General features: G+C 39.0%; 3 protein-coding genes across 3 annotated transcripts; all 3 read right to left on the bottom strand.

The window, feature by feature from the left end:
- Positions 1-27,367: 27,367 nt before the first annotated feature.
- LOC123817504 (olfactory receptor 1D2-like) lies at positions 27,368-28,357 on the bottom strand. Its single transcript, XM_045837223.1, has one exon. The coding sequence runs from the start codon at positions 28,307-28,309 to the stop codon at positions 27,368-27,370; it is 942 nt and encodes a 313-aa protein (XP_045693179.1). The 5' UTR covers positions 28,310-28,357.
- A 15,562-nt stretch (positions 28,358-43,919) lies between these two features.
- Positions 43,920-44,957, bottom strand: LOC123816803 (olfactory receptor 1G1). Its single transcript, XM_045835995.1, has one exon. The coding sequence runs from the start codon at positions 44,862-44,864 to the stop codon at positions 43,920-43,922; it is 945 nt and encodes a 314-aa protein (XP_045691951.1). The 5' UTR covers positions 44,865-44,957.
- A 17,892-nt stretch (positions 44,958-62,849) lies between these two features.
- Positions 62,850-63,779, bottom strand: LOC123817692 (olfactory receptor 1A1). The gene has a single exon (XM_045837517.1). The coding sequence runs from the start codon at positions 63,777-63,779 to the stop codon at positions 62,850-62,852; it is 930 nt and encodes a 309-aa protein (XP_045693473.1).
- Between the last annotated feature and the right edge of the window lie 8,310 nt (positions 63,780-72,089).

The following is a 72,089-nucleotide window of genomic DNA, read 5'->3' as shown; positions in this document are numbered from 1 at the left end:
AACATGTTTTGGCACATCAAACCAAAGGACACATTATCCATCTATGTATCTATCTATCTATGTATCTATCTAAATATATAATCTTTATTATATTTTTACCATTACCATGTTGTCCCCTTATACTCCCCTCCCCTCAGCAATCATCACCCTGTTATCTATATCCATGTGACCTTTTTCTTTCTTGCTTAACCCCTCTACCTCCAAACCAACCCCCACCCAAATAGCTGTCATCTGCTTTCCATGTACGCAGCTGTCTCTGTTTTGCTAGTTAATTCAGTTTGTTCATTAGATCCCACATATGAGTGAAATCATATGGTATTTTTCTTTCTCTGACTGGCTTATTTCACTTAGCATAATGTGCTCCATCCATCCTGTCTCAAAGGGTAAAATTTTCTTCTCTTTTACAGATGAGCAGAATTCCATCGTGTCATGTCCCGTAGTTGTTTTATCTGCTCATCTATTGATGGACACTTGGGCTACTTCCATATCCTGATCATTGTCAACAATGTTTCAAGGAACATAGGGGTGCTTATATTCTTTTGAATTAGTGTTTTGGGTTCCTTTGGATATATTTGCAGAAGTGGGATCGTTGGGTCAAAAGGCAGATCCATTTTTAATTTTTTGCAGTATCTCCATACTGCTTTCCACAGTGGCAGCACCAGCCTGCATTCCCACTAACAATGCAAAAGGGTTCCCCTTCTCCACATCCTCACCAGCACTTGTTTGTTGATTTATTGATGATAATCATTTTGACAGGTGTGAGACGATATCTCACTGTGGTTTTTATTTGCATTTCTCTGATGATTAGTGGAATTGAACATCTTCTCATATGTCCATTGGCCATGTGTATGTCCTCCTTGGAGAAGTGTCTGTTCAGGCCCTTTCCCCATTTTTTAACTGGGTTGTTTGTTTTTTGGTGTTGAGTTTTGTAAGTACTTTATAAATTTTGGATATTAACCCCTTATCAGATGTATTGGCAAATATATTCTCCCATTCTGTGGGTTGTGTTTTATTTTGTTGATGATTTCCTTTGTTGTGAAAAAATTTTTAGTTTGATGAAGTCCCATTTATTTACTTTTTCTTTTGTTTCCCTTGCCTGGGGAGACATATCCAAAAAACCTTTCTATGAGCAATGTTTGAGATTTTGCTGCCTATGTGTACTTCTAGGATTTTTATGGTTTCAAGTCTAACATTTAAGTCTTTGATTCATTTTGAATTTATTCTTGTGTGTGGTGTGAGAAGGTAGTCTAGTTTCATTTTCTGCATTTATCTGTCCTATTTGTCCAACAGCATTTATTGAACAAACTGTCTTGAGTCCATTGTATGTGCTTACTTCCTCTGTCAAATATTAATTGACTATAGAGGTGTGGGTTTATTTCTGGGCTCTCTATTCTGTTTCATTGATCTATGTGTCTATTTTAATGTCAGTGCCAGGCTGTTTTGATTGCTTTGGCCTTGTAGTATAGTTTGAATATATTTATTGATTATGCTATTACAGTTGTCACATTTCCCCCACCCTTATTCCCCTCTGCCCTGCACAACCCCTCCCACCCACATTCCCCCCACCCCTTTAGTTCATGTCCATGGGTCATACATAGAAGTTCTTTGGCTTCTACATTTCCTATACTATTCTTAACCTCCCTCTGTCTATTTTTTACCTACCGTTTATGCTACTTATTCTCTGTACCTTTTCATTCTCTCTCCCCCTCCCATTCCCCTGTTGATAACCCTCTATGTGATCTCCATTTGTGTGGTTCTGTTCCCATTCTAGTTGTTTGCTTAGTTTGCTTGTGTTTTTTTTTCAGGTGTGGTTGTTAATAACTGTGAGTTTGCTGTCATTTTACTATTCATATTTTTTATCTTCTTTTTCTTAGATAAATCCCTTTAACATTTCATATAATAAGGGCTTGGTGACGATGAACTCCTTTAACTTGACCTTATCTGAGAAGCACTTTATCTGCCCTTCCATTCTAAATGAAAGCTTTACTGGATAGAGCAATCTTGGATGTAGGTCCTTGCTTTTCATGACTTGGAATACTTCTTTCCAGCCCCTTCTTGCCTGCAAGGTCTCTTTTCAGAAATCACCTGACAGTCTTATGGGAACTCATTTGTAGGTAACTGTCTTTTTTTTCTCTTGCTGCTTCTAAGATTCTCTCCTTCATTTTAATCTTGGGTAATGTAATTATGAATTGCCTTGGTGTGTTCCCTCTTGGGTCCAACTTCTTTGAGACTCTCTGAGCTTCCTGGACTTCCTGGAAGTGTATTTGCTTTGCCAGATTGGGAAACTTCTTCATTATTTGTTCAACTAAGTTTTCAATTTGTTGCTCTTCCTCTTCTCTTTCTGGCACCCCTAGAATTTGGATGTTAGAACGTTTAAAGATATCTCAGAGGTTCCTAAGCCTCTCCTCATTATTTTTAAATTCTTGTTATTCACTCTTTTCTGGTTGAATGTTTCTTTCTTCCGTCTGGTCCACGCCATTGATTAGGGTCCCAGTTTCCTTCCCATCACTATTGGTTCCCTGTACATTTTCCATTATTTCACTTACCATTGCCTTCGTTTTTTCATTTAATTTGTGACCAAATTCAACCAATCCTGTGAGCATCCTGATTACCAGTGTGTTGAACTGTGCATCTTATAGGTTGGCTATCTCTTCATTGCTTAGTTGTATTTTTTTCTGGAGCTTTGGTCTGTTCTTTCATTTGGGCCATTTTTTTTTTGTCTTGATGCACCTTCTACATATAGGGGGTGGAGCCTTAGTTGTTAGCCAGGGCAGGGCAACCCACGTCTCTGCTTTCTGACACTGTATATGGGGAAGGGGAGGAAAGGGGACAATGGTGCTTGCTCTTCTCTCTGCTGGATTTCAGTCACTTCCCCCACTACCCACAAGCAATGTGGGCCCTTCTGGTGCTGATTCCTGGGTGGGTGGGCTTGTGTATGTTCTAGGACCCTGTGTGTGTCTCCAACAAACTCTCTAGTGAGGCTGGGAGTTTCTCCCACTGCTGCCTCAACCCCCACTGGTGTTTTCAATCAGTGTTTTGAGGCTTTATTTCCCTGTGCTGGGACACCAGGTTGTGAGGTCTGTCTCACTCCCTAGGTGTTCCTCCCAGTTTATCCACACATGAATGTGGAACTGCCTGCTCCGCCAGCCACCACTTTGCTGGTTCACCAGCTGCTTCATTACCAGCCAGCTGCAGCCTTTCCTGGCCTGCTCCACAATACACCACTTCACTGGGTCTGCCAGCCACCACCCTGCCCACCCCTGTCCTTCACTGCTGCTTAGCTGTGAGTCCTCTCTGCCTGGCTGCCTGTCTCTGCCCCTTCTGTTGGTCTGGATGGATGTTTCTTCTTTAACTCCTTGGTTGTCAGACTTCTATACAGTTTGATTTTCTGTATGTTCTGGTTGTTCTTTGTTTTTAAATTGTTGTCCTTCTTTTGGTTGTGTGAGGAGCGCAGTGTGTCTACCTATGCCTCCATCTTGGGTGGAAGTCTGCCCTTGTAGTATAGTTTGATATTAGGTAGTATTATTCCTCCATCTTTGTTCTTCTTTTTCAGGATTACTGTTGCTATGCAGGAGGACCACATATTTAATTAAATATTCACAATGATGAGTTTTTAAAAAATTGTTTCATGACATGAGTAACTCATTTTCTTTAAACATGTCCAAAGCGTTTTTGGTCCCATGCCTGACCTCCATGGAGTACTGAAAGACACATCATATGTATCCAAATGATGAGGCAGAGATTGAATGTCTGTTTAAATTTTTGGGAACACATTTGGTTCATGATATTAATCACTACTTTATAATGAGTTATATTTTTAGCCTATAGCATTAAAACTTTTACAAAATATGAAAGTACATTTGGTATTCATGCAAAATATTGCCACTTCAGATTTAATTTCTAAAACAAATTTGACAGGAAAGATCCGGGTTGGTGACAGAGTAGGTTGAAGTTACACTGACCCCCTCCAAGGACCAAACTGGAATTACACCTAAAATATAGAACAATCAGCCTTAATAGCCAACTGAAGACTGGCTGAGCAGAAGTCTTATAACCAAAGATTTACTGAAGACGCCACACTGAGACTGGTAGGAAGGGAAGGGATGTGAAAAGGATCAGCCCCACAACCACGTGTAGCAGCTGAGAATCCAGAGGAACAAGGTTCCCCCTGAGGAGTGAGGAGTCTCAACCCCACATTGGGCTCCCCAGCCCAGAGCACCAGAGCTGGGAAGAGGCACCCATATAGCAACTGGCTGTGAAAATCAGTGGGTATTCTGACTGCCAATGACAGATGAGGGACTTCTAGATGCAGCCTTCTTAAAGGAGTCATGTGCAAAATTTCATTTGCAGCCACTCACCCTCAGCTCTGGTGGAGGAAGGGTGGAAAAGATGAGTTTGTGGTTCTGGGAAGAGCTGAAGATACTGACAAGCATCCCTGTGCTGAGTCCCTCTCCCACACCACAGGTGCCCCTTTCTTGGGTGGAGCACTCCCCTCCATATGGCATCAACCTGGGGGAATGTAATAGCTTTACCCTCTAGACTCCCTGTCACTTCACCCTGTGAAGCTCATGCCCTCCTGAGGAGTCAGCTGCCTGGGCTGGGGTGTTAGCGTTCGAGCAGACTCTGGGGGTGTCAGTGACTGAGTTGCATGGCTCTGAGGTGAAGGCCACTACCCCTACATTACCACAAGGCTGACTAGTGCCTTCCCTTCATGAGAGATCCACTAGCTCCATCCTCCAGATACCTGGTAGCCTGCCATGCTGACCTCAGATTCTTCAGGAGGTCCAGGTAGAATCTGTGATACACTGAGTTGTGTGATTCTAGGATGTGGCCATTTTTTCCTTACATGCCCAATTACTACAGAGTCCTCCTTTTTAGGCCATGCAGGCAAACCTTGGTCTGTGTGGTCCTGATAATCACTCCTGGCTGGTCTCACCCTGATGACTCTGGAGACCCTGCCACACCAGAAAGATCCTCAGGCACCTGGCAGGTGGCAGCTAGCTTTGGTGCACCCCAGGACTTTTGCTGAGTGGCCTCAGACCCACCAGTGACACTAAATTTGAACCTGTACCAAACTGGTAAACAACACACACCCCTGCCTGCTGTCTCACTGAGAACCTATCTTAGGCAACTCGAGCACTATCAGAGGCTCTCTCAGTGACTGAGCACAACAGGAAGCCAGCAGGTGTAGGTAGGTCTCTGGGTGCCTTGGGCCTTATGCTGACTTGCTCCTAGGCTTAGTGCTAGTAGGAGCAAGCCTTGTGCACAACTTGTTTTTTCCCATGTACACCCAAGCCCAGAAGATGCAGCCACAAAATGTGGATTGCTTTGTAGCCCCAAACTGGTTGCCCAGGTTCAGCCATGGTTCATGTCTGGCATTGACCTGCACCAAGACCAAACACCCACTGAAGAGCTTCAGACAACATCAGAGCAGGATACAATTAGTTTCACAAGCAACACCTCCAATGGGAGGTGAATTGTACTTCATGTGGTCAGCACCTGCACAGCAGCTCATACACTGTGGTCAAGGTTGGCTCTTGGAATCAGGTAGCCTGATGGTTGACCTAATGCTTTGTAAACATTCATGCACCCAACACAGGAGCCCCTAAATATATACAGCAAGTCTTGATGGACATAAAGACAGATTTTGAGAGTAATACAGTCAAAGTAGGGGATTTTAATGAGATCAATTGACACATTTTCTAGACAGAAAATCAACAAGGGAACAGCAACCTTAAATAACCCACTAGATCAGATCAATTTAATTGATATCTTTAGAACATTTCACCCACAAGCAGCACAATATACATTCCTTCCAGGTGCATATGAAACATTTTCTAGGAGAGACCACATGTTAGAACACAAAACAAGTCTCATTAAATTTAAGAAGATTGAAATCACATCAAGCATCATCTCGGACCATAATGGTATGAAACTAGAAATCAATCACAAGAAAAAAACTGAAAAACACACAAATGCATGGAGGCTGACTATCATGTTGTTAAACAATGAATGGGTTAACAATGAGATCAAAGAAGAGATCAAAAGATACCTTGAGACAAATGAAAATGAAGCACAACAACTCAAAATGTATGGGACACAGCAAAAGCAGTCCTAACTGAGAAATTCACAGCATTGAAGGCCTACCTAAAAAAAGAAGAAAAATCTCAAGTAAACAGTCTAACATATTCAAAGAAAGTAAGAACAACAAACAAAGCCGAAAGTGAGTAAAGAATTAATAAAGATCAAAGCAGAAAGAAACAAAATAGTATCTAAAAGTTATAAAAGATCAATGAAAACAAGAGCTGGTTCTTTGGAAAGACTAGATTGGTAAATCTTTAATCAGACTCATCAAGAAAAAAGAGAACTAATTAAATAAAATCAGAAATAAAAGAGAAGTAACAACTGACCTCACAGAAATACAAAAAATTTCAAGGAAACATGAACAACTATATGCCAACAAATTGGACAATCTGGAAGAAATTGATAAATTCTTAGAAACATACAATATCCCAAAACTGAATCAACAACAGGCACAAAATCTGAACTGACCAATTACAACAAATGACATTGAAGCAGTAATAATAAAAAACGTACCAACAAACAAAAGTCTTGAACTGGATGGCTTCACAGGTGTATTTTACTAAGCACGTCTAACATCTATCCTTCTTAAACTATTCCAAAAAATTTGAATGGCAGGAAGACTCCCAAGGCTATTTTACAAGCCAGCATTATTCTCATTTTAAAACCAGATAAAGACACTACAAAGAAAGAAAATTATAGGCCAGTATTCATGATGAACATCAATACTAAAATTCTCAACAAAATATTAACAAACAAAACCAAACAATATGTTGAAACAATCATACACCATGATCAAGTGGGATTTATTTCTGAGATGCAAGTTTGGTACAATATCTGCAAATCAATCAATGGGTTATACCACATAAATGAAATGAAGGATGAAATCAAATGATCATATCAATAGATGAAACAAAAGTGTTTGGCAAAATCCAGCACCCATTTATGATAAAAACTCTCAGCAATGTAGAAATAGAGGGAGCATATCTCAACACAATAAATGCCATGTATGACAAATGCACAACTAACATCATACTCAATGGGGAAAAAACTGAAAGCATTTTCCTTAAGATCAGGAACAAGACAGTGATGTCCTTTTCACCACTGTTATCCAACATAGTAGTGAAAGTTCTAGCCATAGCAATCAGACAAGAAGAAGAAATAAAAGGCATGCAAATTGGAAAGGTAGAAGTAAAAGTGTCCTATTTGCAGGTGATATGATACTACATATAGAGAACCATAAAGATCCCACCAAAAAACTAATAGAACTGATAAATAAATTTAGTATAGTAACAGGATACAAAGTAAATCTCCATAAATTGATTACATTTTTATACACCAATAATAAACTACCAGAAAGAGAAACCCAGAAAATAACTCATTTACAATTGCATAAAGAATACGAAGGAATATTTTTAACCAAGGAGGTGTAAGATCTATACTCAGAAAAGTATAAGACACTGAAGAAAGAAATTGAAGAAGATACAAATTATCGGAAGCATATACCGTGTTCATGGATAGGAAGGATTACCATTGTTAAAATGTCCATACTACCCACAGCAATCTATAGATTCAATTCAATTCCTATCAAAATGCCAATGGTGCATTTCACAGAACTAGAACAAATAATCCAAAGATTTATATGGAACCACAAAGACCCTGAATAGCCACAGCAGTCTTGAGAAAGAAGAACTAAGTTGGAGGAATCACTCTACCTGATATCAAACTATACAACAAGGCCATAATAATCAACACTACATTTTACTGGCATGAAAACCTGATCAATGGAACAGAATAGAGAACACAGAAATAAACCCACACCTACATGGCCAACTAATATTTGACAAAGGAAGCAAGAACACACAATGGGGCAAAGACAGTCTATTGAATAAATGGTGTTGAGAAAATTGGACAGATATGTTCCAATGAATGAAATTAGACAACCTTTTTAGGCCATATACAAGAAACTCAGAATGGATTAAAGACTTAAATGTAAGACTGAATACCAGAACATTTTAGAAGAAAACATATATGGTAAAATCCTGGACATTTCATGTGCAATATTTTTTTTGTGATGTGTCCCCTTGGGCAAGGAAAACACAAGAAAAAAATGGGACCACATAAATCTGAAAAGATTTTGCATAACAAAGGAAATCATCAATAAAATGAAAAGACAACCCAGTGAATGACAGAACATATTTGTCAATGATACATCTGATAAAGGGTTACTATCTAAAATTTATAAAGAACATGTACAACTCAACACCCCAAAACAAGTAATCCAATTAAAAAATTGTCAAAGGAGCTGAAGAGACACTTCTCCAAAGAGGACATACAGATGGCCAGTAAACATATGGAAAGATGTTCAATGTCACTAGTCATTAGAGAAATGCATTAAAATCACACCTATCAGAATGTTGGCAAGGATGTGGAGAAAATGGAACCCTTGTGCACTGTTGGTGGGAATGCAGACTGGTGCAACTGCTGTGGAAAGCAGTATGGGGAGTCCTTAGAAAATTTTAAAAAATGGGACTGTTTTTTGACACATTGATTCCACATAGTGAAAGAGTTCGGAAACACCAATTTGGAAGATTATATGCACCCCTGTGTTTATTGAGGCACTATTATTATAACTAAAATTGGGAAGCAGTTCTAGTGCCCATCAGTATATGAGCAGATAAAAAAAAGCCATGGTATATTTTACACAATGTAATGCTACTCGGCTGTAAAAAAGAAGGAAGTCAGACTTCTGGCCAAGATGGAGACATAGGTGGGCACACTGTGCCTCCTCACACAACCAAAACTAAGGAAAACAAAAAGTTAGAAACAAAAAAAACAACCAGAACAGATAGAGAAGTGAATTGCATGGAAGTCTGACAACCATGCATCCCGACTGGTGAGGGGCTGAGTCGGAGGTGGATGGAGAGGGCTTGAAGGGTCGTGGTAGGAAAAAGCAGTGGCCAGCAGGTGTGCAGTGTGCAGGTGGCAGTTGGCAGACCCCAGGCATGCACGGGTGGCTGGTGGACCTGGTGGCAGACCTTGGGCATGGGAGGCAATGAGCAGACCCAGTGAGGCGCAAAAGGCAGCTGGCTTTCTGCAGTCACACATTCCCACACAGATAAACCAGGCAAAAACAGGCAGCGACACAGACTGTGCAACTCAGGGACACAGTGCCAAAAAATAAAGCCTAAAAGCACTGATTGAAAATACCTGTGGGGTGTTGTGGGGCCGGGAGAATCTCCCATTCTCACAGGAGAGTCTCTTGGGGAGACCCACAGGGTCCTAGAACATACACAAGCCCACCCACCTGGGAGCCAGCAGCAGAAGGGCCCAATTTGCTTGTGAGAAGCAGCAGAGGGGATTGAAATCCGGGAAAGCGTGGAGCAAGCGCCATTGTTCCCTCTCTGACCTCGCCCCCACATACAGTGTTACCACCAAGTGACTGGGTTACCCTGCTCTGGTGAACACCTAAGGCTCCGCCACTCAAAATGTAACAGGTGTGACTAAACACCCCCCCCCCCCCAAAGTGGCTCAAATAGAACAAATCAAAGCCCCACAGCCAATACTTTTAAGTGACTAAGAGACAGCCAACCTATCAGATGGACAGTTCAAAGCACTGGTGATCAGGATGCTCACAGAATTGGTTGAGTTTGGTTTCAAATTAGATGAAAAAAAATGAAGGCTATGCTAAGTGAAATGAAGGAAAATGCACACAGAACCAACAGTGATGGGAAGGAAACTAGGACTCAAATCAATGGAGTGGACCAGAAGGAAGAAAGAAATAACTAATCAGAAAAGAATGAAGAAACAAGAATTCAAAAAAAATGAGGAGAGGCTTAGGAACCTTCAGGATATCTTTAAACATTCCAACATCTGAATCATAGGGGTACCAGAAGAGGAACAGGAAGAGCAACAAGTGGAAAACGTATTTGAACAAATAATAAAAGAGAACTTCCCCCATCTGGCAAAGGAAATAGACTTCCAGGAAGTCCAGGAAGCTCAGAGAGTCTCAAAGAAGTTGGACCCAAGGAGGAACACACCAAGGCAATTCATAATTACATTACCCAAGATTGAAATGAAGGAGAGAATTCTAGAAGCAGCAAGAGATAAGGGGACAGCCACCTACAAAGGAGTTCCCATTAGACTGTCAGGTGATTTCTCAAAAGAGAACTTGCAGGCAAGAAGAGGCTGGAAAGAAGTATTCCAAGTCATGAAAAGCAAGGACCTACATCCAAGATTGCTCTATCCAGCAAAGCTTTCATTTAGAATGGAAGGGCAGATAAAGTGCTTCTCAGATAAGGTCAAGTTAAAGGAGTTCATCATCACCAAGCCCTTATTATATGAAATGTTAAAGGGACTTATCTAAGAAAATGAAGATAAAAAATATGAACAGTAAAAAGACATCAAATTCACAGTTATTAACAACCACATCTAAAACAAAAGCAAACTCAGCAAACAAACAGAGCAGGAACAGAACCACAGAAATGGAGATGACATGGAGGGTTATCAACAGGGGAGTGGGAGGGGGAGAGAGAGGAAAAAGGTACAGAGAATAAGTAGCATAAATGGTAGGTAAAAAATAGACAGGGGGAAGTTAAGAATAGCATGGGAAATGTAGAAACTAACGAAGTTATGACACATGGACATGAACTAAAGAGGGGGAATGTGGGTGGGAGGGGGTGGGCAGGGTGGAGGGGAGTGAAGGGGGAGAATGGGACAACTGTAATAGCATAATCAATAAAATATACTTTAAAAAGGAAGGAAATATTATCTTTTGGGACAGCATGGATGGACCTGGAGAACATTATGCTAAGTGAAGTAAGTCAGCCAGAGAAAGACAAATACCATATGATTTTACTTATATGTGGAATCTAATGAACAAAATAAACTAACAAATAAAATAGAAACAGACTCCTGAATACAGAGAACAGACTGACATGATGGGGGAGAGGGGTTTGGGGGCTGGATGAAATGGGGGAATAGATTAAGCAAAAACAAACAAACAAACAAACAAATAAACAAACAAATTTACAGGCACAGACAACAGCACAGTGATTGCCAGTAGGAAAGGGGGTTGGAGGAGGTAGAAGAGGGTAAAGGGGGGATAAATGGTGATGGAAGGAGACTTGACTTGGGGTAACTGACACACAATATACAGAATATGTAGTATAGAATTGTAGACTTGAAACCTATATAATTTTACTAACCAATGTCACTCCCATAAATTCAATAAAATTAGAAATAAAACAAGCTTGACATTACTACCAATATTCTTGAGTGGAGTTTATAGTCAGATTTACTAAACTTAATTAGCTAACATTAAAATGTATAATTTTCCTTCCAACAGAAGTGTAATTAATATCTCACAGTTGTGCTTATTAGGAGAATCTGATCCAAAATTTCTTTGGAACAATTAAAATTTTTATGAACATCACAAATAACTATACTGAACTGAGTGGTATTATTTATGTTTTTATTCTCATGTGACAACAAACACATGAACGCTGGTTTCTGTAGGAAGCACATAATTTTTGCTAACCTTAAAGACTTTATTTACATTCTCAAAATCTCTAAAATTTGTGATGATTAATTATTTCACTTAATTCAGCAATAATTCACCATATTAGTTTACATTTTATATTGATATTGAAAAATAAACTGTGTAAAACTTTCAGTCTCATTTTCTGTTTGTTAAATTTTTCATGATATAACTTTTCTTTACACTGAACATTGTAAGGTTTGCTTAATGTAAAATATTTTTACATTATAAGCAAAGTACACTGCTGTACTTTGCTTGTTGATTAAAACATGTTGGAATACTGTATATTTCCAGAAAGAAACATTCTTTTCCACCTTTTCCTGAAAAGTGTAATTGTTTTTATTTTTCCATTTTATATATATACATGAATTCACTAAATGTTATTTTGAGAAAAGTAATAGCAAAAGGGCAATGATAAATACTAGAGACTGTGGTGAATGGGAGAGTTCATGCCCTAAACCAAGTGTCAGGTAGCTACTCAGCCAGAAGTTTGGTCCCATGTGGGGATGTGTGCCTATATCACAGCATTGTTCAGACATTTAGTCCCATGTCTGACCATCAGCACAGATGGCAACAATCTTGTGTGTCTACTTTCCCAAACAAAGGTATGGATGACAGGTTTAATTCTTGGGAGCACATTTTGTTATATGATTAGATTAAATTATAATCATTAAACTATACATTTGGATTTTTGTAATAATCTTTTCATTTTTAGTATTCACAGCAATTAATATCAAAGTTGATACTCAGGTCAAATAAAACAAGACTGCATACAGGATGCAGCCTCTGACAAAACTGCCCTTAATCCTGGGCAAGAAGGAAGGGCCTCTCCCCACCTCTGCCACCTGCTCCACTTTGGCACTACTGACATCTTGGGCTGGATAACTCTTGTTGTGAGGAGCTGTCCTGGGCACTGTAGGACTTTTAATAACATTTCTGGCCTCCACCCACTTCATGTCAGTAGTATACCCTGTCATACCACTTGTGACAGTGTCTTTACTTTGCCAAATGGCCTTGAATAGGATGGGTGCATAGTCACCCCCAGCTGAGAATCTCTGATTAGAGAGCTCAAATATTGGTGCCTCTTTCTGGGGATCTGGAGCTCAGCTCTGGTGCAGTATGACTCATAACTGGAGATGCCATTCTTTCAACTTAACAACATTCAATCCCTGGGAAAGATTTAATCACTTTGTTTGCCCAAGATCTTTGAAACAAAAGGCAACTACATCTTAGTGTTGCCAGGTGCAGTGGAACATGCCTCTGCAGATGTTGGTGATAAACATGGCTTACAGTGTGGAGAGGGTTGGAGCAGCAGATGCTCTTAGGTAAGTGAAAGGACAAATGAAAAAACTTGTCAAATTCTCCCTTTCATTTGGTTTGTACACAGTATGTGTATGAGTATACCTGCATGAATGAAGTGTTTCTTAAGTACTGAACATCCTTGTTTGTCCCAGTTCTGTATCCACAACAGTTGTATGTGGCCACTGAGATACATTTTAAATTATTAAATAATTTATATTATTCTATACAGTATTACTACTGTATTTAATGTAACATATATGAGATATGATTCTGACAGTTTACATTGGCAACTGGATAAACTTTGAATGCTATATTTGAATGCTATATTTGAAAACAGTTTATTTTTGTAATAAAATATAATAAAATTTAATTTAAAAAGTTAAGAAGTCAGAAAATATCAGCTTTAATTTCAGTAAACATTTTATATTCATACTTATAATTTCAATTTGCTTTTGAAACAGACAATATTTAAAAAACTTTTTGAACTCATCAAAAATAATTGTAACTTTTCGGGGACGGAAGATGGCAGCTTTACTCTAGGCAGCATTTTTCTCGGCTTCTGTGAAGAGGGGGGAAACTTGCCGATCAGTGGAGAAACAGAGCAAGTGGGCTAGGTTACCGAATCACTTTTGAAAGCAGGACATCAAAAATTATTGCACTCACTGGAAAACCAGATGGTAAGGAGACGGCTACAGGACAAAAGGGGCCCAGGGATCAGCACGGGGTCTAGGGGTGTGCAGACCCCAGGCCCGCCCAATGCTCTGGGGTCTGCCCCAGGGCTCCCGGGAGAGGGAAGTCGCTGCTCCCTCCCCCGAATACGGGGGGTGAGCAATTCCAGGGGAGAACGTGTTGCTAGAAGGAACAGATTTGCCAGTTGGACTGGGAAAAAGTCGCCCAGGGACTATGAACACCCACCCAGAGACCTGGGAGGAGTGAGGGACTCTAGCCGTCAGGACCAGGGGCAGTCTGGAAGGGCGCCTGCACCCCTAGCCTGGTGGAAGTGCAGATCAGTGGAGAGTACAGAGCTGGGCCGTGCCCCATAGGGAGGCCTCAATCGTGTGCTGCGATCCGGGGAGGGACGTGGCGCTTGGTGCGTTCCTACAGTAGTGGCTCAGAAATTTCCAGCCAGCCCGACCAGGGGAGCTGGGAAAGGCGCCAACACCTGGTGGGAGTGCGGTTGGGCGGGGAACACGGAGCTGGAAACGGCTTGGGTCACGCACCGTCAGGATGACTGATTCTCACACGCTTTGATCCCAGAAGGGTCCAACAATACTTTAAAAAGATCATACACCATGACCAAGTGGGATTCATTCCAGGGATGCAAGGATGGTTCAATATTTGCAAGTCAGTAAATGTAATACATCACATAAACAAAAGCAAAGACAAAAACCACATGATCATATCAATTGATGCAGAAAAAGCATTTGACAAGGTACAGCACCCATTCATGATAAAAACACTTGGCAAACTGGGAATAGAGGGAGCATTCCTCAACATAATAAAGGCCATATATGAGTGGCCTTCAGCCAACATCATACTCAATGGCCAAAAATTAAAATCTTTTCCACTAAGATCAGGAACAAGACAACGCTGTCCACTTTCACCACTTCTATTCAATATAGTACTGGAAGTTTCAGCCACAGCAATCAGACAAGAAAAAGAAATAAAAGGCATTCAAATTGGAAAGGAGGAAACAAAACTGTCACTGTTTGCAGATGACATGATAGTATACATAGAAAATCCTATAGACTCTACCAAAAAACTGCTTGACCTAATAAATGAATTTGGCAAAACAGCGGGATACAAATTCAATATCCAGAAATCAAAGGCATTTCTGTACACCAACAATGAAACAGCAGAAACAGAGATCAAGGAAAAAATCCCATTTGAAATGGCAAAAGGAAAAATAAAATATCTAGGAATAAACCTAAGCAAAGAGGTAAAAGACCTGTATTCAGAAAACTACACAACACTGAAGAAAGAAATCAAGGAAGACACAAACAAATGGAAACATATACTGTGTTCATGGATTGGAAGAATTAATATCATCAAAATGTCCATACTACCCAAAGCAATTTACACATTCAGTGCAATACGTATTAAAGTACCAATGGCTTATTTCCCAGACATAGAACAAACACTTCAAAAATTTATATGGAATTATAAACGACCCCGAACAGCTGCTGCAATTTTGAGAAAGAAGAGTAAAGTAGGAGGGATCACAATACCCGACACTAAACTATACTACAAGGCCACTGTAATCAAAACAGCCTGGTAGTGGCATAAAAACAGGCACATAGACCAATGGAACAGAACAGAGAGCCCAGAAAGAAGCCCAAGTCTCTATGGTCAATTAATATTTGACAAAGGAGGCAGCAACATTAAATGGAATAAAAATAGCCTCTTCAACAAATGGTGTTGGGAGAACTGGACAGCCACGTGCAAAAAAATGAAACTTGAGCACCAACTTACACCATATACAGAAATAAATTCAAGGTGGATAAAAGACTTAAATATAAAATGTGACACCATTAAAGTCCTAGAGCAGAACGTAGGTAGGAAAATCTCAGATATTTCACACAGAAACTTTTTTACTGACGTGTCCCCTAGAGCAAAAGACATAAAGGAAAGAATAAACAAATGGGACCTCATCAAAATTAAAAGCTTCTGCACAGCTAAAGAAAACAGTATCAAAATTAAAAGAGAACCAACTGTATGGGAAAACATATTTGCCAATGATACCTCAGACAAGGGTTTAATCTCCAAAATATATAAAGAACTTACAAGACTGCACTCTAAGAAGACAAGGAATCCAATTAAAAAGTGGGCAAAGGACTTGAACAGACACTACTCCAAGGAGGACATACAGAAGATCCAAAGACACATGAAACAATGTTCAATATCGCTAGCTATCAGAGAGATGCAAATTAAAACCACAATGAGATACCACTTCACACCAGTCAGAATGGCCATCCTAAACAAAGCAACAAACAACAAGTGTTGGAGAGGTTGTGGAGAAAAGGGGGACCCTAGTGCACTGTTGGTGGGACTGCAGACTGGTACAACCACTATGGAAAGCAGTATGGAACTTCCTCAGAAAACTAAAAGTTGATCTGCCTTTTGACCCAGCAATTCCACTGCTGGGACTCTGTCATAAGAATACTAAAACACCAATTCAAAAGAACCTATGCATCCCAATGTTCATAGCAGCACAATTTACAATAGCTAGATGCTGGAAGCAACCAAGATGCCCATCAGTAAATGAATGGATCAAAAAACTATGGTACATTTACACAATGGAATTCTATGCAGCAGAAAGAAAGGAGCTCCTACCCTTTGCAACAATGGATGGAGCTGGAAAACATTATGCTTAGCGAAACAAGCCAGTCAGTGAAAGACAAATACCATATGATCTCACCTTTAACAGGAACCTAAATAACAAAACAAAGAAACAAGCAAAATATAACCAAAGACACTGAAACAGAGGACAGGCTGACGGTGACCGGAGGGGAGAGAAGAGGGAATTTAAGGGGACAGTGGGAAGGGTTCAGAGGAACAAACTTAAAGGACACATGGTCATAAACTAAGGGGAGGGTGGTAATGGGAGGGATGTGGGGAGGATGGGAGGGGGGACTGGATTGGGAGTAAAAAGGAGAAAACTGTATTTGAACAATGATTAAAATAAAAAAAATAAAAATAATAATTGTAACTTTTCAATGTTTCTGTGTGCTTTACATTTTTTAAAAAATTATATTTTCCTAATAATGCTATTACAGTTGTGCTGATTTTTTCCCCCTTTGCTACCCTCCACCCAGCACCCTCCACTCCCTCAGGCAATCCTTACACCATTGTTCATGTCCATGGGTCATGCCTGTAAGTTCTTTGGCTACCCTATTTCCTATACTGTACTTCATATATCCACTGGCTATTCTGAAATTACCTATTTGTACTTCTTAATCCCCTCACTTCTTCACCCATTCTCCCCCTCCCCCCTTCCATCTGGCAACCTTCCGTGACTAACTTCTTTTCTCTTGCTTTTCTGGAGTCAGATGCGCTACCATTGTGCCACGAGGTTGACCTTTTCTCTTGCTTTTCTGAGTCTCTCTTTATCTTTAGCCTTTGGCCTTTTAATAATGACGTGTCTTGGAGTGTGCCTCTTTGCATCCATCATAATTGGAACTCTCTGTGCTTCCTGGACTTGCATGTCTATTTCCTTCACCAAATTAGGGAAGTTTTCTTTCACTATTTTTCCAGATAGATTTCCAGTTTCTTGCTCTTTCTCTTCTTCTTCTGGTAATCCTATGAGGTGAATGTTGGACTTCTTAAAGTAGTCCCAGAGTCTGTTTATACTATTCCTCATATTTTTTTGGATTCTTTTTTTCTTCTTCTTGTTGTGCATGGTTGCTTTGTGCTTCCTTATGTTCCAAGTCATTGTTTTGATTCTCAGCTTTATCCTCTCTACTATTGTTTCCCTGTAAATTATTCTTTATTTTAATCAGTGTATCCTTTGTTTCTGACTGGGTCTTTTTTGTGCTGCTGAGGTCCTCACCAAGTTCCTTGAGCATCCTTATAACCAATGTTTTGAATTCTGTATCTAATAGATTGCTTATCTCCATGTCATTTATCTCTATTTCTGGAGTTTTGACCTGTCCTTTCATTTGGGCCATGTGTCTTTGTCTCCTGGTTTTGAAAGCCTCCCTGTATTTGTTTCTATGTATTAGGTAGAGCTGCTTTGACTCTGTGTCTTGGTGGTGTAGCTTAATGTAGTAGGTGTCCTGCAGGGTCCAATGGCATAGCCTCCTTTATCACCCAGGCTGGGTACTCTAGGTGCACCCTTCGTGTGGGCTGAGTACAGTCTCCTCTTGTAGTTGAGACTTGGTTGCTATTGGCAGATCAATAGGAGGGAGTTACCCAGACAAGTCAGGTGCAAGGACTAGCTCTGATCACTGACCACCAACCTTCATTCTCTGTGGAGGATCAGCTGTGAAGAGGCAGGGTGGTGGTGCTCTGATGTGGTCTGTAGCTGTCCACTTGTTGTGCTGCCCCTAGGGTTTCCCAGGTGGTTCAGGCTAGGGTCAGCCACCAACTGTGTTTTTCCCAGGGCTACCCTTTCTAAACTGTAAAGCAATCTGAGATGGCTGTTACTTGTGCTGGGCTTGCAGATTCCTAGGTGAAGCCAAGCTGTGAATCTAATCTGGCTGCTGCTAAGGCTCACTGAAGCCAGCTGTTGCTTGTTTCATAGGATTTCGGAGCCAAGACCAGCCATTCATATGGAAAAGCAGCTTGGGTGGACCCATAAGTTGGGCTGAGTAGAGCCTCTGTGTAACTCCAAGGTGAGTCACACAGTGTTAGCCAGGTTGATGGAGTCTCAGATACAGCACCAGCCTACTGGCTTTGCAGGGGCAGGGTTCAGCAAAGGGACAATAACCTTTGCTTGCCCTGATGCCAGACACTTCAGTTTCTCCCTATATACCACTGGTGCCCTTCATGCTGCTACTCCAGTACTGGAGCTCAGAGGGAGAGAGTCTGAGTAGGTGAGTTTGTGTGTGGATTCCCCAAGAAGAACTGCTTAGGGCTCTAGCAGTGTTCTCCACCAAATCAATCCCCTCTAGTTTTCACAGCCAGAAGTTGTGGGGACTTATTTTCCTGGCAGTGGAATCCTGGGCTGGGGTCCTGGTGTGGGTCCGGGACTCCTTGCCTCAGAGATATCCCTTCTGAAGTTTTATTCATGAGGGTTTGGGGCCAGCCCGTTTCATTTCCATGTCCCTCCTACCAGTCTGGATGGATGTAGTTCCTTCAGTTCCATAGCTGACAGAGTTCCATTCAACTCAATTTCTGACATTCCTGAGTGATGTTTGTGCTATATTTTAGTTGTAATTTTGATGTGGTTGTGGGAAGAGGAGAGCCATGTCTGCCCATATTGCCATCTAGTACATAATTCCCATTTACATTTTAAATGAAATCTCATACTTGGACACAATTACATTTTATTTAATTTTCAAAATCCACTTTTTTGAGATATGCTTGACATGGAAGAAACTATACATATTTAATGTATACAATTTGATGAGTTTGAGGATAAGTATATACCCATGAAGCCATTACCAGTATGGACATATCCATGGACAAGGATTTTACCCTGAATAAAGCATAGGCATAACAATCACCTTCTAGTTTCCTCCTGCCCATCATCATCATCATCATCATCATTGTTATTAATGCTTCACATACCATTTCCTTTTTTGAAATTTTTAAGTGTGAAACACAGTATTGTTAGCTACAGGAACTATACTATATAGTAGATCTCCAGAACTTATTTATTTTGCATAACTAAAACTTTGAACTAAAACTTTGAAATGGAGAAGTGATATAACTATCACTTCTCCATTTTCCCTGTGCCTCATCCTCTGTAACCATTCTTCTAGTCTCTACTTCTATGAGTTTAACTATCTTAGATTCCACATGTAAGTGAGATTATACTGTATTTGTCTTTCTGTGTTTGGCTTATTTCACTTGGCAATGTGTTCTTCCAAGCCATCCATGTTGTTGCAAATGGCAAAATTCCTCCTTTTTTAAGGGTCAGTGATATTCTGTTATATGTATATATCATATTTTCTTTATTCATCTGTGGATGGACATCTAGGCTGTTTCTCTCTCTATATTTTTTATATTGCAAATAGTGCTGCAGTGACAATATAAGTGCAGGAGTCACTTCATGATCCTGACTTCAATTCCTTTGAGCATATACAGAAGTGAGATTGCTGAATCATAAGGTAGTTCTATTTTTAATGTTTTTAGGGAACTCCATACTGTTTTCTATAATGGCCTTGCTAGTTTACATACACACCAATAGTGTAAAAGCTTTTCCTTTTCTCTACATTTTGCTCACACTTATCTTTGATTTTTGATAATAGCTATCCTAACAGGTGTGAGGTGATAGCTCATTGTGGTTTTTATTTGCATTTCCTGACAATTAGTGATGTTGAGCATCTTTTTATATACTTGCTGGCCATTTGTGTGTCCTCTTTGGAGAAGTGCCTATTCAAGTCCCAATTTTTAATTGGGTTACTTTTTGTGCTACTGAGTTATAGGAACTTCTTTTGTATTTTGGATATTAATCCTTTACTAGATATAAGGTTTGTAGATAAAAGGCCTAGGTTGCCTTTTCATTTTATGAATGGTTTAATTTGCTATGCAGAAGCTTTTTATTTTGTTGTAATTCCACTTTTTTTGTATGTTTTTGGTGCCATAGCCTGAAATCATTGCCAAGACCAATGTCAAGGAGACTTTTCCCTATATTTTATTACAATTTTATGGTTTGAAGTCTTTTATTTCAATATTATTCATTTGTGGTTGATTTTAATATAGTATAAGATATAGGTAAAATTTCCTTTTTTTTTTTTTTGGTATGTGGATATCCAGTTTGTCCTAATATCAAAAATTGAAGAGACTATCTTTCTTTCCTCCATTTTGTATTCTTGGTTCTTTGTCAAAGAGTAGTTAGTTGATCATATATATATAGGTTTATTTCTGGGGTCCTTATTCTGTTACATAGGTCTATATGTCTGTTTTTATGTCCATACTATGTTATTTTGAGTACTGTAGCTTTGTAATGTAATCTGAAATCAGGATGTGTGGCAGCTCTAGCTTTGTTCTTACTCAAGATTGCTTTAGCTATTTAGGGTCTTCTGTGGTTCCATATGAATTTTAGGATTGTTTTTTCTATTTCTATTTTTATAAAAGTGTCTATTGGAATTAAAAAAAATTAAATGACTATATTTCGAGCAGTATTTTTTTAATTTTTATTTTTTTATTTTAGTCTTTGTTCAAGTACTGTTTTCTCCCTTTTACTCCCATTCCAGCCCACCCACCCAGCAAGTCTGAGCAGTTTTAAATCCACAGCAAAGTTAGGGGAAGGTGCAGACATTTCCCATATATCCTGGGCTCTGAACATGCATAACATCTCCCACTATCACATCCTCAACCAGAGTGGTACATTTGTTGCAAGGGATAAGTTTATATTGTCACATCATTATAACCCACAGTCTGTAATTTACATGACAGTCCATTTGATGATATATATATTATATGTGTTTGGACAGTGCTTAATGACATGTATCCATCATTATGTCATCATACAGAATATTTTCAGTGCTCTAAAAATCCTCTGTGTTTCACCCCCTCTGAGCTCCCTCCAAACTCCTTGAAACTACTGGTATTTTTACTGTCTCTATAGTTTGCCTTTTCCAGGATGTTGTATAGTTGAAATCATACAGTGTGTGGACTTTTGGATTGGTTTCTTTCAGTTAGTTAAAGTTCTTCCATGTCATTTTATGAATAGCAATCATTTCTTTTCTGTGCTGAATAACATTTCATTGTCTGGATGTACCACAATTTATATACTCATTCACCAGAAGGACACTTTGGTTGCTCCCCTGTTTGGCAATTATGGACTCAGCTGTTATAAAATATCTGTTTTCAGGTTTTTGTTTGGACTCAGATTTTCAACTCCTTTGAGGAAACACCCAGGAGCATGATTACTGGATCATATGGTAAAAATATATTAGTTTTGTACAAAACCACAGACTTTCTTCCAAAGCAGCTGTACCATTTTGCTTTCTCACCAGCAATGAGTGAGATTTCTTGTTGCTCCAAATCCTCAGCAGCATTTAGGGTTTTCAGTGTTGTAGACTTTGGCCAGTCTAATAGGTATATAGTGGTATCTTGTTGTTTTAATTTGCATTTTCCTGGTGACATATTATGTGAGCATCTTTTCATATATATGTTTGCCATGTGTATATCCTCCTTGGTGAGCTGTTATGGCCTTTGGTCCATTTTTTTTAAACTGGCTTGTTCTTAAAATTTTATTTTTTATTGCTGTGCAATTACAGTTGTCTCCTTCCACCCCCCTATTACTAGTTGAGTTTTAAGTTCATTTGTATATTTTAGATGACAGTCCTTTATCAGATGTGTCTCTTGTAAATATTTTCTCCCAGTATGTGGCTTGTCTTCTCTCTTTTGACATTGCCTTTCATGGAGCAGAAATTTTTAACTTTAATGAAATCCAGGTTATCAATGATTTTTTTCCAGGATTATGCCTTTGATGATATACATCTAGAAAGTTACCACCCAAGGTCATCTAGGCTTATTTTATTTTTTCAAAGGAAATCCAATTTTTAATAATATTCCCTTACACAATCAATTTCTCAAGTTGTATCACATTTGGCCAGGATGTATGGATACAGAGGATGGAAACCATTTGTAGGTCAAATTGAAACAGGCAATTGTGATTGTCACAGTAGGTTACTAAAGTTTCACCTGTTGTCAGTCTAGCATTGGAAACAGCTTTGGTCTCCAACAGCTTTTCCGGCTGTGGAAAGGGCTTCTATAAAACAGACACCTCAATTAGTTACAGACCTTATCATTTTATCCAAGCTCTCCCTCTTGGCAACATTAATGATTTGAGTCTGAAAGCTGCCAAAGTGTGTGTGTGTGTGTGTGTGTGTGTGTGTGTGTGTGTGTGTTTTAAAGAAGATAGCTTTTGATGGGGTTTGTGACTAACTGTAAAGAAATTTATAAAAAAGTTGTGAGATGAAGCAGAATTTGTAGCTGAAAGTAATATATTATTTTGGTAAGATTTTAATTTTAGTTTATTTTCTGGACTTCTCTAGAAGTGAGATTTTTATTAAAAATATGGTATCTATGCAAAATTTTATGTGTTTTTGTATTTTTCTGGAGAGGATCCAGTTTCTTCATGACCCACAAATTAAAACACACTGGCTTAGAATATAGAGATAATAGAGATTAAAAATCTACCAATTATTATTGTTGTCAGTAGGTTAAGGTCAGTGTGATACAGAACTTTCAAGACAGAACAGAATGATCTGTTCTAATTTTTACACAATTGCCACTATTTAATAATATAAAAACAGTGATCACATTGATAAGGGGTTATAAAGCTGAGGCTTTTAGAAAAGCTGTTTCATAAGAATAGAGCACATCCTGAGCTATTTTAACTGTGATTCTTGGTCTTTAAGTCAATTTATGAAACTAAACTTTGGATAGTTCTACCTTAATTGCTTCTAGAATTTATAGTTATTCCAACTAGCAGGATCTTAGTTTGACTTGTCCATAAAGTCCTTCTTTTTCTTGTATTTAACAGTTCTTTTCAACTTGGATTGCAAAGGACAGGAACTAAGTTTATAAAACCACTTACTGTTCAAAACATTTCCTTTATTCCCAGTGATTTGGGAATGTGAAAGCTTGGGTGTGCCCCTTTCTCTACGGCTGACTGCTGTAGCCACAGTGAAAGCTTATGGTATCAAGCTTATTTTGATAGAAAGTGCTCAGTTTCTCCTTCTCCCCAGAAATCACATCCTAAATCTATCTAGCACTCAATAATAATCTCCTTTAAATAACAGTCTGTCTTTCTTTCCAAGAGCATGATGCTCTTCATCTTATCTAATCATGAAGAACAGTGTTATAGTCATTTGGATGAAATTGTTTTTTACCCACCTCCAGCATGGGCTCTCTAAACTGGTAAATGCTACTTGTTAGGTAGGAAAATTCTGCCAGGATGAGAGTGCAACCCAGACAGGTCTGGTACTGTTAGCTTTCAGACCATGATTGAAATGAAAAATTATATATATATGATATATACATATTATATATATAAAATATATATAAAATTCTGTGTGCATATGCCCTCTTAACCATGATAGAGGCAGAATGATAAGGTTTACTAATAGAATAGTTCACTTCAATTGCTTAATGTACCTATTGAGAATACGCAAATAGCACACCAGGTTGGCAAACCTTATAAAGCAGTTTAAATTTAGAAAGTTGAAATTTCAATGTGCATTAAATCCATGGCCATTTCTGCTTCTGCTGAAGATTTTCATTGGTTCAGCTTCAGTTCTCCTCTGCATGAGCCTCAGGGTCACAAAACGCACAAGGCTAAAAATATTCACTTTGCTTAAGCTGGTGGGTCCACCTGCTCCACAGGATTGAAGACATAACCATCTATAGAAATAAAGAGCTTAGGAACCCTTCTACAGCTTATAAGTTAGTTGCTAGCCTGTATATTTTGTACACAGGGAAAGGTATACACTTGGTTCCTGCAACATTGTTTGCTTGTCTTTTCTAGTCTGTGAGGTAAAATTTAGGTTGAAAATCCACAGTTGAAAGAAACCATCCTAAGCAAACCCATTCCCTCCAAAGAGGGCAAGTAATGGTCAGGTCTGATCAAGGAAGGGTTTTGAGCCTGTAGAGATGAATTCAGAAGACTGACGTCTCTGGGCCATAAGAGCAGCTCTTTTTCATAAGCAGTGTGCCAATTGCTGCCATCACTTGGCATCAGCCCTCCAGTTGTAAGTAATATAAGGTCAACAAACCACCAAATCCCAAGTCCTCCCAGCATTAATAGTTTCCCTACTGCCGTGCCAGTGTGTCCCAGACAGAAACAATCCACCCCAAAGCATCCCAGGAAGAAAGAGTAGAGTAGAGTGGTTATGAAGGAGTGTCTGGTATACTTTATACAAGGTTTATCCTCTCATGGGGAGGTCCCAGGACTGGCACCCTCAATTCTATCCAGGGCCCGGCACTGGACTGACATGTGTTCCACATCACTGAAGGCCAGACCACTGAACTTGAGACACCATAACCAAGTTCCTGGTATGTGGTTGCATTTCCAACATGATCCACTGGAGCTTCACATTCTATCAATTCATCAGGCCAGGCAACCACGCTGCACCATCTTCCCAGGCCCAGTGGCACAGACCAGGCTTCCTCAGCCACAAACCCTGGAGGGCACCCTAAGTTTTCTCATGTTATCTTGTGGGTGTTTTATAGCTTTGCATTTAATGTTTAGATTTGTAATACATTTTCAATTAATTTTTGTGAAGAATGTAAGATCTGTGACTAGATTCCTTTTTTTTATGACATGTGAATATCCAGTTGTTCCAGAACCATTTGTTGAAAAGACTCTCTTTGCTTCGTTGTATTGCCGTTGCCTTTTTGTTAAAGATCAGTTGACCATATTCATGTGGGTCTATGTCTGGGCTCTGTGTCCTATTTCATTGACATTTTGTCCATTCTTTCTCCAATACAACAGTTTGACCACAGTAGCTTTACAGTAAGTCTTTTTTTCCCCTCAATCCTCTGGACCTGAGGACATGCCTATTGATTTTAGAGAGAAGGGACGGGAGGGAGAGGGAGAAGGAGAGAAACATCGATGTGAGAGAGGAACATTGATTGGTTGCCTCCTGTACATGCTCCAACTGTGTAGGGACCAAACCCACAATCTAGACATGTACCCTTACTGGAACTGAACCTGCAATCTTTTGGTTTATGGGATGATGCTCCAACCAACTAAGCCACACTGGCCAGGGCTGTAGTAAGTCTTGAAGTTGCATAGTGTCAACTATTTTTCTACTTCAATATTGTTTTGACTGTTTTAAGTCTTCTACTTCACTGTATAAATGTTAAAATATTTTTTAATTAAAAATTTTTAAAAGATTTCATTTATTTTTTAGAGAGAGGGTAAGAGAGGGAGAAAGAGAGGTTGCCCCTCACCTGGCCCCAACTGGGGACCTGTCCTACAACCCAAGCATGTGACCTGACTGGGAATCAAACCAGTAATCCTTTAGTTTGCAGACCATTGCTCAAGCCACATATAAATATTAGAGTCCACTTATTGCTATCCAAAAAATAACTTGCTGGGATTTTAATTGGGATTGCATTGAATTGGTAGATCAAATTTGGAAAAACTGAGATCTTGACAATATTGAGTATTTGTATCTATTAACATGGCTGTGATATGGTGATTTTCAATATGTTTGTATATATACATATATATGTGATCTTCCTCCCATTTCTGGTACAGAACTCCTAAAACTTTTAGAGTTTCCTAAGTGATAAGAGTGTAATGGTATCTTGATATTCATTACAAACCCCTTTTAACCAGACCTGAATTTATGTTAATGAGGTGATCTTTGGAAAGCACATAAGGTTGGGGCTTATTTCCAGGGGAACCAGCCAACCAATGAAACTTTGGAGAGGGGTGAGGCGTTGGATGCTGAATTAATCACTGGTGACCAATGATTTAATAACTATCCCTATGTAATGAAGTCTGTATAAAAACTCAAAAGCCTGGGGATCAGAGAGCTCCTGGGTTGGTGACACATGGAGACTTGGAGAGAGTGGCATGCCCAGGGAAGGCATGGAAGGTCCATGCTCTTTCCCATACACCTTGCTCTATGCATCTTTTCCATCTGGTTGTTCCTGAGTTATATCTTTTTATAGAAAACTGATAATTTATGAAGTAAAATGTTTGTCTAAGTCCTGTAAGCCACTCTAGCAAATCAACTGAACCCATGGAAGGGATTGTGGGAACCTGTGATCCATAGCTAGTCTTTCAGAAGCATAGATGACAACCTGGACTTGTGATCTGTGTCTGAAGTGAAGTCTTGTGGGACTGAGCCTTTAACCTATGGGGTCTGATATTACCTCCAGGTAGATAATATCAGAATTGAGTTGAACTGTAGGCCATCCAGTTGATATCAGAGAATTTCTTGGTAGTGTGGAAAAAGACACACACATCAGAATTGGTGTCAGAATCATAGAATCTAAGTAGAGATTGGGTTTCACAATTACCTTCTTCCATCCTATTATTGCCTCCACTACCATGCCTGTTCATGAGAATGTGTTGATATTCTTGAATGTTCTTCTTAGAAGAAATGAAGAAGAGATGGCGATGAGGAGTCACAGAAGTAAAGGAAAGGATGAGTACCCCAAAGTAAAGTCCGACTTCAATCAGAGAAAAGGAATGCAGGAAAAGGGTAAGAGAGATGATATTATTTTGAAGACCAAAGGACAAAAATCTTCCCAGAGCACAGAAAAGAAACCTCTTGCTTTTCTGCCTGAACATCAGGGCTGTGTCCAGAGGGACTGTGGGTCAGAGCTGAAGCAGTGGGAGTGGGGCCCAACAGAGCATTGGGAAAGGGGAACCTTCACTCAGCGATTCTGCCGTGGGAGTAGTGCAAGATGTCTTTTATAAATGGCTTACTGGCAACTGTTCCTTTAGAATAGTTCAGAGCTCAGAAAAATATGGGAGGTGAGTGTGGCTAAAGAACATGAGAGACCCAGTAGGACATAACTAGATACATGTCAGTAAGACTGGGACTGTGGTCCTGTGTGAGGCCAGTTGAAGACTTTAATCCTGCAAACTTCTAGCATTAGTGTTATGTGACCTTATTTATTGTCAGGGTTGATGATGTCTGAGGGGCATTGGGTTACATATATAAGTATTTTCTTCATCACAGATATTGAACTCATTCTAAGGTGGAGCTCTGTCCTAATCACTCCTGTATCCCCCATAGGATAATGCTTTGCACACTGTGGAGGAAATTCTTAGTCTCTGCTTTAATGCGTTGTTCAAAATTACCCTCATGTAAACCTCTGGAAGGCTTTTCCTAGGAAGAGTCTTTCTAGAGCTCCATGCATGTCCTTGTTTCTCAGGCTGTAGATGAAGGGGTTCATCATGGGAGTGACCACAGCATACATCACTGTGGCCACTGAGTCCTTCATGGAGTAGGTGTTGAGGGGCTTCAGATACACCATACAAAGTGTCCCATAGAAGAGGGTGACCACAGCCAGATGGGAGGCACAGGTGGAGAAGGCTTTGTACTTGCTCGAGGCTGATGGTATTCGGAGGATGGCACTGACAATCCGGACATAGGACATGATCATGAACCCAAATGGTATGAGGAATATGAGGGATCCTGTGGCAATCAGTACTATGTGATTGACTTTGGTGTTGGAACATGCAATCCTCAGCAGGACGTACATCTCACAGAAAATGTAGTGGATCTTCCGAGACCCACAGAAGGTCACCCTGGTCATGAGGAGGGTGTGGATGAGGCCATAGATGATAGATAACACCCAACATAAGGTGAGGAACAAAATACACAGCCCAGAGCTCATGACTGTGGTGTAGTGAAGGGGGCGGCAGATGGCCACATAGCGGTCATATGCCATTGTTGCCAGAATGAGGTTGTCCAGGGCCACCAAGGAGACCAGGAAGTAGAGCTGTGCCAGACATCCTGCATAGGAGATAACTTTGTTCTGAGACTGAAGGTTCACCAGCATTTTGGGGACTGTGTTGGTAACAAAGAAGAGGTCAGTGAAAGAGAGATTGGCCAGGAAGAAGTACATGGGAGTGTGCAGGCGTGAGTCAGTGCCTATGGCCAGGATGATGAGTAAATTTCCCACCACTGTGACCAGGTACATGAACAGGAACATCCAGAACAGGATCTGCTCATTTTCAGGATTCTCAGAGAGACCCAGGAGTATGAAGTCTGTGACCCCACTGTGGTTGCCTCCATGCATTTCCCCACCTTTCTGCAATATCAACACCAACAGACATTAACTATATGCCCTCAATCAAATAAGAAGATTCAAATAATTAAAACCAATTATTTTTGAGCATTAGAAATATCTTAAGCTAGATTTTACCTTTTTTTTTGAATAAGAAACAATGTGATAATAAATATAGAAAGAGAACATGGGAAATCTTTATGTAATTTAGCAATTCCAGCCATATCTAATCTGGGATACACAACATAATAGGAATAACATCAACTGTGTTATTTTAAATAATATGATCTTAAAACTCTCTTAGAAGTGCTTAGATATTAGTGTGTTATATTATGATATTGTACACACTTACATGATATTTAAAACAGATGTATTCAGTATAATAAATTGATGTTATAGAATTGGACAAAAGGGAAGAGTAAAAATATTGAAAAGGAAATGGAAAAATTATCATCATTTGCTGATAGGATGATTTATCTGGGAAACCTAAAACAATCAGCTGAAATGTGGTTAGAAATAAAAAGAAAGTTCAGAACACTTGAAAAGAAGTCTGGGCTCTGACATTTTCTAGCTGTGAAAACTTAGGCAAGCTACAAGTTCTTTGACTCCATTTCTTAATGTGAAAAAATGGGTCAAACTGAGAATAAAATTAAATAATAAAGTGCTTAATACCGAAGCTAACCTTCAGTGAGTACTCAAGAAATATTCATTATTATTATTAATAATAATAATCAGGAATAATAAGATTAAAATATGATGTTCAACAATTCCATTCACATTATCAACAAAGAAAACTATGCATTAAGTTGTTAATGAGAATCAGACAGGGTCTTCAAATTCTTCAGAGAGTCATAAAGTAAAATCTTAATAAATGGATAGATATACCAAGATTCCAGATAGGAAGATGAACTATTGCAAAGGCACATATTCTACCAAATTAATGTAAAATTTAACCTATCCAAAATCAAAATTCTAACAGGGTTTTTAAGAAAACAGCTCATCTAAATTTAATCTAAAAATAAGCATGAGGACTTCTGGTCAAGATGGCAGAGCAGGCAAATACTGTGCTCGCCTCCTCCTGCAACCACATCAAAATTACAGGTAAATTATGGAACAACCACATTTGAGAACTATCTGAAGACTAGCCGAACAGAATTTATATACTTAAGGATATAAAAAGAAGCCACATTGAGATGGGCAGGAGGGGTGAAATGGGTTGGTCCCACATCCCTGTGTGGTGCTTAAGAGTTGGAAGAGATATCCTGGCTGCAGAGGTCCCCCCTGAGGAGCAAAGGATCCCAGCCCCACATCAGGTTACCCAATTCTGGAGCACCAGTGATGGGCAGATAAGTCTCTACAACTTCTGGGTGTGAAAATCAGCAGGGACTCAGTCTGGGTGACACAAAGGGCTACTGAAAACCTAGGCTTCCTTTAAAGAGCCTGAGTACAGCCTCACTTGCCTTAAGTTTAGGAAAAGGGACAGCAGCTTGAAAGCACCAGGGTCATATGGGGAGGAGCTGAGTTGTTTGGCTTCAGGGTGAGGGCTGTAGGGAAAGCCCTTTCTGGGACTAAAGTGTCATCTGGTGCCATTGTTCCTTTCTTGAACTTCCCCTCCACACAGCCCCTAGATGCAGGCAGAAATGCTAGCAGGTGCCACTGTTCCTTTTTTAGAGCCTTTGCCTCACCCAGCCAGCAGCAGACCCAGGCCAACACCAAATGTTAGTCTCCATTCTCTTGGCTAACATTGCTTTCCACCTACTATGATGATTGTCTGGGACTTTATCCCAGCCAATTCACCTGCCAGGCCTGAACCTCTTTCAGATGATAATCCACACAGGTGGCTGCACTGGGCTCATGCTGTGGACTATCCTAAGAATCCCCCAAAGGTCCCCAAACAAGCAGAAGCTGGTCTCTGCATGCCTTGTCCCCAAGCCAAGCACTAGTGGCAGCTGGCCTCTGTTCACAGCATAACCACTCCCAGATGTCTCTAAGATCAGCAACAGGCAGCTGCCAACCACAGGTCACTTTGTAGTTCCTACGAAGACACAGGCAGTGGTAGATTTTGGCCTGTGTCAAAAGGCCCCAGAACCAAAACACCTGAACTTCAGAGCATACCAGAACACCACCCAATGAACAGCACAAATGACATACCCAAAAGGTGGACTCAGCAGGCACCAAAGTTTCACTAAAGTGAGTCTGGCTCTGTGGGCTTAGCTCCCACACAACAGCTTATATGCTGTAGTCATGGCCAGTTCTCATAGCCAGTCTGTCACAGGGCCAAAACCACCCACTGACGTGCCAACAACAATCAAAGCTCAACTCAAACAAAATAGCACACACAACACACACAAAGGGCACCCCTGGGGCACTACCTCAGTAGACAGGGAGACTGTGCCACTGAATCTGGCAGGAAACCTACTACATAAGGCCACTCTGCCAAGACTGGGAGATGTAGCAGCTCTACCTAATATGTAGAAACAAACACAGAGAGGCAGCTCAAATGAGGAGACAAAGAGACATGTCCCAAATGAAACAACAGAACAAAACTCCAGAAAGAGAACAAAGCAAAATGGAGACAAGCAATCTACTAGATGCAGAGTTCAAAACACTGGTTATAAGGAACTGAGGGAAGAATAGATTATTTCAGTGAGAACTTCAACAAAGAGATAGGAAATATAAAAAAAGAGATAGAAACAAAAAAGAACCAGTCATAAATGGGGAGGAATAATAACTGAAATGAAGAATATATTATAGGGGATCAACAGTGGATTAGACGAAGCAAAGGATCAAATCAGTGATTTGGAAGACAAGGTAGCAGAAAACATCCAATTAGAGCAGCAAAAAGACAAAAAGAATCCAAGAAATGAGGCTAGTTTAAGGAACCTCTGGGACAACATCAAACATATCAACATTGACATCATAGGGGTACCAGAAGGAAAAGAGAGCGAGCGAGCAAGGGATTAAAAACCTATTTGAAGAAATAATGACTGAAAACTTCTCTAGCCTGCTACAGGAAATAGACATATAAATTCAGGAAGCAGAGAGAATTTAAAATAAGATGAACTCAAAGAGGGCCATGCCAAGACACATCATAATTAAAATGCCAAAGGTTAAAGACAGAGAGAATCTTAACTGCAGCAAGAGAAAAACAGTTAGGTACATGCAAAGAAGCCCCCCATAAGACTGTCAGCTGATTTCTCAACAGAAACTTTACAGGCCAGAGGGGTTGGCATGAAATAATCCAAATGATGAAAAGCAAGGACCTGCAACAAAGATCCCTCTACCCAGTAAGGCTATCATTTAGAATAGAAGGAAGTGTTCCCCAGACAAGAAAAATCTGGAATTTATCACTACCAAAACAGTATTACAAGAAATGGTAATGGGAGTTATTTAAGAAGAAGGAGAAACGAATGGAAATTATGAATAAGAAAATACTGAAAGAAAAAAGTTTTCACTCTTGAAGGCAAACACGTAATAAAAACAGTGAATCACCCAACAGTAGCTAGTACAAAGGTTAAAAGGCAAAAGTAGGGTAATGTGTAACACTACAGTAACTTAAGAGACACACACAAATACACAGAAAAGAAGTAAATAATGACAAAAACATAAATGTGGAAGGGGTGAGTAAAAATGCTAGTGATTATATCATAGAATGTGTTTAAACTAAAGTGACCATCAACTTAAAGTAGACAGCTATAAATCTAGCTTGGTATACGTAAAGTGCATCTGCCTGGCAGGATAGAAGGTAGGAGACAGGTAAGAGGGCTGGTCAAAGCCAGAGGACATCCAGAGGAATTGGTTCCTCTGCTTTCTAGGCCTCAAGTCAGGCATCTCCCTCACTTTAGTGTACACTGAAATCACCTGGGATGCTTTAAAACAAAAAGCCTTTGTTCTTGTCCCCTTACGTCCTTCCTTCAGTATTGAGAGCCAAGTTTTTTGTTTTTTAATGATCTGGAGATTCTGATTATACACTTTGGGAAACACTGTTCCTAGCTTGTAGGAGTCAGTGGGTTCTGAACATTTGTGATGTCAGTTGTGTTTAATACTCTCTGCAGTGTGGCTGGGTGGAGAGGGGAAAGAGGGTGGTATGGAAAAGGGCTCTAAACTCAGCATTGGACAGGTTTCCTTTCATACTCCTGGGTTTCTCTCTAGCTGCATGACCTCGAGGAGGGCACACAATCCCCTTGAGCCTCCTCATCCTACCCATAAGCCTTTCTTGAAAGTTTGAGAACCACACACAATATTGTGTTTGCCAGCAGTTTGAAAACTATAGGATGGAAAAAAAAGATTGGAGGGATCGTTATATTACTGTTAAAAACTAAGAAGGTAGATTATATGAAGATATTCAAAATATATATTTTTGTGAAATAGAGGAAATGGAGAAGGAGAAGATAAGAAAAGGTGGGGAGAGAGAGAGAGAGGAAGAGAGAAATATGGTAGGGGAGAGGAGAATGTCTGAGATGTCCAGACCTTACCCCCTCTGTCTGTACTGGTCTCAAAGTTGCTTAGTTCTGCTGCTTCTGCTTTTCTTCTGTACAGGACAAAAATTTGTCAGGACAGAAAGGATTGTAAGGTGTTGTTTCTGAATAGGATTTGGTGATTCATCCTATTGGCTGAAGCTGGGAAGGAGAAATTAGTTCCTAGATCTTCAGTGCCTGCATAAAAAGAGAAAAAATGTAAGGCTGTGGATGCTCTGATGATCCTTGGGAATCTGAGAACTGACCCTGTGATACCAGATTCATGAGGAAAGGGACTGAGCTGGAGCCATATCAGGCCTATTTGTCAGTTTTGAAGAGGCCTCTGGGATGACAATCCCAAGATAGCTTGTTGAGATGAACCTGGATAATTGCTCCAGTATTAGTATCTATAAGCAAAAGCCTTGGGAAATGAGTTGTTTATGAAGAGTAAACCAATTCCACATTGGGAGCAATCCTAATGGGCACCCTAGGAGTAAGAATAAGCCATAATTAAATGAAGACCTCCTGGCTTGGAGTCTTTGGAGGACTGGAAAAATCTCAAGCACTATATTTGGATTAGGATGATTCCAGATTGCTAGTAATCCTGAATACTAAGGAAAAGCAATGGAAAGACATAATATTTGGAGGGGAATAATGTCATCTTAGACCTCTAATGATTTCTTTTAATAGTTCTTTAAACACAATATTCAGCCCAAACCCAGAGAAACAGATATTTAGGAAATAGGGTTCTAAAACCAAGAACAGCAGATGAAAGCATAACACAGGGACTCCAGATAATACAATAATCAAACATAGACTGAAAAACAGTGATGTTTACAAGGGTTTTTGAGATAGAGCCAAGCCAGAAAATTTTGACCAGAATCTTTACAAACTAAACAAACAAGAGTAACCAGCAGCCAGATGAATGTATTCCCAACCCTGCAAAGATCCTGCAAAGACCTTTCATGTCCTCTTGTAGACACTGTTCCTAGAAGGGCACTCACTCCCCTGACTCCTAATAGCATCCATTAGCTTTATTCATTTTTGTACTTTATTTAAATAGTTTATCTTTTATACTCTTTTTTGTTTGCTTTGTTCACTCACTGTTTTATATGTGAGGTTCATCAATATTGTTGTATGTGCTTATAGATTGTTCATTTTCATTGCTGTATAGCATTCTATTGTGTGAATGTACCATTAAAACCTATTCTACCATGGAGGGGCATGCTTAGTTTCCATAGGCTGTTAAGAACAGTGCAGCTACATGTCACTCTTGGGCATCTATCTGTAGGAGGGGAATTACTGGGTAATAGGGCAGGTCTATGTCTACTTTTTGTAGATAATGCTAAGCAATCTTTTCATAATACTTTTGAATGTGTATATATAACATTAAGATTAATATCTAATTATTTCCATAAAAAAGGTGCTTGTCCAACCCCTAGAATTTTATAATAATTCCAGTTGCTTCACATTTTTACCATGATTTGGTATTTTTTCATTCTTTTCACTTGAGCTTTTTATTGGGTGTATAGATAGTAATATCTTATTGCAATTTTACTTTTCATTTACATGATGACAAATAAACCAAACATCTTTTCATATGGCTATTCTCCGTAAGTATATCCTCATATAATACACCATTAACTGCTTTCCCCATTTTTATTGTGTTGTCTGTCTTTTTAATGTTGATTTATAGTAATTATTTGTATATCCAGGTTATGAGTGCTTTGTCAGATGAATGTAGAAATATCTTCTTCAACTTTTTGGGTTGACCTTCATTCAATTAACAGTATGTTCAGAAACAGATTTTAATTTTAGTACAGTCCAATATATTAATTTTCATTTTATAGTTTGTGCTTTTAAAATCTTGTTTAATAATCTTTGCTAAATCTTTGCCAATATTCTCCTATAAAAGATACATTGTTTTTAATTTCTTTTTCTTTTTTTAAGAGATTTTATTTATTTTTAGAGAAAAGGGAAGGGAGAGAGAAAGAGAAGGAAAGAAACATCAATGCGTGGTTGCCTCTCACGCACTCCCTACTGGGGACCTGGCCTGTAACCTAGCCATGTGCCCTGACTGGGAATCAAACTGGTGACCCTTTGGTTCAGCCAGAGCTCAATCCACTGACGTACACCAGCCAGGGCAAAAAATACATCGTTGTATCTTTCACATTTAGATGTGTTATCAATCTAGAATTGATTTTGGTATCAGATGGGGGATATATCAAGATACATTTTTTCTCCCTAAAGCATGTATATCCAACTGACCCAGTCCCACTTACTGAAAAGACCACCCTCTCCCCACTGCATTGCTATATGAATTTTACCATTGGTCAGGAGACAGTGTATATGTGAATCTGTTTCTAGGCTCTATTCCATTTGTCAGTTTGTCTATCCTTGAGTCAATACTCCACTCATTAATTACTGTATTTTCTAATAGGATTGATATATGGTTAAATCCTTTGTTTTCTTCTAATTTAGTATTTCTTTGGCTATTGTTGGCTTAATTTTCATATAAATTTTAGAGCAAGCTTGCCAATTTCCTCAAAAAGATCTACTGGGATTTTGATTTCTACTATATTGAAATTAGATTAATTTGAGGGTTTCATTATTAATCTTCATAAAATGAGACTGCTAAATCATGAAATTGGTGTATTTTTCCAATGTTTCTTTAAAATTATCTCAGTAACATTGTGTAGTGTTCAGTAGAGTTCTTTCACATTTTTGCTGATTTATCCTTATGTATTTAATGCTTTTAAAATGCTATGGTAATTAACATCATACACAAAAATAAATTCAAGGTGGATAAAAGATTTAAATATAAGCTGTGACACCATTAAAGTCCTAGGAGAGAACATAGGCAGAAAAATCTCATATATTTCACGCAGCAACATTTTCACTGATATGTCCCCTAGAGCAAGGGACATAAAGGAAAGAATAAACAAATGGGATCTCATTAAAATAAAAAGCTTCTGCATGGCTAAAGAAAACAGTATTAGAATTAAAAGAGACCCAACCATATGGGAAAACATATTTGCCAATGATACCTAAGACAAGGCTTTAATATCCAAATTATACAAAGAACTTACAGGACTTCACTCTAGAAGACAAGCAACCTAATTAAAAAATGGGCAAAGGACTTGAACAGACACTTCTCCAAGGAGGACATACAGAGGATCCAGAGACATATGAAGAGATGCTCAGTATCACTAGCTATCAGAGAGATGCATATTAAAACTACCATGAGATACCACTTCACACCAGCCAGAATGGCCATCATAAACAAAGCAACAAACAACAAGTGTTGGAGAGGTTGTAAGGAAAGGGGGCCCTAGTGTACTGTTGGTGGGACTGCCGACTGGTACAACCACTATGGATATGAGTATGGAATTTTCTCAGAAAACTAAAAATGGATCTGCCTTTTGACCCAGCAATTCCACTACTGGGACTATATCCTAAGAACCCTGAAACACCAATCCAAAAGAACCTATGCACCCCAACGTTCATAGCAGCACAATTTACAATAGCCAAGTGCTGGAAGCAACCCAAGTGCCCATCAGTAAATGAATGGATCAAAAAACTATGGTACATTTATATGATGGAATACTACACAGCAGAAAGGAAGAAGGGGCTCCTGTCCTTGGCTACAGTATGAATGGAACTGGAGAGCATTATGCTAAGTGAAATAAGCCAGGTGTTGAGGGACAAATACCATGTGATCTCGCCTTTAAGTGGAACCTAATCAACAAAACAAAAAAGCAAGCAAAATATAACCAGAGACATTGAAATTAAGAACAATCTGATAGTAACCAGAGGGGAGGTAGGAGGGAATAATGGGGGGAAAGGGAGGAAGGGTTTACAGAAACAACTATAAAGGACACATGGACAAAACCAAGGGGATGGGTGGAAGCAGGGGAGGTAGGTGGGGATGGCTGGGGTTGGGGGGAAGTGGTAGGGGGTAAATGTGGACAACTGTACTTGAACAACAATAAAATAATTTTAAAAATTAAAATGCTATGGTAATTGATGACATTTTAAAGACTTTGTTTTCTACTTGTTTGCTACTCATGTAGTAATACAATTGATTTTTGCTTATTGATGTTATATCTGGTGATCTTATTAGGGACACCAATGATTCCATTTGTTTGTAGATACTTTTGTATCTTTTATGTTTATACTTAGGTTTTTGAGTACTTACATCTTTTCTTACTTTCCAATCCCTATGGTGTTTTTTTAAAAAGTTCTTTTCCTTGTCTTAGAGCAGGGGTATCAAACTCATTTTCACCAGGGGCCACATTAGCCTTAAGGTTGCCTTCAAAGGGCTGAATGTAATTTCAACTCCTTAACTGTTAAGGGGTTAGTGACATTTATACGGTCCTAAAATTATTTTGGCCCTTTGCAGGCAACTGCGAGGCTGATGTGGCCCCTAGTGAAAATGTGTTTGACACCCTTGTCTTAGAGCATTAACTAGGTCTTTCATTACAACATTAAAAAAATTTGGTGATAAACGACTCTTGTTTCCTCACTGATCTTTAAGGAAAGCTTTAAATATTTCACAGTTGTGTATGTTTCCTTTGAATTAGGGGGTCAACAAACTACACTTTGTGAGTCAAATCTAATTGCCATTTGTTTTTGTAAATAAATTTGATTGGAACACAGCCTGGTCCATTCATTTACATATGATTACTTTTATGCTACAATGACAGTTATGCAAATGTTTATTTACTTACTTGCATGTAGACTTTTTCTTTTTTATTTTGTTCAAATACACATAACATTTACCATCTTAATGATTTTTAAGTGCACAGTTCTGTGGTATTAAATACATTCACATTGCTGTGCAACCATTGCCACCATCACCACCTGTAGCTCTTTTCCTCTTTTAAATCTGAAACTCTATGTTAAGCAGTAACTCCCCATTCTCCCTTCCCCCAAACCTCCTGGTAACCACCATTATACTTTCTGACTTTATGATTTCAAGTACTCTAAGCACCTCATATAAGTGGAATCATGCAATATTTATCTTTTTGTGACTGGCTTATTTTACTTAACATGTAGGATAATGTCTTCAAAGTTAGTCCATGTTGTAGAATATTGCAGAATTTACTTTCTTTAAAAGTAAAAACAGGTTGTATAATAGCCCATTGTATGAATATACCACACTTTGGTAATCCTTTTGTTGGTTGACACTTGGGTTGATTCCATGTTCTAGTTATTGTGAATAATGCTATGAACATAGGTGTACAAATACTGCTTTGAGACCCTGATTTCAATTCCTTTGGGTGTGTACCCAGAAGTGGCATTGCTATGTCATATTATAATTTTATTTTTAATTTTTTGAGAAATTTCCACACTGTTTTCCACGGTGGCTATACCTTTTAAATTCTCAACAGTGCACAGGCTTCCAATTTCTCCATATCTTTACTCATATTTGTTGCTTTCTGTTTTTTTATAATAGTCATCCCAATGAGTGTGAGGCGGTGTCTCATTGTAGCTTTGATTTACATTTCCCTAATGATTAGCGATGTTGAACATCTTTTCATGTGCTTATTGGCCATTTGTATGTCTTTGAACAAATGTTTTTTGCCCATTTTTGAATCAGGTTGTTTGTTTTTGCTGTGGAATTTTAAGAATTTTCTCCATATTCTGGATATTAATCTCTTATTGGAGAAATGATTTAAAAATATTTTCTCCTTTTATTTTTATCTTTTTGTATTTACTGTAGGTTTTTCTTTGTTGTTACTATGAGGCTTAACTAAAACTTGTTATAGGTATAATGTGTATTTTAAACTGATAAAATATAATTTCAACCATATGCAACAATTCTCACTTTTACTCCCTCCCCACACTTTGTTATTGGCATCAGAATTTACTTCTTTTTAAATGATGTAGCCACTAACAAATTTTTGTAGTTATACTTAACACTTTGTCTCTTTATTTTTATACTATTGTTATATGTGACTTTTGTATCACCATTACAGTATTATATTATTTGGTATGTGTTTACATATTTAACTTTAATAGTGAGATTTATAGTTTATATTCTTTGGAATGCTGTTTAATATCCTTACTTTTAACTTGAACTTCCTTAAGCACTTCTTGAAAAGCAGGTCTAGTGGTGATTAACTTCCTCGGCTTTTGTTTACCTGGGAAAGACTTTATTGATTCTTTCTTTTTTTTAATCCTCACCTGACAATATGTTTATTGACTGAGAAAGAGAGATTGATGTGAGCAGGAAACATTGATCGATTGCCTCCAGTATGCATGCCAACCAAAGATTGAATGCACAGCCTAGGTATGTGCCCTGCATGAGAATTGAATTTTGAGTGTATGGGACAATGCTCCAACCAACTGAGCCACCTGGCCAGGTGATCCTTCCTTTTTGAAAGAAAGTTTTGCTGGAAATAATGTTCTTGGCGGACAATATTTTTTCTTTCAGCACTTTGAATTAAATGTATCATCTTACTCTTCTCTGGCCTATATGGTGACTTCTGAGAAATCATCTGATAGTCCTACATCCTTTGTATGTGATGAGTTACTTTTATCTTGCTGCTTTCAAAAGGAGCTCATTGCCTTTGACTTTGTAATATTATTATAATATGTCTTTGTGTAGACCGCTTTAGGTGGAAGCTATTTGGGATATTTGGGCTTCATAAATCTCAGAGTCCAGTTCCCTTTCCAGATTTGGGAAGTTTTCTGCTATGATTTCTTTAAGTATAGTCATGCATCACTTAACAGTGGAGGTATGTTCTAAGAAATATATTATTAGGCAATTTCATTTGTATGAACATCGCAGAGTGCGCTTACACAAACTTAGGTGGTACAGCCTGCTACACACCTAGGCTCTGTGGTCTGGCCTGTTGCTCCTAGGCTACAAACCTGTACAGCGTATTACTCTGCTGAATACTGTAGGCAATTGAACATCATGGTAAGTCTTTGTGTACCTAAATACAATAAACATAGAAGAGGTATAGTAAAAATATGGTAAAAAGACTTAAAAATGGTACACGTGTGTAGGGCACATTCCACCAACAGAGCTTGCAGGGCTGAAGTTTCTCTGGGTGAGTCAGGGAGCGAGTGGGAAGAGCAGGTGAAGGACTAAGACATTAGTGTATACTACTGTAGACTATAAGAAATATTTTTCAGCTTCATATAATCTTATGGGCTACCATCATATACATGGTCTGTTGTTGAGATGACTGCAAGCATTCTCTTCTCTTCTTTTTCCTTTGGGACTTCATACTGAGTGTATTAATTCTTTTACTGCTGTCTTGTAAGTCTCATATGCTCTCTTCACTATTTTTAATTCTTTTTTGTTGTTGTTGTTTCTCTGCCTTGGTAATTTCAAAGAACCTATCTCAGCATTCACTGATTCATTCTTCTGCTTCATCAATTCATCTGTTGAAGCTGACGTTTTTAGTTCATCCATTGAATTCTTCAGTTTCAGATTTTTAAAATCTCTTTTTAATGGTTTCTATCTCTTTGTTAAATTTTTCTTTTTGTTCATGTATTATTTCTAGATATTGTTTTGTGTTTTCTATAGCTAAGTGAGCTTATTTGAGAATGTCATTTAGAATTTTTGTCAGGCAGTTTGTATATCTCCATTTCTTCAGGGTTGGAGTTAGAGTTTTGTATTGCTTCTTTGTTGGTGACATAGTTCCCTGTTTTTTATGATCCTGGTAGCCTTTTATTGTATGTGTGCATGTGAGGAAACAGTGACAACTTCTACTCTTTTCAGACTGACTGTGTCAGGGAAACCTGTGCAGTCTCCCGGGCAAATGGTTCTGCATGGGCCACTTGGCAATATAAGGGTGGCTCTGGTATTGGAATCTGTGAGTGGGCAGGTCTGGGGCTGGTCGGGAGGCAAGGTACTGGGCAATGTGGGCTGGTGAACACACTGCTAGGGCTTACAAGCCAGTGGGTATCACACTGGGGTCCATGAGTAGGTAGGCCTGTTGCCAGGGTATGCAGATGGACAAGACTGTTGCCATGGACCATGGGTTTGTAGGCCTGCTGTCAGGCACTGTGGGTGGGCCTACTCCCAGGAGCTGCAGGCCATTTGTTGAGTTCCTATGCTACTTATCAAACACTTCTGCATTTTTGCTATTGTTCTAAGCTACCTCCAGGCAATCAGGCTGTGCCTATTTTTCAGCCTTAAAAAAGAAGGAAATTCTGCCAGTTGTGACAACATGGATGAATGTGGAGGATATTATCCTAAGTAAAGTAAGTCAGACTGTGTGATCTTATCTATATGTGGGATCTAAGAAAGTTAAATTCACAGAAACTGGGAGTAGAATAGTGGTTACCAGGGCAGGGAGGTGAGGGAAACAGGCAGATATTGCTCAAAGGTTTCAAAATTCCAGATTTGTAAGTTCTAGGGATCTAACATATAGCATGAGGACTGCAGTTAGTAATACTGTACTTAAAATTGGTAATTTGCTAAAAGAATAGATTTTACATGCCCACACCAGAGGAAAAAAAACTGGTAATTATATGAGATTGATATGTTAATGAACTTGCCTGTGGTGATGATTGTACTTTGCCCATATCTATTAATTATCATGTTTCATACCTTAAATACATATAATTTTTATGAAAAAGAAACAATGGTTCTTCAAATTTGAGATGAGGACACCATTTACTTCATTTACAAATGTCTCTAGTTTTAAATCCTCTGGTGAGTAAGTAGTGAAAATATAGAAAATTTGTTGTAAACCTAGTTGATGGAAATAATTTTCAGTTTTCAATGCTTATGGGAAAATTATCACTCTTACCAATAATTATTTTGTGTTATTATATATTTATGAAGTAAAATAGTAAAATGATAGTAAATTTGTTGCTAGTAAACTGAGTAACAGAATGAAACATTTGATGCAACCTTGGGGAGATACTTACGTTTTGATAACAATTTGGTAGTATAGAACATGAGCTTTAAACTTTCCATAAGTACACATAACATATTTATTTCTAAGAATGTAGGCTAGGAGAACAAATCATATAAAAAGTAATGGTTGTTGGAATGATTGTTTTTAATATTCAAAAATTGGAATTAATCCTTAGGCAGTATAGTCAGGCAATCTCTGACAAAACTATGAAGTAAGGGAGTGTTGGCACATCTCAGAAAGTACAATAATGACAAATGTGCAAATTGTGTCATTACAGGGAAACTCAGATATAAAATATAAATACTGTTTAAGTTAAAAAGTAAAACTAAAATGTTTGGTGAATATTAATTTAAATAGTGAAAGATGCATATGGGATGGTGCAAACCTGTGCATTTTAAGTGAAGTGGACAATTTTTACTTTAAATTTAAGTGTGCAGTAAGCATGGTTTCAAAGGTAGACTGAAATCTTCCCAGCACATGGACCCTGGTAAGTGAATGATCCTATATTAAGCCCCATCATGTTCCCCAAAGGAATGAGTTAAGCACAGGATCCCTTCTGGTTTCAGAGTGCAGGAATAGGCAATTCCTCATCAGCAGTTTTGAGAGTGAATTCACATGATCTGCTGCTGTTCAGTTTTAATTTTAACAAGGACTACCACTACAATAGCTGACATTTATTGAAGGTATACTACATACTAGGAATAAACCATTTACCTGCTTACATGCATATTTCAATCATCACAAGAATATTTTACATATTTTACTTTCTGAAAACACGATAAGGTAGGTTATACTTGCTTTGAAAGGTTAAGTGATTTCCCAGGATCATGCAGCTTGAAAGTGGCAAAGCCAAGATTTGAACTTGCTTCAGTCTAAGTCTAGAGCCAGGGCTGTCTACTGCTTTGCTACACTACTTGTTATTGTTCAGAAGGAGTGTGTGAGCTTACTTTAAGGTAAGTAGGGAGCAGGTGAGCTGGCTATCCACAGCTGACTTCCACTGGTGAGATATTATGTGCAGTAATCACAACCTATGTCACTGTAGTGTGCAACCAGATTTCTAAAGGGAAATGGACAAGAATGAAAAATAGCACTCAGTAGTAGCCTTTTATTTTCTTACAGAATCTGATTGGTTCTGGTATACCTCATTGTATATATATATTTCCCCCAACTTTTACTGACTCATGTTTCCAACAACTTTTGCTGATGTAGGTTTTTGGTAACCATCAATAATAATCAATGAATTATGAAAATATTGGCCTGAGTTGATCTTGGGAGAAATATAGGACAGAGTGGGTTAACTGTGGACATAGAAGTAGTGAACTGGAGATGGTGGACCCAAGTGATAGGAAGAATAGTTTGAACTTTATTCTGCCAGCAGTAGAGAGCTACTGGAGTCATCTAATAGGATGGGAGTCATGGTGTTATAGGCAACCATATTCTTTGGAGATCAGTCTGATTGTGGTGTGCAGAATAGGTGAAATGGGGAGAGACTGGGGACTGGAGAACTTCTAGGAGTCTGTGTCAATCACTGAGGTAAGAAATTATGAGGTATCCATAAAACCATTCTTTCCTGGTCCCTAAATGTATGATTACAATCATGTCAGTGGTGTATAGAACATATTAAGGGGACCAGGCCTTATGCCAAGTGGTAAGTATTGGGGAGGCAAAGGTAAAATTGACTTGGAAAAGTTTCCCCAAAAATAAAAGTGAAGATTTTCACATGACATTGAAGATGTTAAGAGTGATGGGGTTCTCAGATGTTTGGTAAATTATGGCAACAGGTCTATCTAAATACTCCATCAAATCCTTCCCAGCCCTAGCTTCTGTTCTTTCAGCATGGGGTGGCACAGGCATGCGGAGTCCCAGTATGGAAACCACTGTTGGTGGGGACCCAAGATATCTAGGTCACAATGATGGGTGGGAAAGCTATCTTTCCCTGGAGTTTATTCTCAGCCACATACAACAGCACAACCAGATATCGCTGGTGGTCATGAATTGTTCCCTGTGGTTCCAAAGGTTTTCAAGCACATCTTTTATCACATTATATACTAGGGTGACTATGACTTTAAAACATCATGATGTTAAGAACTTTAGCTAAAGATATTGATGTGAAAATGGGTTTGTTCTGATGCACTCTTATAGGCTAGGAATGGAAATTTCAAGTTCAGATCACAAGTCCTAGAAGTAGGTTTCCACTTTCTCTCCCTCTCTTGCTACTTACTGCTTACTGGTGGGGAGTACACCTGAGGGGACACCCCCATACTGGATGTGAAGTCACTACTACCAAGGGGAATAATTTTTCCTAACCCAAATTAGCTTTCTCAGGGAAGACTTGATGTCTCTGTTCCTCAAGCTGTAGATAAAGGGGTTCAGCATTGGAGTTACTGCTACATACATCACTGATGCAACTGCACCATTCAGTGATGAGTGGGTTGAGGGGGCATTGAAATAAACAGAAGAGGAAGTCCCAAAGTATAGAGAGACCACAGAGAGATGAGAGCTGCAGGTAGAAAGGGCTTTCTGCTTCCCCTGAGTGGAGGGGATCTTCCAGATTGTGGAGAAAACGTATGCATAAGAGATAATCAGGGTAAGTACACACACCATGACTCTCAGACCTCTGATGCTGAAGATCACCAGCTCATTGATGAAGGGGTCTGTGCAGGACAGTCTCAGAAGAGGGTTGATGTCACAAAAGAAGTATGGGATCTTGTGCTCTGCACAGAAGGACAGGCTGTTCATCAACAGTGTGTGTAGGAGGGATAAGGGGGCACCCATGATCCAGGATACAGACACTAGGAGGACACAGAGCCCATGGCTCATGACCATGGTGTAATGGAGTGGGTGGCATATGGCCACATAGTGGTCATAGGCCATGACTGCTAAGAGCAGTGCCTCCAGTAATCCAAACAGTATAAAAAAATATAGTTGTGATAGACAACCTGCATATGAGATGACCTGATTCTGGATCCATATGTTTGCCAGCATCTTAGGGACTACACTGGACACAAGAACAGTGTCAGTGAGGGAGAGGTTGGCCAGGAAGAAGTACATAGGTGTGTGGAGTTGAGTATCAGTGATGATGGCCAGGATGATGAGGAGGTTGCCTGCCACTGTGACCATGTACATGGACAGGAAGAGCCCAAAGAGGACCTCCTGTTGCTCTGGCTGCTCTGAGAGTCCCAGGAGGAAAAATTCACAGATGCTAGTCAGGTTTTCCCATCCCATTTATCTGTAAGCAGAAAGTGAAGATAACTTAATGAGATTGGCAAGCCCTGGATTGTGAACTCTGAAACTTATTCAACATGCTAATGTTGATTTTCTTGTACTATGTGGAATCATATGAGGTATCCAACATTTAAGTGCTTGGGACCTATGAAAATGACAGTTTCATATAGTTCAATGGAATATTTGCAAATGCCTGTGCTTGGTGCCATGGGAAACCAAAGATTTGTTTTAAAGGGCGAAAGGTTTTTTAAAAACAAATTTTTATATAAGCATCAACCTAAGGCACTCATTTCAGGGGTAGGCTGGAGGTGTTTGTTGGCATAACTTTTGTAGTATTCATGTGGACCTTATGACATTAATCCATCCTAAGACTCTGCCCAATTTATTTCTTGGGCTGAAATAGTCTTCCCTCTCTCGTTCATCCATCTACCTAAACTTGAGATGTCAGCTTAGATGCTACTTCTTCTAGGAAGCCTTCTCTGACTTATCCTCTTACAACAAACTCAGGTACATGACTTTCATGTTGCTGTGCCTTCCCCATCACAGCAGGTTTTTCTCTGGATGGTGATTATTGATTTACTTGTCTGTGTCCTCCACACTCTCACTAGTGTGAGCACCATTGAGAGTAGGCAGAGAAAATGCCGGTTTTACTCATTTTTGAAACGAAGCATTAGCCATGGGCCTGGTACAATATAGATAACTCTGTGAGTGTCCAGCATATGAATAAATAAACTCTATTAGAATAGAAAGAAGAAACAGTAAGGTTGGATAGAGGTAACATCAGACATAGGAAATAGCCTGAATCTTTTTGTTAGTAGGTTCATATGTAGCTTTGATTTAATGGAGTCCTGGCCATAGGAATATGTAGAAAACATGGTTACAGAGACAGAAAGATATCAAACAAAGCAAATGCATTCTTTCTAAGGGAAATTCTGGGAGTGGAGCAGTGTTTCAGCTGAGGAATTGACCCAGAGATTCAGTTCTCCACCCTGTGCTCATTGTTTCCTTCCAAAGTAAAATATATCCTATGAATCTGTCAGCCCTATTTGTACCCCTCACTGAAATGACCACTCCCCAGGTGACAATGGCATCTTTGTCCTATTTGGTCACTGACCATGGAAATCTCTCAACAAACTGTCTTCCTTTTGTCTGTAGGTATCCCAGGGCATGTTGCGTGCTGCTCCCTTCTCATTAAAATCTTCACCAGAAGGAGTTCTAGCCAAGATGGAGGCATAGGTAGAAACCCTTGCTTCCTTGAACAACCAAAAGGAGAAAAGCAACCAATCTAAAATCAAGAAACAACCAGAACTGCCAAAAAATTGAACTGCATGGAACTCTGACAACCATGGAATTAAAGAAACAGTAAGACAGAACAACCAGATCAGTATGGTGGCAGAGCGAGAGAAACTTCAGTGAGGTGATGGACCATGGGGGCAGGGCTGGCTGCAGTGAGGTGGCAGGCAGAATGGGAGAGCTGACTTAAGGGGAAACTGAGACTCAGAGGTGGCTGTGGAATATGGTGGTTGCTGTGGTGGGAGAAACTCCCAGTCCAACATGATAGTTTGATAGTTTGTTGAAAAGTGCACTTGAGATGAGCAGGTGAGCTACACTGTTTGCTCTCTGGCACCTCCCCCACAGGCAGTGCTGCAGTGCAGCAAGGAGGTTTGCCTTTCTCCGGTTAATACTGAAGGCCTTGTCCCCCCTTACAACTTATCAGGGACCTCGAACAAAGAAATAGGGCAAAAATGAAAGAACAAAGCAAAACCCCAGAAAGAGAGCTAAGTGAAGAGGATGTAGCCAACCTATCTGGTGGGGAATTTAAAGCCCTGGTAATCAAAATGCTCACACAACTGATTGAACTTGGTTGAAAATTGAAAGATACCCAAAGTGAAATAAAGTAAAATATTCAGGGAACCAACAGTGACAGGAAGGAAACCAGGACTTAAAGCCACAATTTGGAACAAAAGAAAGAAAGAAATATCTAACCAGAATAGAATGAAGGAACAAGAATCCAAAAAAAAAAATGAACAGAGGCTGAGGAATCTCTGGGACAACCTGAAATGTTCCAATATCCAAATTATAGGGGTGCTAGAAGGAGAAGAGGAAGAGCAAAATATTGAAAACTTACTTGAACAAATAATGAAGGAAACCTTCCCCAATCTGGCAAAGGAAATAGACTTCCAGGAAGTCTAAGAAGCCCAGAGAATACCCAAAAAGTAGGACCCAAAGAGGAACACACCAAGGCACATCATCATTAAGTTACCTATGATTAAAGATAAAGAGAAAATCCTAAAAGTAGCAAGAGAAAAGGAGACATTTACCTACAAAGGAGTTCCCCTCAGACTGTCGGCTGATTTCTCAAAAGAAACCTTGCAGACAAGAAGGGGCTAGAAAGAAGTATTCAAAGTCATGAAAGGCAAGGACCTACATCCAAGATTACTCTATCCAGGAAAGCTATCATTTAGAATAGAAGGGCAGATAAAGTGCTTCCCAGGTAAGTTCAAGTTAAAGGAGTTCATCATTACCAAACCCTTATTATATGAAATGTTAAAGGAACTTATCTAAGAAAAGGAAGATAAAAAATATGAACAGTAAAATGACAATAAACTCACAACTATCAACAAATAAACCTAAAAAATAAAAGAAAGAAAAATAAGGAAAACAAAAACTAAGTAAACAACTAGAACAGGAACAGAATCAGAGAAGTGTACATCACATGGAGGATTTTCAGTAGGGAGGAGGAGGGGAAGGATAGTGGGGAAAAGGTACAGGGAAGAAGGAGCAGAATTGGTAGGCATTAAATAGACAGGGAGAGGTCAAAAAAACATGGTATAGGAAACAGAGGACTCAGAGAACTTATATGTACAACCTATGGGCATGAACTAAGGTGGGGATAATGGAGGGTTGGGGTGTGCAGGGTGGAGGGGGGATAAAGGGGAAAATTGGGAAAACTTTGATAGCATAATCAATAAAATATAATTTAAAATGTTCTTCACCAAAGGCAAATATAGGAAGCTCAGAAACAGAGCACAATACACATCAGGTTTTGTTCATTGCCAAATGGTAGGAAAGGGGAGAGGGATTGAACAAATGGTGCTGGGTCAAGCTAGTTCACTCTTTAAGGAAAATTAATTTAGATTCATTCCTCACAGTGTTTGCTGAATGAATTTCAGGTAACTAAAGCATTATACCTATAGATATAACTGTAAAGCAACCAGAAGAAAATAAAACACAATAGTTATTTGGTATCAGGACAAGGGTGACCTTTCTAATTAAAAAGAATGGAGAGAACAATAATGGAAAAGAAAATTGGTTTCATCAAATTAAATTAAAATTTTCTCCTTTTAATGGGAAAGATCACACACAAAGTAAAAAAAAGCAAGCAAAAAAGTGAAAAGCTGAATTTAACATACATTATAGAAAGAATATTCTTAAAGGAGTAATTAATAATTTAAAGTAAATGATCAATTTATTAATTATTTAATAATAATAAGTAAAGAACATTACCAACTATGGAAAAACATATGATCACTGCATGGGCAGAACTGGATCTAGTCTCTGTCATTTAGTTCCAAGATGGGCTTCATAAAGTTTCATCATGGGCTTTCCACCTTCCACACGGTCTCCATAAATCACCATACCTTGTGTGCTGGCAGCTAAAATCCCCAAGATCACCCACTGTGTGCAACTGGCCCAGATATGATCATAATAGATGGTGTCTCCCCCATTTTCTCCCAAGTGACTCTACACTACTCAGGGCCTGTGTTCACTAGACTTTGTATTCTCCATACCCCGTAGAGCTAGCTCTTGGTGTAGTGGATGGATTAGTGGGGTTCGGTACATGGCTGCTTGGTTGACCTCTCCCAATGGCCCTTATGAATACAATCACTTCTGTAGTTTCCTGGCCTCAAGAGCTGTTGTCTTTTCCATTGCCCAAACCTGACCCTCACCTCTCCCTCACTCAGGATAGAAGGTCTATTAATTAAGGCAGATCAAAAGGTTTCAATCTCCACTCTCCTCAACCTTGCCTCTTGACCACTTCTGGCTCAGCAGACACAGAAACCTAGGCCCTCATTCCCCCACCAGCTTTCCTTTTAGCTCCCTGAGTCACAGACCAGAGACCTTATGTACTTCTTTCTTTCCTTGTTTGCTATAGTTTAGTCCCAACTTTTAGGCCATGTTTCCCATTATGAATACAAAGTACTTTATCAAAACATCAAGCTCATTCAATGCAGTGTTCTTCCTTTTCCTATGGGGATAAGGGGCATTTTCCAGGCTTGTCAAAAACTATAATTCTTACCACTCAAAACAAATTAGTTCTTATGTTTTATATTAGGCGTGTGCTGTTTTAACACATAAATTTTCTGTGGTTGATCATAATTTTTGGTGAACTTCACTTGGATGTTTCCTAGACTCAGGTTCAGTTTGAAAATGGAAATGAAATTTAGAGGACCTGTGTCTCCCACTGATAAGGAAGGAAACATTCAGAGGAAAGGAGTGAAAGTCAGCAGGGTAAAAACAGAGGGAAGAAGGTGTTGGTGGGGAACTGAGTGATCAGGACATTCCCATATTTGGGAATATTTGTTCCTGTTCCTGTTCCTGTTACTATTCCCATGCTTGTTCCAAACAGACATTTTATCCCACCTCCCAAACTAATATAATTTTGTTAGTGTGTTTGTTAACAATTAGTCAAAGAACATATGTGCATGATCCATGGACATAAACAATGGTGTGGTGATGGCCTAAGGTCGGGGGACAAAAGGCTGGGTGGAGGTGGAAAACTGGGGAAAAAGTGGGGACAACTGTAACAGAATAAAAAATAAAAGTTTTTGAGAGAAAACAGGAAGCCAGTAATAATGGTTTCTTTTTAGAAGTATGGCGACTGGGTGGATGAGATGTGGGAGAGGAAGGGAGATTTTCATATGCAGTTTTTAGTACATTTTCCTTCATATTGTGTTTTTTTTAAAAAGTAGGTTGGTATATGTTATCTTATATTGTTATATTAGTTTTGGGTGTACAATATAGTGAGAAGTTTAAGGTATGTGAGTATACTACTTATTGAAAAATAAATTTAAAATATACAAAATAAAAGCAAGTACAGAATAAAGCAGCCTCTCTTTTGTAGAGATTCCATAAATAGCAGAGAAATTTGTTTGGTTGCAGTCACATCCTTTTAATCTCTTAATGCAGTGTGAGGCCATGAGTGTGCTGTTCACGTTTTGTGCATCTCTGTGGGTGCGTGTGTGTATCCTGCAAAGGCTGGAGGTTGAAAGGAATCATTGTGGAATTATTTGAAGAGAAGTCACTGTTGATTCCTGTGCTCTGTTCTCCTGATAGCACGTGTTTCTCATTGCTTGTAAGGTTTTATGGATATGGGCCTCTGCTTGTTTTGGTCACTCAAGCAGCATAGTATCATCATTGTTGGAAAAGGACTATTTGTGAAAGATAGGCCCACAGTTGAGCATAGGGTCGGATGGGCAAAGAAAAAAGAGGGGGAAAAAAGAAGCAAAATGGAGTCATGTATCATGTAACCTAGTCCTTACCTGGTTGTTCTTGCCAGTTTCTGAGGGCATTCCTGGCAGGCTTCTGTCTACTTCGTACACATCTCTCTGGCAGTGGATGGCCAGAAGAAGGTGATGGGAACTCTGTTTAAAGGCACCAAAAAGAAATATGTGTCACACTATGAATGTGTTGAATAATGACTCTTGCTGTCAGTGTACCTGTTCAATTTCCACCTTTTGCCTTATCATATTAGACAACTTCTTATTTTTGTCCATTCTGAGCAAAAAGGACAAGAACTCTGGGTTAAGATTGTAATCATGCCAGTAGATGTCATCTTGGGAAGCTACATTCACAGAAAACCAAACAGAGATGAATAACACCCAGGTAGCATTCTATGTCTATGTATGTCAGAATAGGCTGTTAGTGTCTGCCTCTTTTATTTGTTCATACAACCCATGACAAAAGACATTCTCATAATTTCACGAATGTCCTGGGAATGAAAATTCTGCTATTCTTAGCTGTAGGTTGGGCCATTCTCAAGATCTGTTAAATCAAAGATAATTAATTCTGTAAAGCACCCAAAACCCAAGGGGATCAAGAGTACAGTGTGGTGTCCCTGCTGTGAGCTGGTCCAAGTGAAGCTAATGAGTTAGGGACCTGCGACACTTCTGTGGTTCCAATGTGATGCTAGCAGTTCATTCAACAGAAAAGCAGGTAAATTGGTTTGGTTGATTCATTTAGCCTTGTGGTTTCTTCCAGGGACTTTTCAGGGAGGCACAGATAGAGGCCTGCAGCACATGAAAAGGGCCAGATGAGGTGAGCCACTGTTGGCTCAGAGAGTACCTTACCATCTTGTTTTCTTCTTGACGTAATAATCCTAGTCCAGGTTGAAGCTTTGTTGGTACAGCCCCACTTGTAAATATATAGTCTTTTTGGTCTGGGAGATCAGGAGTAGGATCAGGGTGTTCCTCATCATGGCAGGGGTCAGCAAGCTGAATATTGTCTTTGCAGGTGTTTCATGGACAGATCTATGGGGCAGGTGAAAGCTAAAAGATACCCAGCAAATGAAATCTCTTTTTTATTCCTGGAGATATCATTGCATAATTGCCTTTCTGTTCCAAATTCATCTACCTAAGGACACAGAGAATAAAGAAGTACAGAATGTGGGACCCAACAACTTAAGAATGTGGGTTAGTCTTGGGTTTCCTTGGGATAGTGGCCACTTCCTTGTGTGTTCTAGAAGTGCTGGCATGGTATAACTATAAATCAGTAACCTAAGGGTTTAAATATATTATTGCATTTTATTCAACACAATAACCACATAATTCCATGCTAAAAGAAGTCTAGTTTAATCTTTTTTTTCTACCATGAGCAAAAGGAAACAGTGAACTGGTCCTATGAGAACATATAACATGACTTGGAACTGTAGTGTTTGATACTCAGAATTCACTCCCCAAAGTGGAATGGCAACTGGGACAGCTGAATGGACAGAAATTGGGAAGAGAGTAATGCAGGTGATGAAATGAGAAAAATGATCTGTGCCAAGTCCTTTCTATACCACTTCCTCTTTGCTTAGAATCTGCAGAAATAAAACATAAAGAGAGCTCAAATTCAATCATGTTTCCACAGTTTGATCATACCAGCCTCTCCAAGGCCCTTTTATCTTTGTTTTTCTTCAGTCCTGTATCTGGAGAGGTATAGCATGGTGACAAAAGATCCTAAGTTATCTAAAGCCTGGAGTCAGGTAGCTGAGATTGAATTCTAGGTGTGTAAACCTGTGCAAGTTCTTAAATTTTTCCAGCCCAAGTGTCCTCACTTTATGACCCCTGAATCACTCATCCATGAAATGTGATCCAGCTAAGGATGAAGAATTAAACTGAGATTTGAGTGATTGCCCCCCAAAAAGAATTTTTAGTTTGACTTCAGCCAAGTTTTGTGCCTGCTGAAATGAACAAGTATACCAACAAAACCCCAACATTTTTTTTAATATAAAACAAAATAATATTCACAATGTCTGGGAATCAATAAAAATTACTAGACATACAAAGAAACTGGAATAAAAGAGTCATTCTCAAGACAAAAGAGATTTGTTTTATAAGTTTTTGTACTTTTGTTTTTGTTTTTTCATTGTTCAAGTACAGAGAGCATCCCCCCCACAACCAGCATTCCCCGCACTGCAGCCATCCCCACCACCCAACCCTAATCCTACCCTCTCTTGGTTCTGTTCATGTGTCCTTTATAGTTTTTCCTGAAAACCCTTCTCCCCACCATCCCTTTATCACCTCCCACCTCCCCTCTGGTTACTGTTGGACTGTTCTTAATTTCAATGGTGTCTGATAATGTATCTATACGTATTTCAGTTTCCACTTTTTATTTTATTTATTTTATTAAATACTTCTGAAGTTTATTGTTGTTCAAGTACAGTTTTCTGCCTTTTCTTCCCACCTCTCCCCATCACCCCAGCCATCCCCACCCCCTCTTCTGTTTCCACACCACCTTATTTTTGTTCATGTGTCCTTTATACATGTTCCTGTAAACCCTTCACCCTTCATCCCCCCAACTGCCCCCTCCCCTCTTCCCTCTGGTCTGTCAGTTTGTTCTTAATTTCAATGTCTCTGGTTATATTATGCTTGCTTTTTTGTTTTGTTGATTAGGTTCTACTTTAAGGTGACTCTTTGTCTTTTACTGTCTGGCTTATTTCACTTAGCATAATGCTTTCCAGTTCTATCCATGGAGTCACAAGTGGCAGGAGCTCCTTCTTTCTTTCTGCTACATAGCATTCTATCGTGTAAATGTACCATAGTTTTTAGATCCACTCATTTACTGAGGGGCACTTAGGTTGCTTCCTGCACTTGGCTATTGTAAATTGTGCTGCTATGAACACTGGGGTGCATAGGTTCTTTCAGATTGATGTTTCAGGGTTCTTAGGGTATAGTCCTAGCAGTGGAATTGCCAGGTCAAGAGGCAGTTCCATTTTTAGTTTTCTAAGGAAATTCCATACTGTTTTCCACTGTGGCTGCACTTGTCTGCAGTCCCACCAACAGTGCACTAGGGTTCCCTTATCTCCACATACTCTCCAGCACTTGCTGTTTGTTGATTTGTTTATGTTGGCCATTCTTACTGGTGTGGAATGGTATCTCACTGTGGTTTTAATTTGCATCTCTCTGATGGCTGGTGATGCTGAGCATCTCTTCATATGTTTCTGGGCCCTCTGTATGTCCTCCTTGGAGAAGTGTTGTTCAAGTCCTTTGCCCATTTTTTAATTGGGTTGTTTGTCTTCTTGGAGTTGAGTCTTGTGAGTTCTTTATATATTTTGGAGATCATACCCTTGTTTGAGGTATCAGTGGCAAATATGTTTGCCTCTCTGCTGGTTCTCTTTTTCATTTTAATGCTTTACTGTTTACTTTAGCCCTGTAGAAGCTTTTTATTTGGTGAGATCCCATTTGTTTATTCTTTCCTTTATGTCCCTTGCCCTAGGGGAAATGTCCGTGAAAATATTGCTGCATGGGATATCTGAGATTTATGTGCTGATGTTTTCCTCTAGGATTTTTATGGTGTCACAACTGATATTTAAGCTTTTATCCACCTTGAATTTATTTTCGTATATGGTGTAAGTTGATGATCCAGTTTCATTTTTTTTTTTTGCATGTAGCTGTACAGATCTCCCAAGACAATTTGTTGAAGAGGCTGTTTTCACTCTATTTTATGTTTCTGCCCCCTTTGGTGAATATTAATTCACCATAGAGACTTGGGTTTATTTCTGGGCGCTCTGTTCTGTTCCATTGGTCTATATATCTGTTCTTATGCCAGTACCAGGCAGTTTTGATTACAGTGGCCTTGTAACATAGTTTAGTATCAGGTATTGTGATCCCTCCTACTTTACTCTTCTTTCTCAAAATTGCAGCAGCTATTCAGGGTCATTTATGGTTCCATATAAATTTTTGAAGTATTTGTTTTATGTCTGTGAAATATGCCATTGGTACTTTAATAGGCATTGCATTGAATGTGTAAATTGCTTTGGGCAGTATGACATTTGGGCAGTTTGGACATTTTGATGATGTTAATTCGTCTAATCCATGAACATGGTATATGTTTCCATTTTTTCGTGTCTTCCTTGATTTCTTTCCTTAGTGTTGTGTACCTTTCTGCCTACAGGTCTTTTACCTCCTTGGTTAGGTTTATTTTTAGGTACTTTACTTTTCTTGTTGCTATATCTAATGGTTTTTTTTTTTTGATTTCTGTTTCTGCTGTTCCATTGTTTGTATACAAAAAATGCCTTTGATTTCTGGATATTGACTTTATATCCTGCTGTTTTGCCAAATTCATTTATTAGGTCAAGCACTTTTTTTGTAGATTCTACAGGATTTTCTAGGTGCACTATCATGTCATCTGCAAAGAATGATAGTTTTGTTTCCTCCTTTCTGATTTGGATGCCTTTTATTTCCTTTTCTTGTCAGATCGCTGTGGCTAAAACTTCCAATACTATATTGAATAGAAGTGGTGAAAGTGGACGGCCTTATCTTGTTCCTGATCTTAGTGGAAAAGATTTTAGTTTTGCCCATTGAGTATGATGTTGGCTGTAGGTCTCTCATATATGGCCTTTATTATGTTGAGGAATGCTCCCTCTATTGCCACTTTGCTCAGTGTTTTTATCATAAATGGGTGCTGTACCTTATCAAATGCTTTTTCCTCATCTATTGATATGATCATCTGATTTTTGTCTTTGCTTTTGTTTATGTGATGTATTACATTTACTGATTTGTGAATATTGTAGCATCCTTGCATTCCTAGGATGAATCCCACTTGGTCATGATGTATGATCTTTTTCATGTATTGTTGGATGTGGTTTGCCAATATTTTGTTGAGGATTTTGGCATCTTTGTTCATCAGTGATGTTGGCCTGAAGTTTTCTTTCTTTGTTGTGTCTTTATCTGGTTTTGGGTTTAGGATGATTCTGGCTTTATAAAAAGAGTTTGGGAGTCTTCTATGTTCTTGGATTTTTTGGAATAGTCTGTGAAGGATAGGGGTTAGCTCTTCCTTAAATGCTTTGTAGAATTCTCCCATGGTACCATCTGGTCCAGGGCATTTGTGTGTTGGGAGTTTTTTTGATTACTGCTTCAATTATGTCATCTCATGATTGTTCAGACTTTCTGCTTCTTTTTCATTCAGTTTTGGAAGATTATATTTTTCTAGAAATTTGTCCATTTCACCTAGGTTTTCAAATTTCTTGGCATATAGTTCTAGTTCTTCAATGTAATTTTTTACAACACTTTATATTTCTGTGGTATCAGTTGTAATCTTTCCTCTTTCATTTCTGATTTTGTTTATTTGGGTCCTCTCTCTTTTTTTCTTGATGAGTCTGCTTAAAGGCTTATTGATTTTCATTTATCTTTTCAAAGAACCAGCTGCTGTATTTATTGATCTTTAGAATTGTTCTTCTTGTCTCTATGCCATTTAATTCCTCTCTGATCTTGGTCATTTTGTTCCTTCTACTTGTTCTGTGTTGTCTTTGTTGTTGTTCCTCCAGTTCATGTAGGTGTAGGGATAGGTTGTTTATTTGAAACATTTCTATCTTTATTAGGTAGGCTTGTATTGCTATAAACTTCCCTCTCAGGATTGCCTTTGCTGTGTCCCATAAGTTTTGGGTTGTTGTGTGTTCATTTTCATTTGTTTCCAGAAACTTTTTGATTTCTTCCTTGATCCCATTATTGATACATTTATTGTTTAATAGCATGCTATTCAGTTTCCATGAGTTTGAGTGTTTTTTAATTTTTTCCTTGATATTGGTTTCTAGTTTCAGTCCCTTGTGGTCAGAGAAAATGCTTGATGTGATTTTAATTTTCTTGAATTTGTTGAGGTTTGTTTTGTGTCCTATCATGTGGTCTATGTTTGAAAGTGTTCCATGTGCATTTGAAAAGCATGTGTATTTTGCTTCTTTGGGGTGAAAGGCTCCATATCTATCAATTAAGTCCATTTGATCTAGGACATTATTCAATGCTGCAATATCTTGATTGATATTTTGTTTGGAAGATCTGTCCATTTTTGACAGTGGGGTGTTAAAATCCCCTGCTATCATTGTGTTGCTGTCTATATCTTTTTTGAAGTCTTCCTAGATTTCCCTTATATATTTGGGTGTTCCTATGTTGGGTGCATATATATTTATAATGTTTATGTCCTCTTGATGGGGTCTTCCCTTGAGTATTATGAAGTGTCCTTCTGGGTTTCTTTTTATGGCCCTTGTTTTGAAGTCTATTTTGTGTGATATGGGTATTGCTACCCAAGTTTTTTTCCCTGTCCATTGGTTTGGAATGTTTTTTTCCAAGCCTTCACTTCTGTTTGTGGAGGTCTTTTGTTCTGAGGTGGGTCTCTTGTAGGCAGCATATGTGTGGGTCATGTTTTGTTATCCATTCAGCTACTCTATGTCTTTTGATTAGAGCATTTAAAGCATTTACATTTAAGGTTATTATTGATAGGTATTTATTCATTGCCACTTTACTCCCTTTTTACCTTTGTTCCTTTCTCTCTCACTGTTTTTCTTCCTTTTCTTAAAGCATACACTTTAGAATCTCTTGCAGAGCTGATTTGGAGGAGGTGTATTCTTTGAGCCTTGTTTGGTCTGTTAAACTCCTTATTTAGCCTTACATTTTAATTGAGAGCCTTGCTGGGTAGAGTGGTCTCAGTTGCAGGCCTTTGTTTTTCATTATGTGGAATATTTCTTGCCAATCCCCTCTGGCTTGTAGTATTTCCCTTGAGAAGTCACCTGCTAGCCTTATTGGGGCTCCCTTGTATGTTACTTCCTGTTTCTCCCTTGCTGCCTGTAAGATTCTCTCTTTGTCTTGGAATTTTGCCATTTTAATGATGATATAAGAAAAAAGACATTTAATGGAGACCAACCATGAGGTGACCCAGATATTGGAATTACCAGAGAAAGGGTGTAAAACAGTAAGAAGGTGTCTTCTAGGTTTTGAAGTTGATCTGCTAAAAGAAAAATAAGTTTGAGCTTTTAATGAAAATAATGAACATGAGTGTAATTTAAGAAAAGCTAGTTCCTCCTGGTCATGTTTTAAAGGAAATATCCAAATAAATAAATGAATGAAAGATATGAAACTTTGGAGTAACATTAGCAGAACATGGATCTGAGAGTGGAGTTGATAGGCAAAGTCATGGAAATAGATGAAATCATCTAGATTATGAGCCTCAAACTTGAGACTCTTATAGAAGGACTGAATTTTGATTCAGAATGAGGGTTCTAGTGGGGGAAGTAAGACACTTGAAGAATGTAGAATTGATATCAAGCTATATGTTTGTCTCCTTTTTGGATTAGCTGAAGAGCACAGCAGAGTGTATTGTTACAGTAATTTGGAGTGGGTATGCAATTAAACTGCAATACATAAATTACATAATATAAAACATGTATGTTAAAATATATGCATATGCAATATAAAATATAAATAAGAAAGTTTTATTGTATCTGTCTATTTTTATATGTTTGAAATCTTGTATTGATATAATAATAAGCTTTAAAAATATTAAAATTAAGGGGAAAATGATGGTCTTCCAGAGTAATCAATAAAATTGCTCTGTACTTCAGGTATCCCCCTTGATACTCTTAGCTCTCCCTCATCCATAACCACTCAATAACTCAGTAACTTTTCTGAAGGAAGTCTACTCAATACCCTGGAAAAGGAATAATAAATAGTGCAGTATAAGATAGCAACTACTATAGTAATAAATAGATCTCAAAATGTATAAGAGATTAAACAGAGTAAAAGCTTATGCCTTCTCCTCTGTAACAGTGCCTGCAGGTACCCTGGGTGTGGGTGGCTCCTTTCACCACAAGGTTCCAGTGCCCCATTGAGACTCTGAGCCAGTTTTATCCAGCTTTTACAAGGGAAAAATGAGTGTGGAGAAATCCCATATTCTATTGTTTCTCTTTTCACCTTACCTTGGCATCTAGACCCTTTATCTATATTTTCACTGTTTGTTTAGATTGTTGTAAACTCTGTGGAGCTCTTTAGTTCTTCATAGCTGCCTAATTAAACTCCTGCTCTCACTACCCCTTCCTGCTCCTGTACTTCTCTCTCTCTATCCAGTCTTACTTCAAGACAAACTGTCATCGTTGCTCCATGCAGAGAGCTTTTATGAACTATTATCTATCTATCTATCTATCATGTATCTATCATGTATCTATCATCGTCTATCATATGTCTTCCTATTTATCCATCTGAATAATATCATAAATGCCCTTAGACCAGTGGTCCCCAACCTTTTTGGCACCAGGGACTGTTTTCATGGAAGACAACTTTTCCATGGACTGGGATGGGGGGATGGTTTCAGGATGCCTCAAGCCCATTACATGTGAACTTACCTCCTATCATGTGGCCTAGTTTCTAACAGGCCTGGACCAGTAGTGGTCCACAGCCTGGATGGTGGGGACCCCTCCCTTAGACCCACTGTGCAACCTGAAGAACGAGTCTTTAGTAATAACTTACATCTAACTACACTCTCTCCTTAGTTACACTGTCTTAACTCTCCCTTCTTGAAATTCCTTTTATTCTGAATCCTATGCTCCTCTTTCCTTGACTTTGTTTTTCATGCAATTTTTCATCTATAGCTATTCTAAGAAAATTTATTTTTTGGGTTACTTTAGCTGTTTATAATCTTATGAAAGGGTATGCATAATAATCTTTTGGGATTTACATTTTAAAATACTACTATTATGTTGCTAAGATTCAGTCAAATTGCCACATGTCTCTGTGGGCCATTTGGGAAAGAGTTTTGTCTTGTGGCTGGAGCACTCACCCAATCACCAAGGACATTGTATGACTGAGACTCAGTGAAGGGGGCAAGGGGGCCCATGTCTGAAATTATACCTGTGGTGTCTTTTATATTCCTTCCCCACCAGCAGAGGTTAATAGCAAGTACAGCACCCACCTCTTAGAAGGAGAAGCACTATTGAGGACTCAGATCCCACCTCAGGAATAAAAGTTTGGGTCACCTCAGCAGGAGAAGCCCAAGTGGCAGCTGTTCAGTAGCTCCCCTCAGAGAATCAGACAGGTGGTCATTCCTCTTCTCAGCTCTTAGGTTCTGGTACTACCACCTCTCCCTTTTGTAATTAGGGTAGGTACCTCCTTCCTGCAGTTAGTTAATTCTGGGTTACCTTAGTATCCATCTTTTCCATCCTTTAGTCTCTTTCAGGACACACCATGCATCTACTTCCCTGTTTTATATCTTCTTGTTTTAAACATACCACATGTGACTTCTGTTTCTTGAATGAAACTTCACTGACCCAAACAGACATACTAGCTATTTAGTCTTTTCCAGACTTGGTGAATCTCTGGACATTGGTACAGGAAGTAATTTCAATGATAGTGTCAAAATTACTCCAGGACAGCTTGTTTGACAGAATGAAAGAGAGACAATGACTTTACATATAGGAACAATGGTTTTCATTTGCATTTAAAGGTATAAACATACATATGGATTCTTGTAATTACTGTAGGAAATATAGTAGGGAAGGTCAACTTCCTGTGGTGAAATTAAAACAAAGATACAATGTCAGATTGACAGAGCAGTTTACTTGTATGAAGTTCTTCTAAGAGTTTACATCCCCATTTTTCTTTTATAACATCCATTTGGCACTTAATATTTTACTATGGAAAATATTTGAAATATCTCAAACTATTTGGCTTTTTTGAGTTTAACCACAACAGGAAACTAGCTTTGTTGCACTCATTATTTAAACATGATATTGCAGGATTCATTTATTAATTTAATACAAATGCATTTAATAGTTACTATATGAGGGGAGACCCCAACAAATGCAGAATTATCTTCTGGGGGGTGGACCCTTTGTAGTATAGACTTCTCATGGTAGATGAGTGTTCTAAGAACCCATCTGTGTCAGTGTACCAGTTGTGAGAAGCTGTGTTCAGTCCCAGTGAATTTTTTTGAAGAGTCTTTGGAACATGTTTGCCCATTTCTTTATGTTTGATTTATGAGTGCACCTGCCCATACTGGACTGCATATTTTTGACCAAAAGCCCCAAACGGCAGAATGTGCCCTACCCTCACTATACACCTGATCTCTCCCTGAGCAACTTTGTTTTGTTTGTTTGCCTGGATGAAAATGTTCTCAAAGGAAAATGCTTTGCCACTGTGTAAGAGGTGAAAGAAAAAAATGGCAGAAAAACTAGAAGGCATCAGAATCAATGAGTTCAAGACTGTTTTGGGTAGTGGAAAAAACCATCTCGATAAATTCCATTTTTGGGGTCCACCCTCATATGTTTGCCCCAAGTGCTGAGGCTACACCAGAACAAAACAGATGCCAGTTTTCATGGTCTTGTATGGACAGACAGACAATACATTTATGTAAAGTTTTCAATAGCCAACTTTGAAAGTTCCCTCCATGCTTTGGTCATGCATTCACACACAGATTCATATGCATTTGTAATCAAATCCTTTTTGGTTAGAAAGAGGGTAATTGAGATAGTTCTCATCCTTGGCATTTTAGAGGCTCAGAAAGCATTAAAAGGTGAACAACATAATCTTCTACTATTCATGGAAAATTCTTGGCAATGTGAGTTATCTGTAGAAGGTAATACTTTTATGTTTTTACTGGTAGTAAAAAATAGTACATAATGAAACAACTGGCACTCTGTTCTAAGATGCACTCAATCCATCTCTTCAAAGTGTTATTCTCTTTGAGAGTATGATATTTAAGGATGATCATTTATATTTTTATTAATATTTTGAAAAAGCTTTATAATTTTCTCATGAACAGAATCAAATCATAGTGGAGTTCCTCAGTGGGTATTTACTGACCTGCTGGGTTAACCACCTTGGTTTTGGGGATATCACCCACATAATCAGTGCAGGTCATTCAGAAGAAAAGCCTCACCTAGCCTGAGCCACTCTGAGGAAACATGGTCACATTATTTATTTTTTATTGTTTTTCAAATACAGTTTTCTGCCTTTTTCCTTCACCCCTCCCCATCCCCCAGCCCTCTCAGCCTCCCTCCATTTTTAATAATTCCCCCTTTTTTCACTTATTTGACACCTGAATTTTTGTCACTGTAGCTTTATTTCATTTTATATTTAATTAAATCAGTTCTTTTTAAATATTAACTACATAGAATAATTATCACTTGAAAATGCATTAATTATTGATGAGTGTCATTTTAGAAAGATTTTAAGGAAAATATTATGCTCTTTAGAAACAGTCTAGTTTAATCCACAATAGAGTGCTGATGCAGACTTTGGCCCTCCGAAGTCTGTGTGTTGTGGGTGCAGTACACAAATTCACACAGAGTACAGAGTCCTGTGGAGAAAAAGGGACAGCACAGCCACTCTCTGAAGTAAAGAGCACCTCTGAATGCCTCGGCAACTCTCTCAAGAGGAGAGTGCCCCAACCCTTGCCTGGACAGGCTTGTATTGGTTTCCAATTGCATTATCAAAGAAGGTTCTCATCATTTCTAGATTTAGTTAAGTGATTATTTCTTACAGGTAACAAAAAAGAAGAACAAGTTGCAAATGCAAGGAAATGATACAAATGATTGATTTGGTTACATTTCATCCTTGGGACATCTTAGCACAGACTTTAAGGAGTTGCTTCAGAGATATACATTAAACATCTTCAGTCTTAACTCAGGGTGAGGGAGTTTTAGCAAAAGCAAGTCTCATAGCAGCCTAGGTACAATGCAGGCCTGATTCCCCATGGGAAAGCTGATCTGTACACCTGGCTCCTGTGTTCCACCTCATATTGATTGGTTTTCTGGATCAACACTGGGCTACATTTGCCACTGCCATGCTCATTGGTTCCCTATAGAGCATGAACAAAAAGTATCTCCCCAGGTCAGCTTATTTAAAGATTTTATGGATGGGTAAATAATGTCTGGCATGATGATGTCTGATCATTATCACATTACATTCCAGAGACTGATATTTTCATTTGCCCATACCACTTTCCACCAGGAATTATTGGCTACACTTCATATGACCAAAATTATGAAAGGTACAGTGCTATGTTAAGACCTGCCCTCAACAGATGATAAGCTTAGTGGAAATGATTAACCATCATACCTTGATAAAAGTGGACATTTGATTAGTGATGTATATCCTTCAAATAAAGAAGTCTTTTACTCACATCCTGATGGTCACATCCTGTGACAGTGGCAGGCAGAGATTATTTTCATAAATGTGGATGTAGAAGCAGAGCTTCAGACCTTTTCCACTTTCTTCTGAGAGTCAGTGCAACAGCTGAGACATGAACCCAATATCCTGTGCTGCCACTCCACTGAAGGACATTGTGGACAAAGTGACAATTTCAGTAAAATGAATCACTAACTGTTAAAAATATCTGAGAAAAAGAATTTTTAGCTGGAAAGAGTGGACATGGCTTTTTGAAAGGGGTGGACATTGAGAATGGATTTCCAAGTGCATTTTAATTGGCGTCTACAGTCTCCAGTGCATGAACTCCCATTGCTTACACAGAGATTCTCTGGCTGAAGAGTTTCCGCAGGGCAGCCTTCATGTCCCGATTTCTCAGACTATAGATGAAAGGATTTAACATTGGGGTCACTGCGATGTACATCACAGTTATCACAGCATCTTTTAAGCTGTAACTGGTCAGAGGGCGGAAGTACATGCCCATGACTGTCCCATAATACAAAGAAACCACTGTGAGGTGGGAGCCACAGGTAGAGAAGGCTCTGAGCACACCCTTGGTGGATGGGACATGTAAGACTGTGGAGAAGACCCGAACATAGGAAATGATGATGCATAGCAATGGCATAGAGAAAACAGCAACCCCGAGGTACATCATCTTCACATTAAAGTGGATGTCAGAACAGGACAGCTTGAGCAAAGGGGTAATGTCACAGCAGAAATTGGCCACTTCCTGGTTGCCACAGAAGGACAGACTAGCTGTGAGCAGAGTGTGGGGGAGGGCATTCAGGTTTCCAATGAACCAAGACCCAACAACTAGCAGGACACAAGTTCGTGGGCTCATAATTGTTGTGTAATGAAGTGGGTAGCTGATGGCCGCTGCATGGTCATATGCCATCACAGCCAGGATATAGCTATCTGTGTTATCAAAGGCAATCATGAAATACATCTGTGTTAGACAGCCCCCAAAGGAGATGGCTTTGGTGCCCAAGAGATGGTTGGCCAGCATCTTAGGGATGGTTACAGAAGAAAAGAAGATGTCAACAAAGGAGAGGTTAGCAAGGAGAAAATACATGGGGTTGTGAAGTCTAATGTCAGAGTGAATGGCCAAGATGATGAGCAGGTTTCCAATCAGTGTGATGGGGTAAATGAAGAGGAAGAGGATGAAGAAGAAATCTTCCTGTTCCTGCTCCCTGCTGACTCCAAGGAGGATAAAATCCAGGGCAGAGGACTTGTTGTGTTCTCTCATGGCTCTTATTTAGAAAGGGGAGAGGAATCCAGAATTACTGGTGAAGTTACTGTGTGTCATGATTGTCTTTATCCACCAGTTTTGACTCAAGTGTTAAGTCAACTCATCTCTACAGGTGAGTTTACTAAATCTGGAGAGAGCCAAGACTTTGGGAAAATATTCTTGTTTATCAGTGGAACTAATTGACAGTTGGCCCTGGACACTCCTGTCTAAGAAGTGAGTAACCTTTGAATCAGAAGTGCTCGTCCTCCCCAATTCCAGTACCACCACACAAACACCTAGGATTTAATCAATTAACAAGTACTTCATTTTCATATTGCATACACTGGATACTTTTTGTTAGGCTTATGGGAAAATAAAAAAATATGTGAAAAATGCAATTTGTTAATCTTTTTATTTAACCTGTAAGGCATAGTCTGTGCTCTCAGGGACCTTACAACTTAATGGAAAAGCCAGAATCAAGTGCTAATTTTATTACATATGATTTGGAAATGACAGCATTTTGGAGTTTTTGACAAAATACTCCAGTGTAAAAGCTGTGTTCATACAAGGAACAACTTGGAAATTAAGAATTGTTTCAATGAGAAAAACCATAGTGATGCCAGAGCCCAGGAAGTAACAGGTATCTACACTGCCATTGAAAGACTATTAATGCACAGACTGGTGGGCTGAAGTCTTAGCAAAAACAAGCCTAGTGTATTTCCTCCCTAAGATTCCCATTTTCAAATAAGACTTTTAACCCCTCCTTGATCGGTTTTACTTCTTTGGAAACTCTCTAATATAAAGTATTGCAAAGATTTTCTCTTCGGTCTTCTCTTTTCTTTCTCTGTTATTTCTTTTGGTGGCTCATCCAACTCAATAGTCACCTTCAGGACTGCAGAGTAAACTCCGAGGTCTGTATCTGTAGCCACAATGTCTGTTTCCTGTACTTCTATGTTCAGCCACCCTGTCAACATGTCTGTTCAGACCTCCTACTTTGCACATCCAACCTAAGTAGTTTGCAAGCTTTTTTAAAAAAGAAGTACAACCATACTTTGTATATTTCAATCACCCCTGGAGAGTTTATTGTGAAATATTGTTCATTTTGTGAACAAATAAGTTTGTACTCAATATTTCTACAGTTAAAGTTTATTGCTTTGGTTTCCCACATGTGGGATGCTCACAGGAAACACACCCAGTTTATCCTTCAATTCAACATCTGACCTTGTTGATTCTTCATTTAAAAGAATTCTTACATAATTTAACTTTTCTACCTATTGTTTCAGAGCTTCAGCTTAGATAATCACCATTTTCTACCTGCAATATTGTAATGTTTCCTTAACTTCTTGACTATAGATTCTGTCCTTTCTGGTCCTCTTGTACTCTTAGGCATACTAATAATGGCCAAAACTTCTAGCTACTCATCCAAACCCACTTAGTTCTCCTCTCCCTGGATGTACAATCAGACTAGATTTCCCAGGCTCCCTTGCACTGAGGTGTGGTTGTGTGGCTGAGTTTTAGTCTACCAGTTCATCCATGTGTTTCCTTTCTGGGCTTCCTGTGAACTAGACAGAACTGGCCCAGAGGCTGAACAGGGTAGTGGAGTCACATGGTGAAATGAGCTGGTTCCCCTAGATCTCCACTCCGGCAGAGCCACCCACCACCAAGGATACCTGCTGGCACTGTTACATAGGAGAGACATACACTTTCATTTTGTTTAAACTATTACACACTTTGAGAGCTATTTATACTGTAGTATTTATTATCCTGTGTTTATTATTATCCTTTTTTTAGGGTATCCTGAATAATTCACTAATTTATCTAAAGAGAATGCTACTCAATAATTAATTCAATATATAATTGATTCAATCACTAATTCTCAATATCTCCTATAGTGCTTGTGTGAATGATATGCTAAGCACAGGGGATGCAGATCTAAGTATGTTTCCCCAAATACGATATCATTTCCTTTCTCTGAACCTAAAAGTATTTAGACTTCTTTCTTAAAGTGCCTTTCCTTGTCCTTGCACAGAATCATACTATCTTAGGGTTGAGAGGGTTCAATAAAGCAAAAGGGCTCAGACATTATGCTTAGTTCATTTGGTGTGGAAGTGTACTATTTTAGAGGTGTGATTCTTGGCAATATAGCAGACTAAGCTGATGTCAACTGATCCTGTTCCAATTTAAACACATAGAAATTTTAGGTAATTTTTTAAAATAATAAAATATATATAGCCAAACCTAAAAGTAAAAATGGGAATACAATTGTAAGACAGAGATGATGATGCCATGGTCCCTTGAGATTTCCAACTATGAACAAGGCCCTAAAGGCAGGGATCTGGTTTGTAATTTCCCTTTGGTTCAAGAGATGTGGCCGCAGATCTATATGAAGTAGAGAGCTAATTTGAGTCTTCTGTGTAAAAGGGGTGAAGTCTTGCTCTGTTTATGAAATAATACTAGAAGTTTTTGGTATGTGAGAATTGGGAAGGAAAGAAAAAAAGAATGATACAATTGTCTACAAAAAAAACTCAGGAAAATCTAAATGAGTCATGAATTCCCAAGGGAATGTCTAGAAGTATTAGCAAGTTTATCTGATACAGATCAATATTTAAAACAGTGAACACTCTTCTTTTACATAAATAATAACAAATTGGAATATACAAATTTTAAAAAGACTCCTCATTCACAATGGCAATAGAAAATATTAAGGAATCTAGAAATAAATTTAACAAAAGAGGTCCAGTTGGTTTCAAAAATTACAAAACTTTACTGAAGTACAAAAAAAGAATACCTAAAAAAATGAAGAGGTAAGCTATGTTAATGAAAAGATTCAGTGTGGTAAAATTGTCAGTCTCTTCCAAATAATCTATGAATTTGATGTAATCCCAATCAAATGATGTAAACCCAGTAGGTTTCTTTTAAACTTGGAATTTAGCACACAGAGAATGAGGAAACATAAGGAGCTAAGATGATTTGAAGATAGAGAATAAGGAGAAAGAAATAGTCTCACTAGGTATCAATATGATTTACTACGGTAATTGAAATAGCGAAGTAGTACTGATGTTGAAATGAAGAATATACCTATTAACAGACTGACGAGTTCAGACACAGACCAAGCATTTACTAGCTGCAGGTATCTGACATGCATTGGTTTGGAAATGAGCAGGGAAAGGATGGAGTGACCATAGTAAACAGTGTTGGAACAATGGGATGCCCATGTATGAGAAATAATCCCTAAAGGATAATTGTGAAAAGCAAAGCTTTAAACAATTTAGAGGAGCATACCATAAGCATATCAAATCAACACAGTGTACTCCTTAAATTTATCTGTATCTCCAGATACTTATCTGTATCTGTATTATCTGTATGATACTTAAACTGTATCTCTACAACACTGAAAAAATTTTAGGGGAAAATATGTTTATGATATCAGGAAAGTAGTTAATTTCTTAAACCAGCACATAACACACAAAATATATGAAGAATGTCTTACATTTTCACTATTTTAAATTTAAAACATTTGTATGAAAAAAAAAACACTATAAAGGAAGGGGAAAGACCAGTCATAGACAGGAAAGAAGTGCTTGCTACACAGGTAATCAAGATAGCACTAGTATTCAGAATACATGTGAATCTCACACACTGATAAGAAGAAGCCTGAAAATACAGTAGGAAATAATGGGCAAAAGGTTAGGATAGACAAGTCACAGGAGAGGAAAAGGGCATGGCCAGTAAACAAAAGAAAAGATGTTAAATTAAAACAAAATTTAATAAGGAATAGTGGAGAAAACACACAGAATGAGAAATCAGCCTGGAAAAGAAGTTTGTGGTTATTGTGGAAAATTTATAGTTTGAGCTTGATTCATAACATAGTAAAAATTAGTATAGCAGATATAAATTCAACTACCTATTTTTTGGTGACAGAAATAAGCAACATTTTTTTTAATGCAAACATAGGTATTTGGATGTATGAAATGACTGATGAATAAAGCAACATTTGGATGACAATCTGGTGCAAGGACAACCACAAGTTGATTTTAAAAAGAGTCAATAAATGTAAGAATAAGCTGCAACAGGTGAGAAGAGGTTGGTATAATTCATGTGGGAACTAAAAACACAGGAAACCAGAGCAGAGAAGTTTCTGCGCACAAGGACTTCACAACCCACAGTGTTAGGGGCTAAGGTGTCACCATGGGAGAGATGACTTCTGCTGAAACATTGAGAGAGGTAAAAGAACCTTACGCTACAGGGAGAGGAGCCAGGAAATGCATCTGCATGAATGCTAGACACAGTGGGCACTCTGAGTTCACTGGAATTAACCAGAGCTTCAGGCAATGGTGAGCTACTAAAATCCTTGTTCCTGGAAAGTGTTTGTGCTCTGAGTGTGACAGGGCTGAGGACAGTTTTTCAGGCACACAAGAGGCCAAATACTTCCCCTTAACATTGTGGGTAGCAGACAAAATCAAAGAAATGTCACCTGACTGCTTTGACCTACTAGTGCTTTGATAATAAGATAAACATAATTTTCCAAAGGGGCCTGTTAGCATGCACTGTTGAATGTGCGAGTGGGAGGATCAGGTGGGTATGCAGCTCTCTCTAAGACCAGCAGGCTCATAGTGCACATACACACACACACACACACACACACACAAGCACACATGCACATGCGCACACACCATTTCTTCAGGAGGTGGAGAGCTCAGGACTGAGATCACCAAATCAAAACAACCCTGTCCTCAATTTGTTCTTATGGATAAGGGTCTCAAAATAACCACTGTCAATTGTCATAAGGGGAGGTCTCTCTCTCTCTCCTCCCCACCCTGTCTCTCCCTGGCTTCTCTCCGAATTTTGTCCATCCTATCTGGAGATCTTGGGTTCTGGAACCAAGGTCTGAGTTCTAGTGTTGCCAGTCCTTCTCTGTGTGTGACCTGAAGCTATTCAATTCACCACTTTTTTAATCTGTTAAAATGACAAAATAATTAAAAATAATTCTACTTACCTCTTCAGAGTTTGTGAGGGTTAAAGGAGATAATGTATATCTGTAGTTGCTGGTTACCTGTCCCTTGATATCACTGTCTTAGAGACTTTGTTCTTCAGTGTCCACAGCCCCTGCAGGGGGAAGGGGGAATCAGCTCAGATGCTGTCAGAAATGGTCCTGATCCTGCCTCTACTTCTCTTCCACAAATTGGAAGTTTACAGCCAGCCGTCTAGCACCTGTTAACATTCCTCCTGGGTGGCAGGCATGCTGGAGGAAGTTCCAGTAGCATGCTTGTAGGGTGGGTCCTTTGATCCTATAGCAAAGGAGATAAGATTAGGATGGTTTAGAAAGAGGAACCCCACATTTCCCAACTCTACAGTTGGGGTGGAGCAGAAGTGGTGGAAAGAGCTGTCCTGGACAAAGCCTGCCAGTGTGGATTCCAGTTTCCTCCTCAAGGAACGGTGGTCACAGCATAGAGGAGATTTGGAATTGCTCACCAGGTTATAAAGCCTCCTCAACTGTAACTCCCACAGGTCTTTTTTCTGGCCACAGAGTAATTGTTGAAGCTCATTAAATACACCTATAGCTGTCCCAGGGGGCACACAGTGGTTCTCAAGAGAACTCTGGAATGGTTTCCAGAGTTCTCTTCTAGAAGGAAGGATGGGCAAGAGGGTTTCTGAGGTAGTGTGTCTCCAGGGTTCAAGCTCCAGGCTGACCCATTCTAGCCTCTTTGCTGGAATGTGGGCCCCTCTCCTCTGCTGTTCAGTACAAACTGGAACTACCCCATGGGGTACAAGGTCTGTGGTACAACTTTGTTCCTGGTCATACTTGCAGCCTTTACTGAAGCCTTTGTAGTGTTAAGTGTCAGGATTCTTCCTGAGAAGTTTAGCCCATGAGTTGCTTGGGACATCTCATCTATGGACCCCCAAATGATCCATAGGCACCCCTTGAACTCATCCACTTTCCAGTAGCCAACTCCCTGCATGGCACCTTATGGAAGGTGAGTCTGAGCCTTTGCAAATGACTTGTGAGCATGTGTGGAAAGCCTGCCCAACTCTGTAAGTTTGGGAGAAAGCACACATTTTAGGGCATTGCATGGGGAAAACAAACTAGAGACTCTCAGCACCTGCTCTAACTTTCCAGGATTGAGAGAAGCATGCAATCATTGATTGTGCTATTACAGTTGTCACATTTTCCTACTTCATTCCCCTCTGCTCTGCACACCCCCTCCCACCCACGTTCCCCCACTTTAGTTCATGTGCATGGATTATAAATATAAGTTTTTTGGCTTCTATATTTCCTATACTATCCTTAAACTTCCCCTGTCTATTTTGTACCTACCATTTATGCTACTTATTCTCTGCACCTTTTTCCCCTCTCTCCCCCTGCCCCACTGATAACCCTCTGTGTGATCTTCATTTCTGTGATTCTGTTCCTGTTCTAGTTATTTGCTTAGTTTGTTTTTGTTTTAGGTGTGTTGTTAATAAGTGTGAGTTTAGTGTCATTTTACTGTTCATACTTTTTATCTTCTTTTTCTTAGATACATCCCTTTAACATTTCCTATATTAAGAACTTGGTGATGATGAACTCCTTTAACTTAACCTTAACTGGGAAGCACTTTATCTGCCCTTCCATTTTAAATGATAGCTTTGCAGGATCAAGTAATCTTGGATGTAGGTCCTTGCCTCTGATGACTTGGAATACTTCTTTCCAGTCCCTATTTGCCTGCAAGGTTTATTTTGAGAAATCACCTGACAGTCTTAAGGGCACTCTTTTGTAGGCAACTGTCTCCTTTTCTCTTGCCGCTTTTAAGATTCTCTCCTTATCTTTAATCTTGAGTAATTTAAGTAGGATGTGTCTTGGTGTGTTCCTCCTTGGGTCCATCTTCTTTGGGACTTTCTGAGCTTCCTGGACTTCCTGGAATTCTATTTCCTTTGCCAGATTGGGGATGTTCTCCTTTAGCATTTGTTGAAATAGTTTTCCATTTCTTGCTCTTCCTCTTCTCCTTCTGGCACCCCTAGAATTTGGATGTTGGAACCTTTCAAGTTGTCCCACAGGTTCCTAACACTCTCCTCATTTTTTTGAATTCTTGTTTCTTCATTCTGTTCTAGTTGATTGTTTGTTTTTCCATTCTGGCCCAAACCATTGATTTGAGTCCAGATTTCCTTCCTGTCACTGTTGGTTCCCTCTGCATTTGCCTTTATTACCCTTTTCACAGACTTTACTTTTTCTTCTGTTTTGTGACCATACTCAACCAGTTCTTTGAGCATCCTGATTACCAATGTTTTCATCTGTCCATCTGATAGGTTGGGTGTTTTTTTTTATCACATAGTTATAATTTTTTTGGAGCTTTGAACTGTTCTTTCATTTGGGCCATATGTTTTTTTTTCCTTGGCGTGCCTGTTATGTAGCAAGGGGCGGAGCCTTAGGTGTTCACCAAGGTCATGGGGTTGTGATGATATATGTGGGGGAGGGGTTTGAGAGGGGGAAAATGCAACTTGCTCCACTCTCTGCTTGTTTTCACTTCCCCTGCTACTCACAATCAATTTAGGCCCTTTTGGTGCCGATTCCCTGGTGGGTGAGCTTGTGTACATTCTAGGACCCTGTTGGTCTCTCCAAGGAATTCTCCTGTGAAACTGGGAGATTTTCCCACTGCTGCCTCAACCCCACAGGTGTTTTCAATCAGAGGTTGAGGCTTTAATTCCCGGCACTGAAACTCTAGGTTGCATGGTCTGTCACACTCCCCAGTTGTTCCTCCCAGTTTATCTGCATATGAATGTGGGGCCACCCAGTCCACAATCTGCAACCTGACCTAGTCCACCAGGTGACACCTTGCCCTCCAGCTGCAAGAAGGCATGCAATCTTAAGAAGTCACTCCCCACAAGGGAACAAGAATCATGGAATGTGTATATCTATAGAAAGGTCCAAGAGAGCTTTAGAGTTGCCAGTGGACTGAGTAATGGATGTATTTCTCTTCCAAAGCCAGTCAGTAAAAACTGGAGAAGCTGACTTCATTTTGAAATGTGAAGAAAGCAACTCAAAACTTCAAGAACACAAAAACTAAGGAAGCATGATGCAACCAAAGGAATACAGTAACTTTTTAGTTACTGATCCCAGAGAAATGGAGATCTAGGTACTGCCTGACAAAGAATTCAAAAGAGTTATTTTAAGGCACTCAGGAAGCTACAATAGAAAACAGATAAAAAAATACCAAACAAAATCAGGAACCCAATATGTGAACAAAAGAAGTTCAACAGTGATAGAAATCATAGAAAAGAATGGAAGAGAAGTTCTGGAGCTCAAGAATACTAAGACTGAAGTGACAAATGCATTTCAGTTTTTTACAAAAAATC

Source organism: Phyllostomus hastatus, unplaced genomic scaffold, assembly GCF_019186645.2.
Source record: "Phyllostomus hastatus isolate PE091 unplaced genomic scaffold, TTU_PhHast_1.1 phas_contig_210, whole genome shotgun sequence".
NCBI lineage: Eukaryota > Metazoa > Chordata > Mammalia > Chiroptera > Phyllostomidae > Phyllostomus > Phyllostomus hastatus.
Note: the sequence above shows the minus strand (reverse complement) of the source record. Positions and strands in the feature narration are given on the sequence as shown.

Coding starts and splice junctions, on each gene's coding strand:
- LOC123817504 (XM_045837223.1), bottom strand. CDS start 28,309: ATGCATGGAGGCAACCACAGTGGGGTCACAGACTTCATACTCCTGGGT.
- LOC123816803 (XM_045835995.1), bottom strand. CDS start 44,864: ATGGGATGGGAAAACCTGACTAGCATCTGTGAATTTTTCCTCCTGGGA.
- LOC123817692 (XM_045837517.1), bottom strand. CDS start 63,779: ATGAGAGAACACAACAAGTCCTCTGCCCTGGATTTTATCCTCCTTGGA.